The sequence below is a fragment of the Lolium perenne genome, chromosome 2 (assembly GCF_019359855.2).
Source record: "Lolium perenne isolate Kyuss_39 chromosome 2, Kyuss_2.0, whole genome shotgun sequence".
NCBI classification, from domain to species: Eukaryota; Viridiplantae; Streptophyta; class Magnoliopsida; order Poales; family Poaceae; genus Lolium; species Lolium perenne.
In genome coordinates, this window is record NC_067245.2 from 291,470,354 (window position 1) to 291,542,442 (window position 72,089).

The 72,089-nt window shown below is 46.5% G+C and overlaps 2 protein-coding genes and 1 long non-coding RNA gene across 4 annotated transcripts; all 3 read right to left on the reverse strand.

Moving 5' to 3' along the window:
• Positions 1 to 22,539: 22,539 nt before the first annotated feature.
• Positions 22,540 to 27,832, reverse strand: LOC127336268 (uncharacterized). Of its 2 annotated transcripts, none has more exons than XM_051363060.2 (8): positions 27,365 to 27,832; positions 25,490 to 26,840; positions 24,069 to 24,316; positions 23,800 to 24,003; positions 23,615 to 23,707; positions 23,442 to 23,549; positions 22,978 to 23,355; positions 22,540 to 22,891 (listed from the first exon to the last, which is right to left on the reverse strand). In XM_051363060.2, exons 1-8 carry the CDS (start codon positions 27,764 to 27,766, stop codon positions 22,838 to 22,840), a joined length of 2,838 nt encoding a protein of 945 aa, XP_051219020.1. In that variant the 5' UTR covers positions 27,767 to 27,832; the 3' UTR covers positions 22,540 to 22,837. The 2 variants fall into 2 exon arrangements, with proteins under 2 accessions (XP_051219020.1, XP_051219021.1); XM_051363061.2 differs by having other exon boundaries at positions 24,069 to 24,313; positions 27,365 to 27,831.
• Positions 27,833 to 29,834: 2,002 nt separating this feature from the next.
• LOC127336266 (uncharacterized) lies at positions 29,835 to 34,235 on the reverse strand. Its single transcript, XM_051363059.2, has 7 exons — positions 33,764 to 34,235; positions 32,313 to 33,236; positions 31,454 to 31,590; positions 31,185 to 31,374; positions 30,682 to 31,116; positions 30,499 to 30,609; positions 29,835 to 30,331 (listed from the first exon to the last, which is right to left on the reverse strand). Exons 1-7 carry the CDS (start codon positions 34,196 to 34,198, stop codon positions 29,996 to 29,998), a joined length of 2,568 nt encoding a protein of 855 aa, XP_051219019.1. The 5' UTR covers positions 34,199 to 34,235; the 3' UTR covers positions 29,835 to 29,995.
• A 957-nt stretch (positions 34,236 to 35,192) lies between these two features.
• Positions 35,193 to 39,101, reverse strand: LOC127336267 (uncharacterized). Its single transcript, XR_007873230.2, has 2 exons — positions 38,186 to 39,101; positions 35,193 to 37,917 (listed from the first exon to the last, which is right to left on the reverse strand). It is a non-coding gene; the product is annotated as an uncharacterized lncRNA (long non-coding RNA).
• Between the last annotated feature and the right edge of the window lie 32,988 nt (positions 39,102 to 72,089).

A 72,089-nucleotide genomic window follows, 5' to 3' on the forward strand; every position in this document is an offset into this window, starting at 1 on the left:
AACACAAGAAATTATCGATACGTCGGAGACGTATCAGCATCCCCAAGCTTAGTTTCTGCTCGTCCCGAGCAGGTAAACGATAAACAAAGATAATTTCTGGAGTGACATGCCATCATAACCTTGATCATACTATTGTAAACACATGTAATGAATGCAGCAATCCAAGACAATGGTAATGACATGAGTAAACAAGTGAATCATATAGCAAAGACTTTTCATGAATAGTACTTCAAGACAAGCATCAATAAGTCTTGCATAAGAGTTAACTCATAAAGCAATAATTCAAAGTAAAGACATTGAAGCAACACAATGGAAGATTAAGTTTCAGCGGTTGCTTCCAACTTATAACATGCATATCTCATGGATATTGTCAACATAGAGTAATATAATAAGTGCAATATGCAAGTATGTAGGAATCAATGCACAGTTCACACAAGTGTTTGCTTCTTGAGGTGGAGAGAAATAGGTGAACTGACTCAACATTGAAAGTAAAAGAATGGTCCTCCATAGAGGAAAAGCATCGATTGCTATATTTGTGCTAGAGCTTTGGTTTTGAAAACATGAAACAATTTTGTCAACGGTAGTAATAAAGCATATGTATCATGTAAATTATATCTTATAAGTTGCAAGCCTCATGCATAGTGTACTAATAGTGCCCGCACCTTGTCCTAATTAGCTTGGACTACCGGATCATCACAATGCACTGTTTTAACCAAGTGTCACAAAGGGGTACCTCTATGCCGCCTGTACAAAGGTCTAAGGAGAAAGCTCGCATTGGATTTCTCGCTATTGATTATTCTTCAACTTAGACATCCATACCGGGACAACATAGACAACAGATAATGGACTCCTCTTTTATGCATAAGCATGTAACAACAATTAATAATTTTCTCATTTGAGATTGAGGATATATGTCCAAAACTGAAACTTCCACCATGGATCATGGCTTTAGTTAGCGGCCCAATGTTCTTCTCTAACATATGCATGCTTAACCATAAGGTGGTAGATCTCTCTTACTTCAGACAAGACGGACATGCATAGCAACTCACATGAAATTCAACAATGAATAGTTGATGGCGTCCCCAGTGAACATGGTTATCGCACAACAAGCAACTTAATAAGAGATAAAGTGCATAATTACATATTCCATACCACAATAGTTTTTAAGCTATTTGTCCCATGAGCTATATATTGCAAAGGTGAATGATGGAATTTTAAAGGTAGCACTCAAGCAATATACTTTGGAATGGCGGAAAAATACCATGTAGTAGGTAGGTATGGTGGACACAAATGGCATAGTGGTTGGCTCAAGTATTTTGGATGCATGAGAAGTATTCCCTCTCGATACAAGGTTTAGGCTAGCAAGGTTATTTGAAACAAACACAAGGATGAACTGGTGCAGCAAAACTCACATAAAAGACATATTGTAAACATTATAAGACTCTACACCGTCTTCCTTGTTGTTCAAACTCAATACTAGAAATTATCTAGACCTTAGAGAAACCAATTATGCAAACCAAATTTTAGCAAGCTCTATGTATTTCTTCATTAATGGGTGCAAAGCATATGATGCAAGAGCTTAATCATGAGCACAACAATTGCCAAGTATCACATTACCCAAGACATTATAGCAATTACTACATGTATCATTTTCCAATTCCAACCATATAACAATTTAACGAAGAGGAAACTTCGCTATGAATATTATGAGCTAAGAACACATGTGTTCATACGAATCAGCGGAGCGTGTCTCTCTCCCACACAAGCATGATGTAATCCAATTTATTCAAACACAAACAAAAACAAAAGCACACAGACGCTCCAAGTAAAGTACATAAGATGTGACCGAATAAAAATATAGTTTCAGGGGAGGAACCTGATAATGTTGTCGATGAAGAAGGGGATGCCTTGGGCATCCCCAAGCTTAGATGCTTGAGTCTTCTTGAAATATGCAGGGATGAACCACTGGGGCATCCCCAAGCTTAGACTCTTCACTCTTCTTGATCATAGTATATCATCCTCCTCTCTTGACCCTTGAAAACTTCCTCCACGCCAAACTCGAAACAAACTCATTAGAGGGTTAGTGCATAATCAAAAACTCACATGTTCAGAGGTGACACAATCATTCTTAACACTTCTGGACATTGCTCAAAGCTACTGGAAGGTAATGGAACAAAGAAATCCACCCAACACAGCGAAAGAAGCAATGCGAAATAAAAGGCAGAATCTGTCAAAACAGAACAGTCCGTAAAGACGAATTTTAAAATGGCACCAGACTTGCTCAGATGAAAATGCCCAAATTGAATGAAAGTTGTGTACATATCTGAGGATCACTCACGTAAATTGGCATAATTTTCTGAGTTACCTACAGAGAATTTTGCCCAGATTCGTGACAGCAAAGAAAACAGTTTCTGCACAGTAATCCAAATCTAGTATTGACTTTACTATCAACGACTTTACTTGACACAACAAAACACTAAACTAAGATAAGGAGAGGTTGCTACAGTAGTAAACAACTTCCAAGACACAAATATAAAACAAAGTACTGTAGCAAAATAACATATGGGTTATCTCCCAAGAAGTTCTTTCTTTATAGCCATTAAGATGGGCTCAGCAGTTTTAATGATGCACTCGCAAGAAATAGTATTTGAAGCAAAAGAGAGCATCAAGAAGCAAATCCAAAACATATTTAATTCTAACATGCTTCCTAGGCATAAGAATCTTGTAAATAAACAAGTTCATGAAGAGCAAAGTAACAAGCATAGGAAGATAAAACAAGTGTAGCTTCAAAAATTTCAGCACATAGAGAGGTATTTTAGTAACATGAAAATTTCTACAACCATATTTTCCTCTCTCATAATAACTTTCAGTAGTATCATGAGCAAACTCAACAATATAACTATCACATAAAGCATTCTTATCATGAGTCTCATGCATAAAGTTATTACTCTCCACATAGGCATAATCAATTTTATTAGTTGTAGTGGGAGCAAATTCAACAAAGTAGCTATCATTATTATTCTCATCAAGTGTAGGAGGCATAGTATAATCACAACAAAATTTACTCTCCATAGTAGGTGGCACCAAAAGACCACTATCATTATAATCATCATAAATAGGAGGCAAAGTATCATCAAAGAAAATTTTCTCCTCAATTCTTGGGGGACTAAAAAGATCATGCTCATCAAAGCCAGCTTCCCCAAGCTTAGAATTTTCCATAGCATTAGCAACAATAGTGTTCAAAGCGTTCATACTAATATCATTGCTACTAGCATGCAAATAAGATTCCATAGGTTTTTTAATTTTCGCATTAAACCATTCATGTCTTGACTCAGGAAATAGAATAAAAAGCTCACAGATGTTTTCCATTATGCCTTACTAGTGTAAAACAAGAAACAAAAAGATGCAATTGCAGGATCTAAAGGAAATAGCTTCGAGCACAAACACAACGGCGCTAGAAAAGTACTTAACCTAGAACTGGAGTATGAGTGCCTTTCACCTTTCCTCCCCGGCAACGGCGCCAGAAAATATGCTTGATGTCTACGTTCCCCCTCCTTTCCTGTAGACAGTGTTGGGCCTCCAAGAGTAGAGGTTTGTAGAACAGCAGCAAGTTTTCCCTTAAGTGGATCACCCAAGGTTTATCGAACTCAGGGAGGAAGAGGTCAAAGATATCCCTCTCATGCAACCCTGCAACCACAAAGCAAGAAGTCTCTTGTGTCCCCAACACACCTAATAGGTGCACTAGTTCGGCGAAGAGATAGTGAAATACAGGTGGTATGAATATATATGAGCAGTAGCAACGGTGCCAGAAAATAGCTTGCTGGCGTGTAGTTGATGGTGGTAATATTGCAGCAGTAGTAACGCAGTAAAACAGTAAACAAGCAGCGATAGCAGTATTTAGGAACAAGGCCTAGGGATTACACTTTCACTAGTGGACACTCTCAACATTGATCACATAACAGAATAGATAAATGCATACTCTACACTTTTGTTGGATGATGAACACATTGCGTAGGATTACACGAACCCTCAATGCCGGAGTTAACAAGCTCCACAATAATGCTCATATTTTAGTAACCTTTAGTGTAAGATAGATCAAAAGACTAAACCAAGTACTAGCATAGCATGCACACTGTCACCTTCATGCATATGTAGGAGGAATAGATCACATCAATATTATCATAGCAATAGTTAACTTCGCAATCTACAAGAGATCATGATCATAGCATAAACCAAGTACTAACACGGTGCACACACTGTCACCTTTACACACGTGCAGGAGGAATATAACTACTTTAATAACATTGCTAGAGTAGCACATAGATGAATAGTGATACAAAACTCATATGAATCTCAATCATGTAAAGCAGCTCATGAGATTATTGTATTGAGGTACATGGGAGAGATGAACCACATAGCTACCGGTACAGCCCCGAGCCTCGATGGAGAACTACTCCCTCCTCATGGGAGCAGCAGCGGTGATGAAGATGGCGGTGGAGATGGCAGCGGTGTCGATGGAGAAGCCTTCCGGGGGCACTTCCCCGTTCCGGCAGCATGCCGGAACAGAGACTCCTATCCCCCAGATCTTGGCCTCGCGATGGCGGCGGCTCTGGAAGGTTTCTATGGGTTTCGTCGAACGCCTCAGGGTTTTCGCGACGGAGGCTTTAAATAGGCGAAGAGGCGGCGCAGGAGGGTCGAAGGGGTGGCCACACCATATGGCGGCGCGGCCAGGGCCTGGGCCGCGCCGGCCTATGGTCTGGGGGCCCAGTGCCCCCCCTCTGGTCCTTCTCGTGTGTTCTGGATGCTTCCGGTGAAAATAGGAACCTGGGCGTTGATTTCGTCCAATTCCGAGAATATTTCGTTACTAGGATTTCTGAAACCAAAAACAGCAGAAAACAGGAACTGGCACTTCGGCATCTTGTTAATAGGTTAGTTCCAGAAAATGCACGAATATGACATAAAGTGTGCATAAAACATGTAGATAACATCAATAATGTGGCATGGAACATAAGAAATTATAGATACGTCGGAGACGTATCAATGCTCTAGGACAAGGAGAAGGGTTGAGATGGTGGCTAGAGAGAGGGATGCCAAAGGTGGCCGGGTGTGCATGACATGGCATAGTTTAGGGTTCTTCTCCACTTTAAACGACCAGGCAAGTACATGGTGTGATGCAGGGAGGCTCAGAGAGCAACAATGATCAAGATTAGAAAGTGGTTTAGGCAAGAAACCACTGGACAAAGGGCTGTGTTGCAATTCAGAAACTATGCCTGCCAAGTGTTCGATCATATGGCCGCAAGAACCTTTTTGATGATTTTTGGAAATCTTTTTGGTACATCTCAAACATATTAATTATAGGTTAGTTTGGTGGTGGTGGGGTTCAATTTGGAAAAGAAATGCAGATTTTCAAATTTGGGGTCATCTTCATATGGATTCAAAGTCTCCTCTTGTCAATATTCTACTGGTCAACCTGGTCAACTTTAACCATGATGGTAAACATGAAAGTTGTAGACTTTGACATGGTCTTGGATGACATGGCTTTGGTTGACTAAGTTTGGTTTAGGAAAGAATTAAACCAGAGGGGTAAAGAGGGGATCATGTTAAAATTTACCCAAATGACCATCATCACATGTGAGATGGTTTTGAGTTAAATTTGGATTTGATTCTGGTTTCTTCGATGCATTTGGGTTTGTTTGAGTTATATAAGTATTTTAGAAACCAGAGATTGAGCTATGGTGAACTTTAGTGAAGATTTGCAATTTTTGGCCTAAGTGTATGTGAGTGAAATGGGGATTTTCTCCTTATTTGATTTCCCTCCAATTGATTTGACTTTTCTTGACTCTAATGTGATTCCTATTAGTTTAGAAACATTTTCAAACCATTGAAACCATTTCAAATGGTTTTGTTCAAAGATTTGCAAAAATGGCCATAACACATAAGAGATGATGTGTCAAATTTCATTAAACTTGTAAATTGTTGATCTTGCTTTACTTGGACATGGGTTAGGGTCAATTTAGTGTTATATTAGGTTGAGAGATGGTTTCACATCATTTGGTCAAGGTTTAGAGTCATAGGGCAAAATTTGGTGAAATGACTATGTGCCACATATGCCTCTATGCATATGTTGCATTTGAGTTTGAATTTGACTTGGCTTGACCCAAATGGTGTGGTTGAGTGTTAAAATGGTATATATGAGTGATCCCACCATTCACAACAAGTCTTAGGGTCAAGGATCTCAAATTCACAAATTTGCTATTTTACTCACATATGCCTCTATGGCATTTTTAGTTTCTTTTTATTTTCTTTGGAAACAACTTGAATTAGGTTTGATAAGTACTAGGTAAGGTGTGTGAAGGTTTTCCAAACCTCTAAACAAAGTGGAAAGTTCTAGGGTAAAGATTTATAATTAGAGCCATAGGCACATATGCCTTTTTCTTATTTAACTTCCTTTTATTTTATTTTAACTAGGATGATGAAAAGAGGGGTGGGGTTTAGGGTTTAAGATTATTTCAAATACTAATAACAAGCAATCATGGCAATAGCACAAGAATTAAGCAAGATCACTATGTATCAAACTTAATTTAATAAAAGTTTTTGTTGGTTCCAAAATTTGGAACTAGTGAAATTCATTTATTTTGTTTTGAATTTTTGGGATGTTACATTCTCCCTCTCAGCCTCAGGTATATTCTGCAGTCGAGATCTTGCTCTGTTTCGAGCTACTCTGTGATTATCTCCGGAAGTCCCTAATTGCTGGCTCAACTCCGCCCTTCGCCTGCTTGACGCGGAAGCCGCAGTTTGCCTCTTATCCAGCTCGATTTTCTGTTTTTCAAGCTCCCGCCTAGTACGAGCGAGTCTATATTGATATGCCTGTAACTCTTGAGCTGTCGCCGTTACAATCATTGGCTCTGTGCCATCAATGGCTCTTGCGACTCTGTCCCACACTGCTTGCGGGAATTGATAAGGTATTAACTTATCAATGCCTACAGGTTGTAGTCTAGGGTTTAGTTGGAAGTAGAGGGCAAGTAGATCTTGAAGGTTTCAGCCGGAAAAGTACTCGACTGCTATGAAAACTAGGGTTGCGTAAAACAATGAATCGATCCTCTCTTTGTTCCTCGACTCCCCCTTATATAGGAGGCGGAGCCGAGGATTTCGTGACGTACAAGTTACAGAGTCCGGGAGGGTTTCGTGAACCTTCCCGCGATATTTACAAGTTGATATTCCTAATACAACTCTATCTTTCCAAACTATACAAAACTTCGGGTCGTGGGCCTTCAGTAAACCCCGGGTACCTTCTTCGGCAGGCCCATTGGGGATGCCTATGTCAACGTGTCCTGCCTCGTCAACACTTGTTGACTGGTCTTTGCCTGCGTGGCAATTGACTCAGTCAAAGGTCCCACCAGTCAGTCTCCACGGGTAGATATGAATCGGTATCTTTAGTGTTTTGTGTTTATTTTAAAAACCAGTAAATATTTGAAACTTTGCAGAAATAAATAAAATTCATTTTAGATCAGAAAAATATAAGTAATATATCAAAATGCTCACAAAAATAAATCCTATTCAATAAAAATATAAAATAAAAATGTGTGTCAAAATAAAAATTCACTTATTTATTTTACCTTTATTAATTATGTCTTCTCATTTGTTTTAAATACAATTTGAATTCAATAATTATTTAAGTTTCAAAATTAAAAAATATCTATTTAGTAAGTAAATAAAATATTAAGATTAATTTTCTTAATCATCTTTTCATTAACTTAAATATTAGTGGTAATTCATAAACTCTAATTTGCAAATTACTATTTCCTATTTTCTTAAATAATGATAAAGTAAGAAAATTATAAAAACTAATATTACTTTGCAATGAAAAGTTATTTATTTACTTCAACCTTTTTATTTAACAATTTAATAATTTAAAAGTTAAATAACCAACATAAAACCCTGATTCTAGAAATTAAACCCTGACTAGTATTTGTCTTAATTCTTAAACCTTTTAAAATAAATACATGCTAAGGCTATTATTAATTTTGTTCAAAGTATTAAATCACATTAAATCTAGTAGTAACTATTATTTTAAGAATTGTATCATAATTAGAAACCCTAATTCTACTATAAGTAAGGACCCTAATCCCATTATTTTATGTGATCATTCCACATTAGAATCAACTCTAAAACCCTAGTGGTTTGGCACATGTGATCATGTGAATTTCACTTTACATGTAGAAACTTGATAAGTAACCAATGAATGCATGCTCACGATCCACTAAAAATTAAACCAATTCACATGAGATCATCATTTCATGTCTTTATTTTTGATTAAATACCCATGTGATCCACTAGTGCCCCATAAGTGCAAGCCCTAGCTTGTTACGCTCATATATCATCATTAACCATCATTCTAAGTATCACATCATTGAATCAATCTCAAGTATCATATCCTAGTAGAACCATAGTGATAAACCCTAATACCAATCTTGTGTAGTAATGCACATCACATGCTCCTATTCAACTAAACCCTACTTAAGAAGTAATAAGCCACCTAGCTTAGAGCCCACTATTGGTTATTTAGGGAAACAAATAGGAGGATATAATAAACCCTAATAGTTAATTTATGGAACCACCTTTATAATCATCCTTTGATATAATACCCTATAGTCAACCACAGTAGTAACCATGCATAATAATTTAAATTGTTGTCCATATTTTGTTAAAACATGCCAAGACTTGCTGCATATAGACCCATCCTACTTAAGAACCCAACTAGTCCCTAGTAGTAAACTAAATGACTCCAATAGTAAACCCTAGAAGCACATAGCTCCTATTTGTAGTAATTCTTGTTCTTTATTAAACATGTTCTTCAAAAGTTATTCTTTTGAAGTATAATATATGAAATCATCAACCATGCACCATAGAACTTAAAATTGACAATTGTTCTTTACATATTATTCCACTACAATTCCTTGTGTGTATGATTATTATGATGCATTCTATCACTTGTTTGCTATAATATCACCAACCCTAATAATAACCTTGTTTGAGAACCATTCTAAAAGTGCAACACACCCTAAAGAAATCTTTACAACTCATCAATCCTAAATCATCGGAGTTAGGTTACGCTCGGGACGGTTGCATCTCATACTATGCATTATAGCATCTTTGCCAGTTCTTTAAACATTGTCCTTACCGGACGATGATGGTATTTCAGAATTTGGAATTATCACGTATCGAAGCTTTTGCCTGCATAATCTTGCAGTCAAGAAAGGCAAGTTCATCGCTTGCTCATGTCATTTGATTATTTTTATTAAACTATATGCAGAATACTATACTTATCACTCTTGCATTGAAAAGCAAAATATTATTTTACAATTATGAATATATGACTATGTGGTGGGCAATGGAACCATGGTATGTGTTGATATGGTGGAGGTTCCATTGCAAGGGTTTTATTAACCTAGGACTAAGTACCAATGCCGTCCAGTGATTCTAGCGCCGTACATATCGCGTTGACCATAAGATCTATAATGGCTCTGGGAAGTCAGCTGTATCTTTTCCCTCCTGCACATCAACGGACTTGATAGAGCATGGCTGGGTGTTGGGATAACACTGCAGTAGGTTGGGAAATCCTTTAAAATCCCCATCCGTGTGGATGAGAGGCTCTACCGTCTATGAAGGATTGTCCGACGTACATCGGAAGTAAAGCCGTATGATCGGGAGATATCTAACGGGGATGTACGGGTGGACAAAAGGGTGGGTTTGCAGGGTCGCGGAGAAGGCAATGTTTGTCTTGGATCTTATTCCTGGCCTCACACCAAGGAAGTGTGAACGGGGATGAATTCTTCTGGTTGGCAAAAAGGATGAGGTCTCTTATGGGAAAAGTAACGTACCTCTGCAGAGTGTATTGAATTGTGGCTGTCACTCCCTGTTTCGGGAAGCGAACTACGAACGCGGTAGGAAAGGAACTCCATGAAGTTCTGGTCAACCTGTGAAGACTGACGGGCATAGTTTTCAGAATAAAATAAACCTTTTGAAGAAATGTTTACGAAAACTTGCATTCGCGTATGACTTTCTGGTCTATGGCTGTAGCTAGTGCATGATACACCTATTTCCTAATATGAACTTGCTGAGTACGCTCGTACTCATTCCCTCCCATTTGAACACCCTTCTTAGATCAAGGCACCGAAGGAGAAACTACCGTGGAACTCGAAGACAAAGGAGTCAACTGCAACAGGATGAAGAATCTAATCAAAGAAGTCAATGGAGTCAACTTCTGCATCAGCTAGAGTGGAAACTTAGACTAGTAATAGAAGGGAACATTTTCCTAATCCTAGCACCTAAGTAGCTAGAGTTCTATAGCAAGCCAAGTAGCTCTTAAGCTAGAGTTAGCAATAAGTTAGACTTCAAGTCATTCTTCTGGAGCTTTATTTGAAGTTTTACCTCACTGTAAAGTAGGAGGTTGTGTTGATCTTTTGTAAACAGTTCGTGTATCCTTCTATAGACATACCTTGGACTCGCATATATTTCTGTTGTACCACTCTGAGGGATGTAATATGAGTGGAACGGTGTTTCACTTGTGTTATGTCAACGACGTGCGTACTACACCATGCAGTGGTATGATGTGTCACCACAGGTAGGTCAACCATTCATATCAATACTTTGGAGCTATCTCTCCCCCAACATTATTGAAACACAAAATATTGAGGATCTCCCATTCCACCAAACCAAATACAAATCCCTTAGCTAGAAGGCAAGAGGAAGCCCCGATCTACAGTCTCACAAAGCCATATTTCACTCCCCTTGGGTTCATCGAGCTAGCTTGTTACGCATGGGCTTGTTGGAACCCATAGGTTGCTAGGGTTGACCAGAGGCTTTCCGCTTGTGATTTTCCTTGTGGAAAGTTTGTGAGGGTTTGGAGGTCACCTCAAGGCCTACCACTAGTGATTGGGATATCCTGGATCTAGGAGAAGAATCCAGTGCCCTAATCCTTTCAAACTTGGGTCCATAATAGTGTTATTGTACAACCTGGGAAGTGAAAGCACATTCTAAGTGGGTTGCATTCTTCTTGCTCAATGCATTTCAGGCAGGGGCACACCTGATGAACTCCTTGTATTCAGTGTGAAAAGTTCTCTTGTCTTCTGATGCTAGAGTAGAGTGAGGCAGCTCTGCGCGAGGTTTCCCAAAAGGTAGTTTTGTCGCCGGCCCATTGAAGTCCCCGAGAAAGGGTATAAATAGAGCTATAAATAGGTTGCTTGCTATTGCAATAAGGGCTGCTCACCTTTCCTTTTGACGGCTTCGATTTCTATCGCTTTTATGTAGTGGTGGGCCTTAGAAGGAGTCTTCCTAACATACCATCATGCAAGCCTATATTATAGTATGTTAAGCTTCACTAGAAGTAAGCAAGATGAGGAAACAAATATCAGGAGCAGATCTCGAGGTAAAGATATGCCCCTAACTCTTGAATATATAGCTCCCACTTGCCTTTGCCAATAGCTTCAACAACCGTCCGGACATGGTTACCAATGATTTAGTAGAGCCTTCGTGGCGTTGAAAATCCTTCGTGGAATCCCACACCTCTCCAATGTTGATGTAGCCCCCCAAGGGAGCCAAACCGGGTCTACATTTTTGTTTCGGGCGTGCTTCAGTTATTTCTATCTGAACTCTTTACTAGTGTTGTTTAGATTGTGATAGTCTTCATGCTTGAAGTACCTCTATGATCATATATGTTGCCTCACGCCCTCACCTAGTTTGCATTATGCCACTTTATTTTTCCACACAACCAAAAAATGCAAAAGAAGTTAAAGGAAATTTGTAGAACCTATTCACCCCCTTCCAGGTTATGATCTCCATCCTTTCACTCATGGAATCATTTTCTTGAATTTTGAACTTTCTGAAATCATTTAATTTTAAAAGCCTATTGATAGGGTTTTCCATGTGTGTACAAACCCACTTTTTGAATCTCAAATATGGTTTTCTACGTTCGACCAAAGTTCCATGCAAATTTAAAATTATAATAAGGTCACACTATGAACGCCGCATAAACAACAACTTGTAAAGATTTTCTCAAATTATAAGTTACCTTTTCGGGCCAACCGGGTTTAAAAGGAAATGTTGTAGGGAATTTAAATAATTATATTCTTGCATTTTTTGGTATTGTATATTTTGCGTGCCATTCCAAAGAAATGCTCACTTGTCCATTGTAATGTATGTATATCTTCCTTTGTTGAGAGGACTGCAATGACAAACGCCTAATCTTTCAGATAATCATCGTGTATTTTCTCCTGGCGCAGTCTGTCAACCTCTTTTACACATTCGTACGTTGACCATGGTTTTTCCTATTCCCCCGCTTCTAAGAGCAACTCTAAGAGAGCCCGTAAATCCCGCCGGAACTGAACTTTTTCGGCGGATTTACGGGTTCGGGCCGAAACTGGCGCAGATCAGCGCCCAAAAAAGTGGGCCGGCCCGAATTGGAAGTTCGGGGGCTCGAACAACTCCCCGCACGGCCCCTATTAAAAGGGATCGCGGAGGGGAGTTCGGTTCGCAAACCCTACTCCCCTCCACCGTCTCCTCTCCCTCCGCCGCCGCCAGACCCCCGCTCCGACGAGCAATCCATGCCGGAACAGCCACCAATCACCCACCCGCCGCCGCGCGATGGCCTCCCGTGGAGGTGCTGTCAGCCAAGCCGCGGGTTTGGGCGGCGGCAATTCGCCGCCGCGCAGCGAGGGCGCGCGCAAGCGTAGCGCTCGCCGGTGGACCAACTGGGGGCTCACGCCCCCAGGGAAGCTCGCCCGCTACGGCAACCAGGCGGAGAGCTCCTCTTCCGGGCAGTCCAGCCGCGCTCCGCGGCTGCCCGTGGCGCCGAGCGTCGAGGAGGACGAACTCGTCCCCGCGCGCTCTCCAACCTTCTCGGCCGGGGACTACGTCCACGGCAGCGACGAGGAGGAGGCGGTGATGGCGCAGACGTTCACCATCAGCGAGGCGGAGGCGAGGGCCCACTTCCGCCGTGAAGAAGCCGACGCAGTCCGCCAGGTATGGGAGTACGAGGCGGCCCGCCGGGAGGCCCGCGTCCGCAAGGTCAAGCTCAAAGTAGTCGAGCTTGACAAGAACGAGGCGTGAAGACTTCACGCCGCTGACGATCTCCGCCAGCACCGGCACCGCCGCGCACGCCATAGCTAGTAGGCCGCATTTTGCTCATTTTAGCTAGGTTAGGTTGCCGGTGTACTAGTATAATGTCAATTCCCCGCAGTATGTATGTATCGATGCGCAATTGACACATCTATTTCATGTATGAACTATGATCATCGCTTTAAACTTACCCGCGCCAATTCGAATTCCAGTTTTCAGTTTCGTTTTACGGGTTCTATTCTGCGGCACTACGAAATTCGACAGAACTTGCGTTTTCGGTAAACTGATCTCGCACTTTTCGGTTTGCGTTTTTTCGGGCTCTGCTAGAGATACTCTAAAATCATATAAGAACTGAAGTTCTCTTTTGATCTTGCGTGCATATGCTTTCCTTTATCAATAAAACAACTTCTAAAATGTCAAAAGTTGGATTTTTTTTACCTTTATATCTACATGTCCTATGTGTGCCCATAATTTTTGGCTGAAGACCGATATAATTTTTTCCATGTGCAAAAAGAGAAAAGAAAATTCGAGAAATGCTTTATTTGAGCATCAAATTTTGTCTTTCTTAAATAGGCTGCACAAAGGTATGTTTTTGTTGAAACAACTTTTTGAGCACACGTAGGATATGGAGATATACACACAACATTTTATTTTAGATATTTTTGATATTCTCAAATATATTTAAGATGCATTTTAAATAAACGGAGCATATGCACCCGGAGCCAAAACGCCGCGTCGACAAGAGTCCCTTCATAACTTACTTAGAGCATCTCCACTCGTGCCCCCGACGAGGCCCCCGAGCGACGTTTTTTCCATTCGGACGGCGAAATTCGGCCCAGTCGCGCCCCCGGTTCCTCGTTTTCGTCCGGATTTGGCCCTTCATCCATCCGGCGAGCCCACGCCATCCCCGGCCCCCCGGGGCGCGCTCGGGGACTCCGGACGAAAGATTTTGGCGCGAAACGTCGTGTGGACCCGCGTAGTCGGCGACTGGAAAACCAAATCCTGTCGATTTTCCCTCCAATTTGCTTGCATATCCCCATTCCCTCCAATTTGCTTGCATATCCCCATTCTCTCCCGCCGAAATTCCCCAATCTCCTCGTCTTCCAGCTCCAGTCCCCGGCGGCGTCTTCTCGTCCACCACCAATCTCCTCCTCGTCCTCTCGTCCACCAAAATGCCGCCGAAGGCGCCGGCGAGGAAGATGTGGGCGAAGAAGACGAAGCCGGCGAGGAAGATGCGGGTGTTATCACCAGAATTTGACCGAGTCAGAGGTGGGCCGCGATCAAGATGGACTTGAAGATTATATACGGAAGAAATACGTGAATCGGCCTGTTATGCAAAGTTTGGGCTTGTTTGCCCGTGTATCTGTAATATAGTAGATCACATCTTAGATTAAGAGATAGAGTTTTACCTGTGCACGGTTAGGTGCACGCCTAAATTAGAAAGTCCCCTGGACTATAAATATGTATCTAGGGTTTATGAAATAAACAACAACCAACGTTCAACCAACAAATCAATCTCGGCGCATCGCCAACTCCTTCGTCTCGAGGGTTTCTACCGGTAAGCAACATGCTGCCTAGATCGCATCTTGCGATCTAGGCAGCACAAGCTCCACGTTGTTCATGCGTTGCTCGTACTGAAGCCTTGTTGATGGCGAGCAGCGTAGTTATCATAGATGTGTTAGGGTTAGCATAGTTCTTCGCGTAACATGCTATCGTAGTGCAACCCTTGCATGTCTAGCCGCCCTCACACCTATCTTAGGTGTGGGGGCGGCACCCCGCTTGATCATTATTTAGTAGATCTGATCCGTTGCGATTGCTCCTTGTTCTACAAGGATTAGTTTAATATCTGCAATAGTTAGGCCTTACAAAGGGGTGGAGGATCCAGCGGCACGTAGGGTGTCGTTCGCTGGCCCTAAACAGGATGTTCCGGGGATCAACCTTGTGTTGGTTTTTAGGCCTTGTTTAGGATCGGCTTACGATCACCGTGCGTGGCCGCGAGGCCCAACCGTGAGTAGGATGATCCGATTATGCGGTGAAAACCCTAAATCGTCGTAGATCTCATTAGCTTTATCTTGATCAAGCAGGACCACCATATATTCGTGCACCTCGTACGAATCATGGGTGGATCGGCTCCCTGAGCCGATTCACAGATAACACGAGAGCCGATCGAGGCTCGTATTTAATGTTTACGTGTATGCCATGCAGGAAACTAAGCGAGGCATCTCCATCACCTTCCTGACCAGGTATAGGTCAGGTGGCATGCCCTTGCATCAGCATCGGACGTGTGACCAGAACGCTTTGCGGGCCGTCGCTCGGAGGGACCTCAGCCAGCCGCAGCTCTAGGTTGTTCCCGGCTCTACGGTGTTGCCCGTCGCTGCCCGCCGGTGGGTTTCTGACGACAACACATTCTGGCACGCCCGGTGGGACAACCTTGCGATCTAGGCAGCACAAGCTCCACGACTGCACCGATAGTTCTGTGGATAACTGCAGAGCCGATATCTGCAGTAACCTGACAGATTCGGCTCGGGGGGCACATAATCAGATAGACAGATGCTATGAACATATGCGATACATGTGCAGTGAAATATTAGGGGCCGATAGAAAAATCGGCCAGTAAAAAAAAAATTCTCATGGTATACAGTCGATGCACAGCCATCGACTCTAGTACAATTACACAAGATCTACCAGCTGCGTGTTCAATATACGGATCGGCTCCGGTGGATCTACCGTCGGCCTGGCTAAGTTGGCCACCTTCTCAGTTACGCTCGTAGGAATGGCTAGGACCTCTGCATGGTGGCTGTCTCAATTGCCTGAGTTCAAGGCCCTTGGACTGAACTGTGTGTCCTCGCCACTGTTCTCACCTTAACTGAGGCTCGGGGGGCAGCTGATTTGGTAGACACTCTGTTTTTGGAAGCCGATTGGAGTGTCATCGGCTGAACCTGCATCATAACCTTCTTCGAAAGCGGCGAGTTGTTACAGAAGAAGACTACTAGAGCTGCGGAAAGGAGCTTGAAAGGGAAGCCGTCGTCATCTATAGGGTCTGGACCGTCCTGTTGCTGCAAGAAGATGAAGGAGACTGGATTCTCAAAACAGCCGATGAACGGCCATCGGCTATAGGATTGCAAAGTATTATGGTCAGATGTCAACATGGCAGGGTCTGTTTACCGCCATGGCAAAGACAAAGAAGAGAGCAGTCACTCTGGTGGCAAGGACAAAGAGGAGGCCGGTTCAAGCGATCGGTTTCGATATAATGATAAAAGGTACAACAATGAAGATGGTATAGAGTCTTATAATGCTTTCAATATGTCTTTTATGTGAGTTTTGCTGTACCGGTTCATACTTGTGTTTGCTTTAAACAACCTTGCTAGCCTAAACCTTGTATCGAGAGGGAATACTTCTCATGCATCCAAAATCCTTGAGCCAAACACTATGCCACTTGTGTCCACCATACCTACCTACTACATAGTATTTCTCCGCTATTCCAAAGTAAATTGCTTGAGTGCTACCTTTGAAATTTCTATTCTTTATCTTTGCAATATATAGCTCATGGGACAAATAGCTTAAAACCTATTGTGGTATTGAATATGTACTTATGCATATTATTTCTTATTAAGTTGCTTGTTGGGCGATAACCATGTTCCTGGGGATGCCATCAACTATTTCTTTGTTGAATATCATGTGAGTTGCTATGCATGTTCGTCTTGTCTGAAGTAAGGGTGATTTATCATGATCAAATGGTTTGAGTATGCATATTGTTAGAGAAGAACATTGGGCCGCTAACTAAAGCCATGATCCATGGTGGAAGTTTCAGTTTGGACAACAAACCTCAATCTCTTATGAGAATTTTATCTGTTGTTGAATGCTTATGCATTAAAGAGGAGTCCACTATTTGTTGTCTATGTTGTCCCGGTATGGATGTCTAAGTTGAGAATAATCAAAAGCGAGAAATCTAATGCGAGCTTTCTCCTTAGACCTTTGTACAGGCGGCATAGAGGTACCCCTTTGTGACACTTGGTTAAAACGTATGCTATGCTATGATAATCCATGTAAATCCAAGCTAATTAGGACAAGGTGCGGGCACTATTGGTATACTATGCATGAGGCTTGCAACTTGTAGGATATAATTTACATAACTCATATGCTTTATTACTACCGTTGACAAAGTTGTTTCTTATTTTCAAAATAAAAGCTCTAGCACAAATATAGCAATCCATGCTTCCCTCTGCGAAGGGCCTTTCTTGTACTTTTATTGTTGAGTCAGTTTACCCATTTCCTTCTATCTAAAAAAGCAAACACTTGTGTTAACTGTGCATTGATTCCTACATACTTGCATATTGCACTTGTTATATTACTTTATATTGACAATATCCAGAATATATACACAAGACTGCATTCAGAGTACCAGGTTCAGTGGGCTTGTTTGAATATGTAGTCATGACATTTGGACTGAAGAACGCCGGTGCAACGTACCAAAGAGTCATGAACTACATATTTCATGATCTGATCGGCAAACTGGTTGAGATCTACATTGACGACGTGGTGGTCAAGTCTGTCTCCGTAGAGGGACACTTGGAGGATTTACGACGCAACCGGGACCGAACTAGGAAATTCGGACTAAGGATGAATCCAAAGAAGTGTGCATTTGGAGTGACGGCCGGTCAATTCTTGGGCTTCTTGGTTCATGAACGCGGAATTAAGATCGGCCTAAAAAAGTCAGGAGGCAGTGCGCACAATGAAGCCGCCTACCATGGAGAAGGAACTACAGTGTCAAATCGTGCAGAGAAGTTGAGAAGGCAAGGCATCATGATGAAGGATACTGCGATGGTTCTGCCACGACATGACCCGACGAAGAAAAAGCAGAGTGATTTTGGAATTATCAATTCCAAAACCAGGGGGGCATGTGTTATCACCAGAATTTGACCGAGTCAGAGGTGGGCCGCGATCAAGATGGATTTGAAGATTATATACGGAAGAAATACGTGAATCGGCCTGTTATGCAAAGTTTGGGCTTGTTTGCCCGTGTATCTGTAATATAGTAGATCACATCTTAGATTAAGAGATAGAGTTTTACCTGTGCACGGTTAGGTGCACGCCTAAATTAGAAAGTCCCCTGGACTATAAATATGTATCTAGGGTTTATGAAATAAACAACAACCAACGTTCAACCAACAAATCAATCTCGGCGCATCGCCAACTCCTTCGTCTCGAGGGTTTCTACCGGTAAGCAACATGCTGCCTAGATCGCATCTTGCGATCTAGGCAGCACAAGCTCCACGTTGTTCATGCGTTGCTCGTACTGAAGCCTTGTTGATGACGAGCAGCGTAGTTATCATAGATGTGTTAGGGTTAGCATAGTTCTTCGCGTAACATGCTATCGTAGTGCAACCCTTGCATGTCTAGCCGCCCTCACACCTATCTTAGGTGTGGGGGCGGCACCCCGCTTGATCATTATTTAGTAGATCTGATCCGTTGCGATTGCTCCTTGTTCTACAAGGATTAGTTTAATATCTGCAATAGTTAGGCCTTACAAAGGGGTGGAGGATCCAGCGGCACGTAGGGTGTCGTTCGCTGGCCCTAAACAGGATGTTCCGGGGATCAACCTTGTGTTGGTTTTTAGGCCTTGTTTAGGATCGGCTTACGATCACCGTGCGTGGCCGCGAGGCCCAACCGTGAGTAGGATGATCCGATTATGCGGTGAAAACCCTAAATCGTCGTAGATCTCATTAGCTTTATCTTGATCAAGCAGGACCACCATATATTCGTGCACCTCGTACGAATCATGGGTGGATCGGCTCCCTGAGCCGATTCACAGGATAACCTGAGAGCCGATCGAGGCTCGTATTTAATGTTTACGTGTATGCCATGCAGGAAACTAAGCGAGGCATCTCCATCACCTTCCTGACCAGGTATAGGTCAGGTGGCACGCCCTTGCATCAGCATCGGACGTGTGACCAGAACGCTTTGCGGGCCGTCGCTCGGAGGGACCTCAGCCAGCCGCAGCTCTAGGTTGTTCCCGGCTCTACGGTGTTGCCCGTCGCTGCCCGCCGGTGGGTTTCTGACGACAACAGCGGGCGAAGAAGACGAAGCCGCCGAGCATGTCGAACGCCGAGTGGGCGGCGGATGAGAAACGGCGCGAGGTGGAAACAAGCGGCAGGGCGGAGAGGGTGAAAAAAGCCGCCGCCAAGAGGGCGGCGGCGGCGGCCTAGGACGAACAAGCGAGGATGGTCAGCATGGCCATGGGCGGCGGCAGCATGTTCCCCGGCCAATGGTCGACGCAAGGTACAACCAGTTCCCCGTCGTCCTTCTCCCCTTCGCTGTACTCGCCGTCGCCGACTGCCGTGTTCCAAGAGGGCGCCTACGTCCAACCGTCCAGGCCCACGCCATCGCCGCCCGAGCTTGACGTCGGCGGCCAGTTCGAGGACACCTCGCCGGCCATGCGACGAGGGCCGCTCGCGTTCGGTGCGATGGCGGCGCCGAACGAAGAGGAGATCCACGAGATGATCACCTCCGGCTCCGCCGCCGCCGCTGCGAGCCCGGGGTTTTTCATGGCCGCCGCCGCTGCGTGCCCGGGGTTCTTCACGCAAGAGGAGCAGAGGGCGACGGCCGCTGTGGCGGCGCGCAATGAGCATCGGGAGGATGTTGCCGACGGAAGCCAGGCCGTCGAAGAAGAAGCCGAGGAAGAAGAAGAGCCAACACAAGCCGCCGCCAACCTGTCGAAGGGGTAGAAGAAGAGGAAGAAGGACTCGCCGCCTGCCGAACCGCGTATCAAATGGACGCCGAAGGAAGAGGAGTGCCTCGCCGAAGCTTGGAAGGCCGTGTCCATGAACGGCATAATCGGGGCCACTCAGTCGTTCGACACATATTGGCTTCGAGTGAAGCAGGCGTACGAGGAGCGCAAACTCGTCGATCCCTACTTCAACAAGACGAACATGAACGTGTTCCGGGGAGACAAGGCAATGGCCACCCATTGGTGGCCACCCATTGGTGGCCACCCATTGGTGGCCACCCATTGGGGGCTCATGCAGACGGCGTGCAGCAAATGGCACGGCATACAGGAGGAGTGCGACAAACGGCCGATCAGCGGCCACGACTTGGAGCAAAAGGTATACTCCGTCGACCCTGCATCACCGAGGTACATCGTCGTTAGCTGACCCGTATCGCCGTGCTCTTTTTTCCCCAACTGCGCCGAGCTTTGGACATGTACACGGACGACACCGGCCTGCAGTTCAAGTTCCTCAACGTCTACGCCCGCCTCGAGAAGTGCGAGAAGTGGAAGGAAGTCCGCACGACCCTCTCGAAGAGCAAGACCGATCAGTACAACCCCGACGCTCCGGCGGCAAGCGCAGCGGAAGGGCGCCCTGAACTCGGCCAGAAGAAGCTCAAAGAGCTCAAAAAGACGGGCAATCCCGCCGACAGGATGCAGGCGTCGATCGACAAGTGCTGGGCCGACTTGAGGACGCACGCCGACGGGAGGAACGACAAGTTCGACGGCAGGTGGCGGGAGATGCTCGCCAACCAAGGCGTCCGGATCGCCCTGCTGAAGACGACGGCGGCGGCGAAGAAGAGGAACACAGACTTGGCGTTCCTCATGGGCGGCGGCGACATGGAACTGATGGACGAGGAGACGAGGAATTGGTACCAGGGCCACCGCAGCGACATCCTCCGAGCCACTCCGGCCAGTCCTTCGTCGTCTCCGCCGGCTCCTACCTCGTCTGCCTCACCATCTACCTCGTCGACTGCGGCTGCTTCGACGTCCACTGCCGCTGCTTCATCGTCGGCCGCCGCAGCCGCTTCGGCCACGACGTGTGAGGAAACTGGTCCGTCGGACACCGCCGTGCCGGCCGGGACTGCCGACGAGCCTGTCTCCGTGTAATTTCCCTCCGATCGCCGATCTGTGGCTGATCCTTTTGCTCCTTTTGCCGATCAACTGGCCATACTTGTAGCGCGGGACGGCGGTTTGTTTGAATTTAAACTCTATCCGCCGAACTCCGGGTGGACGACTGGAAATACGGTACTCCCCACGACTTATTTTCGTCCAATCCGGCGGTTGTTTCGTCCGGATTTGGGCGTGGGGAGCGCCAACGAGTGGGGATGCTCTTACATCCGTGACTTCCATTTCACATTTTTTTGAGAATATCAAGATGCAAAACGACTGTCCAAACCAGGGCTCGGGTTCATATAGAAAAGTTTTGGGCTAGTTCAGGCCTACAGGGTTAGTACAATGTTTCTTTTTTTTGGCAGGTAATACTTGGTTTCATACGGTGTTTTGGCTCATAAATTGCATCATAGATACATTTTGAAATGTTAAAAAATTGAATCAAAAAATTCACATTACATCTTCACGTTCTACGCATCCATAAAGTTGTCTCATGAAAAATCGATTTGTCGTGGCACGTGTAAAAAGACAAAATCAAGGTCTAAAAATAAGTCTTTTCACAAGATAATTTTTTTCTCGTTTACATAGAACACAAAAAATATCGTTTTTTTCGCAAAACTTAACGAACACACATATATTATGAAGATGTATATAAAAAAATTTTGTCAAAAAAAATCGACATAACGAAATATGTTTTCTTGTTAGAGGGAGTATATGCATCTAGGAGCCGAATTGAATTTTCAGTTTCATAGTTATATAATCCTAGGGCAAGGTTTATAAGTGGCTTTTCGATTCCTTTCCAGCAAACCAAACAGAATAGATTCCGTGGTGCAGCTTAAGTAAATAAGACAGATCTAATCTGTTAGCACTTAGCACTGACTGATCGGCAGCCGCGTGGTAATACAGTCTATACGGAGCTATAGCAGACACGGAACAAAAAAACGTTCCAAGAACGGTTATCGTGAAAAAACGTTTCAACAAGAATGTTTATAGTGAAAGAACGTTCCAACAGTATCGCCGGTTCATGCAGCGTGTCTTACGCATCCAAAAAGCACCAACGTAACGCTGACGCCAGCCCATTGTCATCACTCAAGTTAACTAGGTGCTTAAAAACAACCGGTAAATGCAACTAACTTATAAGCTTGAAAAATACCAGTGCTGTCGAGGAGATAGGAATATAGGCACATATTGTATCAACACGATGATATTTTTGCTGCAGTTTTTCATTAGTTGAAACCGTTGTTTTACCGTGAGCACCACAAGGAACCCCAGAGGCCAGAACCAAGATTCACGTTAAAGAGACTGCAGATGCAGCGGAAAGTACTAAGAAAAGAGGTCTCTCTATGTCGCAGTTGATATCTCAAGTCTCAATCAATTCTATGAAGTAAAACTTGCAACATTTCATTCACTTGCACTTTTCTAAAAAGATGGAAATTGCACTTCTCAATAAACTAGGATCACACTTCTCAAAAATCATTGAGACATAAGAAAATATTGATCAACCAAGAATTAGCGAACCTGAAAAGTAAAAGAAAAATGCTAAGACGTAATCACGTTCAAACATAACAGGCATATCATGATCCAGAGTCTTCGGTTACAACAACCAATAAACATAATGCTGAAGTACATACGTTCAATTCTAGCTTTTGGGAGTCCACATGAACAAGCAGCTACCGCCCTAGTCCACTTTCTTCTTCATTTCATAGATCCATTGCCACCAGTTAAAAAAAAAAATCATTGCCATGATAAAGATGGCATTGCATCATTGCATGCTGAGTGCTGTTGATGAGGCGGTGTGAAATGATCATATGGTGTGCAGGAAAATCAAGATATGGATGCATACTTTCACATGTGCTTGGCGCGTTTTCGACCTGATCTTCGTACCGAAGGATCTGGATTCTGAATCAGAAATGGTGGCACAGGTTATCACAACGGATATGTTGTGCAATGTGTCAGTCAGTATTAAAGCTAGATAGGAGTATTACCTGTGCGAAACCTGGAGGAAACGATGGTCCACCTGTTAGTTTACCTTGAAAGTTGGTACCAGACGCTCTGTTGTGCATTTGTTGACCTGGTAAGTCACCAGTTGGCACTGTCTTGTCTATGGCACTAACTGTGCTCTTCAAATTTGCCAAATCCTCCTGCATTTTTCTCTGGCTTTCTTCCATTGCCATCATTTTTTCCTTCAACGCGGCTGCCTCGTCTTCAGCTTTCTGTTTAGCCTCCATAGCTTCCTTGAAGGATGCTTGCAGGGCTGTCTTCCCTCGTAGGCCCTTCGAGGAGAACTCCAGTACAGACTTGTGTGTGGTAGAATCACTTCCCGAGCCTTCTGCCCGCTTCTGGGAATCTTCATGCATTCGTGCCTGCATATATGCAATGAAAATTCAGTTCTGATGTGCATGACCCACGAAATAAATTCATGTAGCATGTTCAATTTCTTGTGCCTTACAATGATATCAGCTGTTGCCTTCTTTGTAGGTTTCCCATTCTTGTGTGTATGAGTCAATACGAACAAATCCGTAACAGTAGGCCCATCCTTGTTTGGTCGTTTTTTCTTCTGCACACACTAGCACAATCAATGCATCATTCATAGTGAAAGCAACAGAAGCAACTTCAAATTACCTCCTCTTCAATTATCCTTGCGAAGCTCTTTGTTCCTGCAGTATGATGAGCAACGACGTTTGCCTGGCAAGCTCTATTGCGAGCACTTGCAGCCTGACCAGAAAGAAATAAATGATGATTCAACAAGCCTCGCCAAATTGCAGATCAAAATCAGTCATGCACATAAAGACAATGGTCAGTCATACCGTCGCCTTTTCAGTACTCCAATATGAAACTAGGAATCGCCACTGTTCTTTGCTAACACGAGGATTTCGGTCAGCAAGGCGTTCCTCTTCTGTCTCATGAGTATCAAAATGGTGTACTTTTAAGTTACATTTCCAACTTCTCCACCTTTTTCCTAGAGACTTTATGATCCACAGCTCACCAATTGGGGCTATGTCAAATTTGAGCTACACAAATAAACAAAGGCTATAAAGAAGAACAAAGCCATAAAAGTAGCAATATTCATTTATACCTTGACAATACGCCACATTATATCCTTGTTTTTCTCTGGAACACACCTCCAATCCTGATATATCAGAGGTGCCAATATTCCATCTCGTGCTATTGCGCTCAAAAAATTACTCAAGGTGCCTGCCTCTTTTCCAACGGGTTCACCTGAAGTGTTCAGTGAAACTGGTATGAGCACACCCTTAGGTAGTGTCCACACATTAAGACTGAGTGTCAGACCACGTTGACGCCTCTGGTTTCTGTTCGTACCTGCTTGAAAAAGAAAATCAGACATGCGAAAAATCAAAATAACTGTCTCTGAATTCATGCATGATCTGATTCTATCTGGCCAAAACCTAGTAAAATTTGGCTATGCCAACCAATCCGAGTGAAGGAACCATCTAAAGGCATGACGTAAAAAAATCTCATTTTTTGAGATACGTGAAATTCTTGTGTTACCCCCCCCCCCCCCCCCGGGTCCCCAACAGCAGCACAACTGACTTGCCACAAAAAAATTCTAGGGACTGCTATTATTTAATATTCATGGTCAATGCCCTTATGCTAGAGTGGTCTGGTTTGGCTGCTTCAGCATGGTGGATCTTCAGGTGGTGGAGCCGTAGGTGGACAGTCCGCTTAGACCTTGGTGGACTTTGGCTAGGGAAAGGGTGCACTAGAAGGATAGGAGGAGATTTGATACTTTGGTTATCCTGCTAACGTGGATGTTGTGTAAGCAGAGGAATGCCAGGGCATTTGGGAACTTGCAAAAACAGCTCAACCCTGCGCAGACCATTGAGAGAATCACCGGAGAATTCAAGCTTTGGGAGTCAGCGAGAGACGGAGAGAGAACCATCATGCCGCGAGAGTAGGCTAGGTGTGCGTTGTGGAGTTCCACTGAGATAGCTGCTTGTAGCTTTTCTTGGTTCTTGTAATTTATGACTCCCCCCATCTATAAAGATAAGGTGCGCTTTTGGCGCACTCTCGAAAAAATATATTCATGGTCACAAAATTGGAGACTATATGAAAATAAATATCATTTGGAAATGAATCTGGGGCGCCTACAGAATTGTTTCAGAAAGAATTACATTCTTATTTTCTTTTCTCTTTACTCTACGATATTTGAAACACTAGTGTCCTGCCATGGAGAAAGAACAAGGTGTAAGTGCTAAGATCCAATAGCAAACCTATCAATGCTATATATCACTCAAACTTGGATAAAATCACCAATCTGACATGACTACAGCACGAAAAAAATTTAAGAAAAAAAAGCTAACATTGTGTAACCATGAGCTATATAAGGTAACTGATTTCAACTCCATTTATTGTTGCTGCAGTAATATTTCTTCTATTTATGTGCACTAAAAGGGATCTCCTCTCTGTAAGGAGACTAATTCTGCACGATGGCAACACACAATGACATGAGAAAAGGGCAACGGAGGCGTAAATTACCAACATTCTGTCGAGTCGAGAACGAAGGGTCATCCCCTTCTGAATCAGTTAAATCACGCAGGCATGCTTCATTAGAGCTTGCCTGGGACATTGTATGCTCAAAGAGTGAATTAGACCCCAGATCTGCAAGGGCCTTTCTAACCTCCGGGGGTATGTAATTACGCGCAAACTGCTCGGGATCGGACAAGTCAAGATGTGAAGGTGGTGGTGTAGATAAATGATGGCCGTCTAACTCGTTAGTGCTTGGTTCGGGCACCTCCTGCCGAGGGGATGGACTAGGACATATATCGTTGATGACTCTATCAATATCTGGAGAGTCAGATAAACTCTGATCCGGAAAACCAGCATGCTGCTCATCATGATCACTTTCTGGTGGTTCGCTATTTGTGATAGTGGCTTGTATGTGGCTAGTCGGAGTCCCTCCTTGACTCTCAACAGTCCCCCGGGGTATTGGTTCATTGTCTATAACTGTATCTGATGCTTGGCCACCTGGAGAAGCCGGCAGTTCAAGAAACTCATTTTGAACATGTTTTTGGTCTATGGAAGCAGGTGAATCTTTTGCCAAACGTTTGCTGCGCCTAAGTTGAAGACCTGAATTTGAAGCAGCTGCCAAACCCTTCTTTTTTCGCTTGAGGATTCTGCAACTGGAAGATTTTAACTCTTCCTTTTCTGCACAGGTCACTTGGTTTTCTGATTCCATATGATACTCTGAATCATATTGTTGTCGCTGCGCATGCTTTATAGCTTCATTTGCTTCATGCGCCTTCCTCTTCCGTGCACCTGTAGCATCGCAGCGAGCTGCGCACCTGACTCCCCTTCTGTTGCTGTCCCCTGCAATATTCTCATTGACCACTTGAGTGCATAACCCTTCTGTTTGGTTTGCCTGATTGACATGCTGCTGTTTCTTTTCATGGACATGAATCACCCCATCTCCATCCTCCGCGTGAGCACTTTCTGTACATATCGCACGACCAGAAGGCTGGTTGTGTGCCTGTTGGATGATCTGATTGGGAGTCAGCGGCTGCCTCTCCTCTATACGTGTTGTGGAACATTGAACTTTTGCCTGATGCTGGACATGATTTAGAGGCTCTCCGTCTCTCTTTTCTGCACTAACAGTTCCAGGGCCAACTCGGTGCATGTTTGTCTGCTTAGTATGCCTAGTAAAAATTCCATTCATATCATGTACCTCCTCTCTTTCGCTAGTATAATGAGGATTATCTTGATATGCCTGCTCTGGAATTAGCTGTTTTGGATGCTTTGCTTGTACCTGTTCCATACAATCTGGGCGATTATCAGGCTCTTTTTGCAGAAATCCTACACAAATTCCAAAATTAGGATGTTCTTGATGCACCTGCATTGCGGCAGAACCAACAAAAAAGTGCACTATTAGACATAAACGTGTAGAAATACATAAAATAACAATGATATTACTTAATGAGGATTGCCTCGCACTAAGAACATTTGGATCGAATCAAGCTAGTATTCATGAAAAATAATTTAGTTAGTTCAACCAACTCCAGTTCTCAATTCACATACAAGCTGGGTACTCAACAGTGCGGAAATCCCATGCTGTCAAGGAACATATGTTCCAGGACTTTATTGAACGAGCTATCTACACCCAGGCTGTAAACCTGTAACTCCTAAATCCACCAACGACAGCGAAGGAATACTCTTTACCCAAATCCAATACCCAATCGCATGTTTGAGATGTTCCAATTTGGTTAAGACATTTCAATAGTCACTCTCTCAATTTTGGTACCACCAATTTTTTAGGTAAATCTAACCCTAAATGAGGTTCCATATTTCTCAAGCAAGGCCAAAGTACACACTAGCAACTAAGCCCGAATCTGCATTAGCACCATGACAACAGCATACCTCCTGGGCTTGGAGGATCGGTGGCGCTGAGGAGTTGCCGACTGGCACCACGGGTACGGCGCCCTCCGCCGTAGCGGACGACAGGAGGTAATGCCGAAGCCGCGCGGTGTCGATGGCGAGCTCGGTGCCGCAGACTGGGCAGGCGCAGCGCGCCAGCCCGACCGGCACGCTCAGTAGCGCTCCACATGAGCCGCACGGAAGCCGCGCGCCCCGGACGTCGGCGGCGGCGCGGGGCAGGGGCAGCGCCTTCCGGCGTGGCGGCGGCGGCGGCATGAGCTCCGGTGGGAGCGACTGAGGCGTGGCGCAGTCCGGGCAGATGAACTCGGTCAGCCCCGGATCCACCTCCAGCGTCTCGCCGCACCCCGCGCACCGCACCTCCAGACCCTCCGGCGGCGGCGCCATGGCTCGTTTCGCTTATGTCGGCGCTTTGGGGAAACGTCGCCAGGGGATGCTTTCTCCAGCAACGCCCTAGGTTTAAGTTTTTAACCAAAATATACACTTTTCCTTTTCTTTCTCTACGGAGACATGGAAGGAAATCGAAAACAACAGTTAAAAATAATTCTGCGCCTACAGAGACAGAAGCGTAACGGAGGGCGATCGCACCGTTGGCCATAGGGCCCTCCTCCCTGCAACCGAGAGAGGTCTCGTTGCGGGAGGGGGGGCTAGCGTGTGCTCTGTGCCCTTTCGGCGGAGAGGAGTTGCAGGACCGTGGCATCGAGCATGACTCGGTGACAATGTAGGTGGTACGGTTTCCTCGTGAGGGAGGCATCCCTGTAGCTGCGGTCATGAGCCCATGGGCGGGCACAGGTTTTTGATAATGGGTATTCAATGTCAGGAAAAAAGTTCAATGCTAAAACGTGAAGGGAGTAAGTAAAACGAATTCGGGAGCCCCCGGCCCCTTGTCGCGCAGCCCTCTTGTATCCCCTGTCGATGGTGTCGCTGCTTCTGCGGGCTCAGGAACTGTATCAACGCTGCCTTAGCTAGAGTGAGAGGCCAGACTGGAGCCTCACGAGAATATTATGGAGGCTAATACAAGATGTAGCTAGATTTGCGAGGTTAAGTGGCTGAATACTACACGATTTTTCTAGCTGAAATTAATGGGTATTCAGCTGAATACCCATGAATAGTTTTGTGCCCGCCCATGCATGAGCCTCAGGCTTGTTCGCGGCTCATACGGGCCTAGGCGGGCATGCAGCTCTGGGCCCGTGGCATAGAAGTTCAGTGTATTGCCTCTTCGTTTGTCATAGGCTCATAGCAGGAGGCGGTGCAAGGCGTGTCATTATCGTTCGGTCGTTGTGTGCTGCGTTGTAAATCGTGTGGCATCGTGTTTGTATCGAGCCCCTCTTTTATCGTGTTATCATGTAGCCTTGCTTCGGCGTTGTACTAACCGTTTTGGCCTCTTCTCATATGAATATATGTGATGCATTTTCTAAGATGTATTAAGAAAAGACCTAACCATTAGATTTGCATTTTCGGCAAGGCACGGAGCAGCAATGGAGTAGCAAATGAAGACCTCGCAGAAGTGAATTATTGACGAAATCTACTTAGATCTTGCGAGAATGGCCATGGCCCATGGATGTGCTATGGAGCTGATGGATGGCGGTGCAAGAGCAGCGGCTACGACAACAGAAATCGATGTGTACAGCGTGCCTCCTAACTATATACTGTGAATGAATAGCATAATTGCTATGGGTGAGGCAAGTACACTTTTAAAAGGTAACGACTCCTTTTTGCACAGCAACGCTTGATTGCTTGATAGTAACGAGATGGGTCAATGTTGATCCCTAACAATTAAAGCGTTGCTAGTTGCATCCGGGAGTTGAAGCTCCTCTGAGTAAAGTCGAATATGAAGGAAACCTGCCTGCCTTACACATTTCAGTATTTTCTGTACAAAGGTCCGAAAGTTCAAAATCATCCGAGTAACAGTTGAATATATAATACTCCCTCCGTCCCAATAGTATCTGCCTTGCACTTGGGAAACCCTTCATTTCAACATTTCTCTACGGGACAAAGCACATCAAAACAGCATAACGCTACAGATTCTTCTACATGTGTGCAAGCGCAACGAATTTTGTACAATCAACGTTCCTCAAACGCTTGTGGACACCGCTTCCTCGTGTCTAACGTATCAACGCATTTCTTCTTCCTTGAGAATCTGACATGTCCTGCGATGTCACAGATAATAATATTTATTTATCACTTAATAGCTGCAACAATGAAGATGGAGAGGAAACCCAGTCAGTCTGACTAAACTGCATGTGCTGGAGCGTTGGTCAGCTAGTTGACTGGGTCGTTAAGTGTACTATGCTAGGGCATTCTCCATTACTTTGATTTCATGATCAGATTTCCAGGCTTGCAGCTATGAACATTCTGCAACAATTGCTTCGGTGCTCCATAAGTTCAAAGTGTGTGTAGTTGATATTATGTTCCAATTATGCAATTTAATTTAAAGATAATGACAACATAACGCTTAGTGCAACAAACATCGATTTCTGCATCTAATGTGACAAGACATGCTTCACAATGTACAAGTTTCATGAGCACCCCCTCCAGCCGCAGAAGACCCAGGCGAGTGCTGCAGGATACATCAGATTAATGTCTAAGCCCTGATTTGGACAAGAAACCTGACAATCAGTTTTCTTGTAACTCAGGATCAACACCCAACGATGGCCCGCCACAGAAAGTTTGCTCCAGGGACTTGAACTTATTCTCCCAAGTTTCATTTAACCCTTGCAGAGCCTGATCAATCATCTGCTGCACCTGGTCCTGCGAGAACGTCTGTCGCTGTCCCCGTTTACCGAGAGAACCAGGGATGGACTTTGATAATTCATCAATCTTGGCCTTGTCAACGATACCAGGGAGTCCATAGTACCTCCCACGATTCCGGCCCCCAACTTCTTGAGTCCATGCAAGATGCGGATCTATCTGCTTATCACCAGCCTCCTCCATACGCTTCTTAAAGCCCTCCTGAAAGATGGCAGTGTGCATAAATGTTATGCTGATAGAACCACTTTGCATGTTCTGCATTGCATTCAAAGAGGATTCAGCGGGCATTGGGTATACTAATAGCTTTCCACATCGCAATGAAAGTCTGTAACTACTATTTAAACGATGAATACAACTCGAGCACCTACCACAGTTTGCTTTGCTCTCTCGCTGACAAATTCCCCTGCACCACCTTTAAGCTTATGTGTCTTGTTGAACACCTCGAGTTCCGACACCTGCTCCCCGCCATTTTCCATGACCTGCTCAATTCAACCAGAATCAGGAAGCACCGTTGAAATGAGTTAATCCAGGGAATGGTCTTTATGTCTTACCATAAGCTGACGATGCATAGCAATGCTCCGTGATCCTGCTGTGTGATGAGCACGACCTGCAGTGAACCGGTTCTTCCTGTTCTGCAGAGACATCATTAAAACTTCCTCTTTAGCCCAGTGTTCGCACAACCTCTCCCACCACTTTGGATACATCCAAGTAGGCGGGAAAGGTTTCCACCGTAATGGGTTCTCGTCCTCAATTTTCTCTCTTGTCTGTTGATCCTTGGGCTCTTCTCTAGCATCTTCCTCGTCTAACCCCATGTGTCTATTGGACTTGTGTGCACCTACAGTTTCTTTGGCTTTCTGCACTGAAGCCAACTCTGCTCTAACCCTCCGCTTCTCTTCACATAGGAGGCCAGCAAACTGTCTGAGTGCTCTGCGCTCAAATAGCTTCAGGCACTCTGCTTCTTTACCCGGGGCCCACTTGTAGCGTTGCTACATCAATTGAAATATAAGATCACCAAGTTAAAGGATTATTTAAATACGTTTATTCAGGTACTTACAAGAAATTCATTCAAAATGGCAGCCCTTGTCTCTCGAGGATACTGGTGCCAGTGGTGAACCACTTCTCCATTGGGTGGAACATCACTGTGCTGACCAGCTGGCACGTAGGTTGACCCAGGGTACTTCTGCTTCATAAGAACAGTGATGGTAGATGCCACCTTAGGACAAGGTGGGCTGACTTCCCAGTTGCTGCCAGGGCGAGTTTACATGTCAAGCATATGAAGATAGGGTGTGTTCCGAAACAGCAAAGAGTTATTAACACACATACTCAATATTGTTTGGTATCAGAACAGGCCTGTCAACTTCCCTACGTGGTTCAATCAGTCTTGTAGAGCGGCGTCCATTGCGCTTACCTGATGATTTTCCATATGATCCTAACACAAGGTGACCACCATCTGCATTCTCCTGGATAAGTGAATACTTACACGTTAAAACAACTTGGATATATTCGACATGCAGAAATTCAAATCATGCTCTTAAATTAGTAATAGCAAGATCAAGAGGCATTTTTTGTCTTCCATAATAAACCCACATCACAGTATTAGCCTATTAGACTATATAAAGTTCTGAACCAAACAATGGACAGTGTGTCTATGCATACAATCACCATATCCAAGATTTTAACCAGTTATGAAATGTCCATAGATCACATCCAGCAAGTTCATCTAATTTCATATTCCACTCCATGGGGGTCAATAGGGCATAATCCAAGCATAGTGAAGTGCATAAAGGGGAATGTATGGAGGAATCTAGGGTGGCAGTGTGGTGGTCGAAGGTTACTATTGAGTTGCATGCACCAACCAGTTCACTGAAAATTAGGTTGGTGACCAAAGGTGGACAGTAAGTGTAGAACATACTACATGGAGTTGAGTGAGGTAGAGACCAGCTTGCTACATGTTGGGCACATGAATGGCAATTAGCTAGGGCGATGAGGTGGTAAAGCGATTGCAGACAATGATTGTCATTTTGTAGTGGACAGAACCAACTTTGACCCCCGCAAAAAAGAAAGGAGATAACCAATTCCGAGAGAAATTTTCTCTTTGTCATGGTCGTCAATAGTCCCATTATGAATATCAACTTGTCCCGCAATCCTTCTCTTAGTAAGAAGCGTTACCTGGAGGTCATACCTGTTGTGCATGCATAGGCTGATGTACGCCCTGTGGTGACTGTGGCTTCACCTGTTGACCACTTTTATTAAGCTGGTGTTTGCCCCTGACCTGTGGAGAGTACAACTGACTGTAGCAGTGTGGAAATTGTTCAGGTTGAGATACACCAGGATTTGAAAAGGCTGGTAAAGTGGCTGCATCAACATTGTCCGACTCACTTGAGCTTGCTTGTGGCATTTGGTGTGGTTGCGATGAGCTTGGACATATATTGGCAATGATGCAGTCAATATCTGGCAGATCAGAATTACATGCACTTGGAGAAGCGGTTGTTTTCTGGACAGGCTCATCCTCGATTGGATGCTCTGTCTGCTTTGTCAAGCGCTTCCTTTTCCTCTTCTGATACACACTGGTACTTTTGTTGCTCCTTTTGCTGTTTGGACTCCATCCAGATGTCTTGCACTGATCCTCACCTTGTGCTGGTTCTTCGTTCATTGCTTGATTCAGAAGATCTATTTTTCCTTGCTCCATGATACTAGAGACATCATTTGTCTGCTGCCCATGCCTAGCAATGCCAGGATGCTGCCCTTGTGTAAGATCTCCACGAACTGAATAACTGGGAGGCAGGGCATGTGTCTGTGGTCTCGAGCCAACCTGGGCGGAAGGCTCTGGTTGTATTTTTTGCAAACCTATAGATTCAGTACCAGATTGCAAACTAGAATTCCTCATACCAGAGCTCACTGTTGTCTCATTGCGTGGCTCAGTATGTGACTCTTCTCTCTCAGTTGGGTGTCTAAGGGGTGCTTTTTGCGCTAACATGCTGTGGATTGGCATCCAGGTATCAGGTCTGAATGAACTGGATGTCTCCTCTCTGTGAACGGATTGACTGGGGTATTGTGCTGGTGTCTGATTGGAGCCAATTGGATGATTATGTCTTTCTACATGCGCCTGCCCAACAAAACAAGACAATGAAAAAATAACATTAGAGAGATCATAATTTTACGAGACTGAAACTGAATTTGGCAAATCAAGACTTCTCATGTTTATTTTGCGAAAATTCTTCTTTCTTGGTGTTCTGCATTTCTTTCCTACCTGTCCCTCTTCAATGAATCTATATCGATGATGGTTGAAATGTATCTATTCAAATGATGACTATGGTTGATTTAGCTTGTTATTGACGGGGAACGGCTCACATTCCTAAATACCAGAAACTACTAATAACCAAATTGCAACGGATATGGCTAGCTAACAAGAGGCACTGCAATACCATGGGTAACTCAAGGAAAGATCTACAGCTTACAACACAATCAAGAGAAGGCTCAGGCAACTGAACTCTATTTTTACAGTTTATAAGTGAACAACATCTGGTCCGTGCCACTGCAACAGCGGCACATTGCTGAACTAATCCGACATTGCATTCTAGTATCCAGAAAGAAAGAACACCAACCCCAAAACTGTGTAGATAGACAACAGACCTCCGGCTGGCCAGAGTATGTCGATGTGAGCGTCACGGCGGTTGGAGGAAGCGCGACGACCGAGACTGTTGCAGAATCCGGGGATGCGTGGTAAGTCCGGAGGCGCCCGGCGTCAGCGACGAGCTCAACGCCGCACACAGGGCACGCGAAGCGCACGAGGCCAGCCGGCACGCTGAGCAGCGCGCTGCAGTCGGCGCACGGCATGCGCGAGGGCGGCGGTGCCGGCACGGGCACAGGCACAGCGGCGGCGGGCACGCGGCCGGGGATGGGCAGCGCCCGCCGCGGGCGCGGCGGCGGCATGAGCTCCGGCGGGAGCGCCTGCTGGGTCCCGCAGTCGGGGCAGGCGAACTCGGTGAGGCCCCGCTCCACCTCCAGCGTCTCGTTGCACCCCGCGCATCGCACCTCCACGAAGTCCGGCGGCGGCGCCGCCATCATGCCCGTCGGCGTGGGGGAACGGATTGTGCTTCAGTGACTTTGTCAGCCCACAAAGTCACTGACTTTGTGTCACTTACAAGTGGGGTGACACAAAGTCAGTGACTTTGTGGGCTGACAAAGTCACTGAAGCACAATCCGGGCAACGGCAGTGGCTAGGGTTTTCCTTTGGGGTCCGTAGGGAACGGGCATGGCAGTGAGATGTGAGTCAGGTTGGCGAGAGCCGACAAGTGAAGTCAGACACTTGTGGCTTAGCCCCAGCAGCGGATCCACGGCGCCCCTCGGGAAAAGAAAACCTTCGTCCCGTTTCTCAGAGGTGACTAGGCACTAATTGTTTTCCCGACGAAATATTTCAGCCCTTGTTAAGAACCTACTAGTAAGCCTTGGCGCGGCGGCACGCCGCGCCCGTGGCTGCTTTTTTGTAATTACTGTTGGCATATGTAGTGGTGCAAGCCAGTCAAGGCCAGCCAGTCAATAGCGTCGAGTCAATAGCGTCGCAGAAGATTGCGTGTATGATGGTTAAGGTGGAGGGCGATATCTAATAAGACTTGATCGATAGTCTATCAAGTCAGGTTTGGGTAGCTGCTGCCATGCGAGTTATAAGATACAGTAGAGTTAAGTTCATATTATTTGAGATCAGCATGAATATGGCAGGATTTATCTGAGCTTCATGGAGAAGAAAGATAAGCTAATGAAAAAGTAGAAATGCTTTACTTGGATACCATATATGGTCATTTGAACACAATACTATGTATTAAAGTTTATACTATGAACACAAACATGTGACCATTTATGCATAACATCGCTAGCACATGCATATGTTTAAGCCATCTTAAGGGGTAGATCCCAACCAATAGGTAACCCATAGTAGGACTGAAAATAGATGACAGGTAGATAACAGCTCCCATCCAATTGAAATTGCATATCAGAAAGGAAAATCAATGCAGTCGACCTGTTGGAAGCACCTAACCTGATGCACAGAAAACGGGAAGACAGATGTTAAGCGCATGGTACAGAGTATTCGTTTATCAGTAACCGTACATGCAAGTGTGGAAGTACACTACTACTACAGATCGTCAAGAACTTGTGGGTATATGATATTTCTAGTTTCAGTACTTGGTTTGCCGATTTAACATATTTCAACTATTTTTAATCCCTGCATCGTTGTCACTCTTGAAATAGAAATGTTCCATTGAAAAATATTGGCTTTGGCAACGACAGATCTACTCTTTCCAACGTCTGTCCCTGGACCTTGCCAACGGTCATCACATTGCAAAGGCAAATTGGGTATTGATGGCGTTGTAATGTAAAAATGGCCACCTCGATGACGAAGTATTCAGAAATATTCTTGGTACCCATATGTGACCTTTCTTGCTCCTTGTCATTAACTCTTCATCAAAAATCCATTCTCGGAGCCTCGTGCCATGATCCAGGTGCCATTGCATAAATCAATGGATTACTTAATATTTCTGAGTAATATTATAGGTCGCTGGAACATCGCTTTCCATAAGAAGACAATCTTCCTGAGAAGCAAACCAAGAACTCTGAGTGTAAGTATCAGCTGCAATATCTCCTTCCATAGAAATGAAGTCACCTTCAGAAGCAATTTCGTCCATGGCAGGTGAGAGGCACATATCTGGAAAATATCCACCGAGAGGAGGAGATGAAAGCAGAAGTAAATAAGAAATACTTTTCAGCGGAAGGATAATTATAACCGATTGCCTGCTACACGTTCGTAAATGGAGCGAACCATGTAATGAACTATTCAACTTGGATAACAAAAGCAATCTGTCTAGTTTTAGGATAACTTAACAGAAAACATAATTGGATGTTTATCTTTTCTAACAGGGACAGCAAGAACAATATGTCTAGTTATAGGATAAATTAAGCTAAAACATGATCTGATGTTTATATTCCAAATGGAAACATGCAAAGAATATAGCAAGGGTATAATCAAAGGTGCGCGGTTGGTTTCCCACATGAATACAGGCAATTTAAATTCACCAAAATCATGATTTGTGGTTTATCAAGAACAATATGTCTAGTTACAGGATAAATTAAGCTAAAACATGATCTGATGTTTATATTCCAATTTCCAAATGGAAACATGCAAACAATATATCAAGGGTACAATCAAAGGCGCGCGGTTGGTTTCCCACATGAATACAGGCAATTGAAATTCACCAAAATCATGATTTGAGGTTTATAAGTTAACCTAAAATATGATCTGATATTTATTTTGAAATGCTAAACTTGGATAGTAAAGCAATATGTCTAATTACAGAAAAACCTAGCCTAAAATACGATTTAGCTACATGATATGATTTTCATTTTCCTAACATAGACAGTAACAACATTACGTCTGATTAACCTTAAGCAGGGACTGATGTTCATTTTTACTAACTTGGACAACAAAACAAATATGCCTAATTATAACATAACTAAGCCTAAAAACATAACCCAATGTTTATCTCCCAGAAGGAAATATGCAAAGAATATTGCTAGAGTTCACTGAAAGATGACCTATTGATTTTTCACAATAAAAACATGAAATTGAAACTGACCAAAAAACATGATTGAATAATTGTAAGCAATGAACCGCTGTGCGTCGATGAGTGGAGTGCAACATGTAATGAACTGCTCAACTTGGACAGTAAAAACAATATGGCCAACTGTAGAACAATATGGGCAGTAAAACACAATATGAGCTAACTTGGACAGCGCGTACAAATATGTTTAGTTAGCTCCAACGTGGTCTAATGTTTCTTTTTCAAAAGGAAACACACAAAGATTATAGCAAGAGCTCAATCCATTATGCAGCGTTGCTTTTTTCATATGGAAACATGGAAACTGGTATTCACCAAAAGTCTGATTGATGCGTATATATATGGGCATCAGCTGAAACAGGCTGTGAGTAGCTGCCTTGCAGAAAAGGACCACGAACACAAAGATTATAGCAAGAGCTCAATCCATTATGCAGTGTTGCTTTTTTCATATGAAAACATGGAAACTGGTATTGACCAAAAGTCTGATTGATGCGTATATATATGGGCAGCAGCTGAAACAGGCTATTAGTAGCTGCCTTCCAGAAAAGGACCACGAATGAATTTGGCTGATCCAAACGGCAACATCATCAAAGAACCAAGCTTGGAGAGGGAGGACGTCACCCTTATATAACAGAACACAAAATTAATTAGATCTCAATAAAGAAGTGGTAATAGGAGAATCAGCTCTATATCTACACTACATACATACTTCCTACTTTTGTTGCTTCACAAAACCATAGAACGGCTAGTGGTGCTTCAAAAGTTTGTAAATCTGAATGACATGCAAATTAATTCACATCAACAGTGCCTCTAATTTTAGTTATTCTGCAGCTAATAATTTTGAAGATCCACATTGTAATTATGTTGCGTCCACCAGTAAAATAAAATATATAAGCGTCCATTAAAATTGGGATTGGATTTACCTTGTTATAGGAGGACACCACTTAGCAATAATAGATCATGATACAGTAGAAGAGGCCAAAACAAAGTAAGAAAAAACAATGCCCAAAGGAAATTCACCTGGTCAAATAAAACAGTAGTATTTAAAATACATAGGAAGATTGTTGAGCACCTCGGCCAACCAATCGCATCAAGAAACAGTGCGTGCCTACACCACCCATGGTTGCTCTGTTGCATTTTGATGGAGCTACAGATTCATCAATTAAATCACCATACCTGAAACAGCAGGAAATTTGGTAGTCATTCATCGCAATTTAGAAGAGAAAATCTATCTCCTGTCCAATATCAAATATGATGGCATATATTAGCGGAAAGCAGTAATCTGAGAGTACAAACTGTGCTAGAAGAGCAGAAGAGAAAAGAATAAATGTTCATGAGATGCAGTCCACCACACTAAAGCACCACCCAACATGCGTTTCCAGGGGTTCCTGCTGATGATTAGAAAAAAGAGGAAAAGGAGAACGAAGGGAAGACAATATCTGACCTCACCCAAATCACCCACCAGCAGCCTTACGTACAGGAAAGCAACGGCAACAGCCACAGATAGTCTAGAACATGTCAAGCGGTGCAGGAGACAGGTAAATGTTGGAGTGCATCAATAGGGGGCTAGGGTTTGGGATGCCTAACAGATGGAGCGGGGGAGAAGCTGTCCATTTGCCACCATCAAATACGGAGTATATTGCAAGGGCCAAGGAAAGCGGATCCAAAGAATAAGAAGAAAAAAAAAACTAAACCGCCTCCTCCCTGAATTGCTTGCCGGGCAACATGTACGGACGTTTTTTCCTGGCCACGGGCACATCGGCGTGGAGCACCCGCCACCAGGACCACCTCCGGGAGGATCCGGCAAGGCGCGCCACCAGGTCGTCCATGCCGCGGAAGCACGCGCCGAACGGTCATCAATAGGAACACTAACTCGTCGAGTGAGGCGAGCAGCAGCCCGTGAAGACCCTCGAGGAAAGGGGCCTAGACAGAAAAGAACTCACCGGGTAGGGAGAGAGAGGAGGGCGCCGGCCAGGGAGAGAGAGAGGAGGTCACTGATATTGGGAAAGGGGAGGAGCGCGAGAGGCGTCGGTTTGTTGCAGTAGATGGGTGGAGAAAGGAGAAGATTGACCGGGAGAGAGGAGGTTGCACTGGATTGTTCTAGATAAGCACCACTGTCACCGGAACGACGCCGCTTTAAACGTGTGGTACATATTTCTAGAGAAATCAGACACCGATTAACCGGGACTCCCGAATGAAAGTGCACGAAATAGGAAGAGAGACGGCTCACAAACCGGTAATCCGGTAACCCTCCAGCCCAAAAAAAAAAAAAGAAATTGAAAATAACCGATGGAGTGAAAAACTGGAGGCAAAGACGTGTTGAACAACCATTGGAAGAATCAAAGGATAATTATGCCATCTACAGTAGCCCAATCAATTAGAGAGTGCTAAAATGTTTAGCAATTATATAGTGTATAATTATTTGCAACCAATAAAAAATACACCATGCACTCTCCACATGATATCAAAATGACTACACTAATCTCATTGTCTAACCCGTATTTTAATATTTTACATGTGACTAACCAACCATATTTTATTTTACACTTACTAGCAAAAATGCCCGTGCGTTGCACCAGGAGAGAAAAAAATCCACAAATATAATAAAGCCTTAAATCATACTTTAGGTAGCTTCTCTTTGTCTCCCTAGTAGCCGTCTCTGTCTTTGGCTGAGTGGATGTAACTCTGTCTATGTTTGTGCTCTAATGTCTGCTTCGACCGTAAGGGCATCTCCAGTGGCCCGACGTAAATGTATCAAAAGTAATTGTTTGTGTTTGGGTGGTAAACAAATGTGTTGGCCCGAGGCTAGCGGCCCGATGTTAACTTATCGTCATGTTTGTGACCGCTTGCTTTCGTTCAAGCCCTGCCTGGTAGAGGGTGCATTATTTCGGCCTCAGCACTTCCCGCTTTCAGCGCCACCATTAATGGCACACGTCTACGACAACATAACTCTGGTCTGACGCTCAGCGGCTAGACTTCTGCGCTGCCATAAATGGCATGCGGTTGGAGTCCTGTGCCTTATTGAAGGCCTCCATTTCTGTCGTCCTTCAAAAGGACACCAGAGAGACACTGTCATCACCCACATCTCCCTCGGCGGATGCCTTCTTCTGGCCACATCTTGCTCCTAGCGCGTCAAAAGCCACCACCCTCATCGCCAAGGCCATGGAGAAGAAGGGCCTCCCATGGAAGCACCCGAAGAAGGGCGACACCGAGTCTGGGTCCTCAGCGGCGAAAAAGAAGGAGGCGAACCTGCGCTGGGTGCATGTCCGCATCGACTTCGCCTAGGCCCTGTGCAACATCATGACGCTGTGGGAGGGCTGGGACGACATGCACCTGCTCAACGGGAGGTTCCTCAGCATGGCCAAGCACGGCGTGATGAGATCGTTCGTAGGCGATCCCTCCTACCACCGGACCTCCGCGCCGATCCCATGTATGTCGTGAACTCCCCAATGTGGGACACGTTCTCATCGCTCGAGTACAACCCAATGCACACCAAGTAGGTTCTTGTTTACACATATGCGCATCTCATCCACCAGAACTAAGAAATGATACATGCGGGAGCGACGTTTTGGCTCTTACGTGCATATGCTCCCTTTATTTTCCCTTTATTTAAAAAAACATCTTTGATACATTTTGAAACATCAAAATAATTCAAATGAAATATTGATGTGTACATCTTCACATTCTACATGCGCACAAAAAATTTCCATGAAAAATCAACTTATCATTGAGGTTGTATATAAAAGAATAAAAGCTTAAAATACGGCTTTTTGTGAGACTTTTGTGAGATATATTTTATCTTTTTACATCGACCATCAAATGTTATTTTGCCATGAAACTATAGAAAAAATGCCACAATTAGACCTCCTTAGTAGAGAAGGGTAGGAGCTGGTGTGAAATATTAGAAAGTTGTAGAAGTAAGATGAGAAACTGTCGAATGGATGAGATTCCCCAATCCTTCTATCGTGCACTTCAGAATTTCAGGTCATGGCTTCCTAAGAAAAATTCAGATAGTGATTTGTCAATCAGCCGAGCTGGCGCTTGCTCGCGGGATTGCAGGCGCGGAGGATGTTCATGCTCTCCGTGGGGGATCGGGCCCCTCTATCCCTGGATATGTACTGCGTCGCGCCGCGGTGCTCTCTTGCCGGGCGGGAAGAAGGTGACCGCGCCTCTAGCCATGGCCTCCCCGAGCTCCGCCTCGCCGACGTGCCGGTTACGTCGAGCAGGAGCACTGGGGCGGCAAGAGCACGACGAAAGGAGGCCGAGCGTCGCCCGACGGCGAGCAAGAGCACCGGGGCTTGGGCCCCAGGCAAGTTGTCGCCTGCAAGGACCGTGGTGGTCCGCGTGAGGTTGGGGATTCGGCTAATGGGCTTGGGAGATGGCGTAGCTCACGGTTGGACGGTGGAGGCGAGCGCGATACTGGCGGATTGGGCGCAGCCGCAGGGGATTGATCAGCTGGCCGCGCTTGAGGCTTGGGTAGGGGAAGAAAAATAAATGAACCGGTAATGGCAGGTGCAATATTATGTGATTTGGTGGGAGGGCAAAACAGTCCAATAAAAAGTTGACGAAAATTTTGGCAGAAACCTTAGCTCCTTTATTATTAGGTATAGACTAGCAGAAATGCCCGTGCGTTGCACCGGGATAAATAAAAACTTGAACACTCCGTTAAATCATCCGTGATAACACTCCTCAATGATATCATCAACGAAGGTGGTAAGCTTTTCTCTTATTTACGATGAACAGGATGAATCCTAAGAAGATAATCTTGGGAGGCTCTCGCTGGACCGACTTTTAATGATCGTTGTCAGCACACTCCTATGCAATTTAAACTTATTGCTTGATCCATTTCCACATTATAATTTGGTGGACTCGGAAATTTGTTCGGTTACTTGGCTCTTTGTCAATAATCTTGTACTTTGTGAGCGGATGGAACAGCCGAACAGCGTCCTGACCGGATGGAGCGGAAGGAGTAAGATAGAACCCAAAGGCCGCCTGCAGGGCCGCTGGCACAGTACCATGCAATTTTTTGTTCAGAAACACGGGAGACCAAAGTTGGTGTATATAATGTTCAGGCTGTATAGAGGAGGGATCACGAGGACATCTACATCCTCTCAACCTTGGCCTCCTTTTGGGTGCTCAAGTCGCATAAGCCCTCGTGATCCGTACGTGTATCTATCATCCGCGTGACAGCACCAGCGAGCCGGGAGACAACAGAGATCGGATCGAGATGGGTTGTACTTGCCGCACCTGATGGCATTCAGGGCGACCCCAAGCACCGGCCGCGGTTTCGATGTCACGGTCACGGCCGGCGAGCGCGGCCGCAATACATGTGCAGGCGACCTATTCCAGCATCGACCTACGCATCGTCGATGCGACACCTCGCGCTGCGTCTTGTGCTCACCGTGTAGGATTTGCTGGCCATCAGCACGGCCGGCGCTTGGTGCTCGGATGCTCATCCGGAGCAGCATGCCCATGGCCGCCCATGCCGGATGTCGAAAAGATTGGGCATATTTTGTGAACATCTTTCGATCAGCCATCTCCCAGCATCTTCGAAGCAAGCGGTAACCCTCAGGTCGTATGCAAGACCATTGACGGGAAGGAGCGATGAGCTAGAGTCGACCGATGATGGAGGAAGCGGTTTTATCTTTCGGATCGTGACGGATGGAGCTCGGGCTCCGGCGTCACGATAGCGTAGCTCTGCAGTCTACACCACAAACTCCAGCAGGCTGTCCCGCTGGTGATCCACACGCTACTCCTGCGGCCGCGCGTCCAATACTTCCTCGTCTGGTGCAGACCGGCGAAGAGATCTTTCGTGTGGATGGGATTTGCTTTTCAGCAAACACATATTGCTTCGGTGGGCATAAGTTGCCTGTATATTTTATACCTGATGATGCCGACTGGTTCGTGTCCTGGTACTATACTATGTAGTTCGTGTAGGAGTAGGACACAACCGGATTTTTTCATCGATAGATAATTAGAAGCACCAGCCCAATGATCTCTGCATGGATTGCATTGGAAAATAATACAAACATATTTATTTGTTCTCCAATTTATCTGAATCAGTTTCTATATCCATCGATCGCTGACGAGAATGTATGGAAATTTCGGTGTTCTAGTTTGAAAAATCAAATCCCAACTAATAAAAATTAGGAAAAAATAAAGTTACAGGATCTTAAAAAAGGGCCGTGCTGAGCTAGCTCCTCACAATTGAATATTCACGAAGCTTAAAAACACATAAGGCTCTTGTATATTCGCTAAAAGAATACATGCACGAAGCTTAGCTAGCAGCATTTGACCTGATCGATCGATAAACTGAGAATTGTCAAATCTCTGAGTAAAATCTCGGCTGGGAGATTGGCAAGTCGCGTTGACTGCAGACTGGCTGCTCTGCACATTGTGCCGCTAATAACTTAGCAATTGAGGAAAAACTCGTGAAGCGATCGAACCCCGCGTTCAGATATAACTCGTGGAGCGATCGAATTAAACGGAAAGCAATATATTTGACTACCACGAGCCACTCCTTGTCCAAGTAGTAGCTAGGTGCTGCTGCTCCCTGCTCCCTGTATACCACCAGATGTCAGACTTGCGACTCGTGGCGGCCGCTGATTATGTTGTGGAGACGGATCACTCGTCCTACGACTTAGGGTCGTGTGACCTGTCACCGGAGCGACGGCCAGGGCCGACGGCCGCGTCTCCCGACAACTTCACGACGTCGCCGATGGAGAGCGCGTATAAATCATCCATGCTCTGCATGATGCCGCTCATGCGGTCCTTTGTGCTGGGCTGCATCCTGTATTGTTGTTGGATTCCACGGCACCGTCGCTCGTGCCGTTGCTGCCGCTGAGCAGCAAGAAGTCAAGTACTCGGTGAGTTGGTTCTCTGAACACCATGGCTATTCATCGGCGTTAGCATCGATTCCGGGGACATGAGAGAGATCATTGTGAGGATCTTGACAAATATCTACATCTTGGCTGATTGAGAAACCGCTCCCTTGCTTGTTGGATCGGTGGGCGTAGCTTAGGGTATTGGGTAGATTTCGATCAAAGCGGATGGTTCCTCCCGGCACCGTGAGCTGCAGCACCACCTGGAATCAGATTGAATCGTCCTGACGTAGAGCCTTGTCGTCTTGGCCTTCGTATATATATGTGGAGTAGACGTGAATCGTATGTAAAACCGAATCTGGCGCGGCAAGGAATCGAAATTAGCAATCGTATTTGGGGCGGACTCTAAGGCGATGGAAAACAAAATTAGCGACGGACGACACATAGACGTCGGACGAAGGAAATACCTGAGAGAGGAACGGACCAAACCACGGAAACACTTCTCCCTTTATTATTACTAGCAAAAGTGCCCGTGCGTTGCACCGGGAGAAAGAAATATGTATGAAGGTTGTGTGGAACTAAAAGCATGTGTGAGGGCCGCCACCATGACAACAAGCTCATACTCAGCGTAGAAGCTCTTCGCGCCGCCAATAACCGCCTCCCCGATTGACCTCTCTTGCCTCCTTCATCTACCTCCCTTTATCCCACTTCCTCCGCTAGGTCACGAGCTCGCCTTCGAGCTTGATGCCAAGGCAGTCGGCTTCCATCCGAGCACATGCGACACATCTAAGGTGAGTTTGTGGCCATTTTCTATTTTTTTCTTCCAAGTGTCCAATTGCGTCCAGTTTAGGGTGGCGTTTAATTAGGAGAGTCCAGCAGTCATGGTAGGCCCCAACTTTTCTCAGCGGTAGAAATTTCGCATTCAAACGCATCAAAAGGAGCTGCTCAATAACCACGCGCTTAATCTGGATGCATTGGCCGGCCTACCATTAATTCTCAATCACACCACATGCAAAGAGAACGAGGGGTTACTTTCTAATTAATAGCGAGTGTTGTTAATGCAAACGCGCCTACAACAGCGTGAGTTTAGAAACCACATATTTTGCTACCCGAGGAAGTATGTAGATTCACTCCTTTTATCATGTATCTAGTCTACTTTAAAATAATTTAAAACATCTTACATTTTTTTTTTTTGCATTCACTCTTGGAATCGATGGAATCCACCGAGACCGGCTTTTTCAAAAGTGGGTTTGTGATTGCAAAGATTTTTCAAAAATCGATACACAAAATGATTGCAAAGATGATCTCAAACATGTGCCCTGGACATGAGTTTCGTTCTGAAAAACATTTTATTTTGCCTCGGCAAAAAAGTGAAATTTTACGGGGCTATATAGCAGTATATATATGACGTATTTTGTCTTTTTTAGATTCTGAAATAAAAAAGTGGTTTCTCTGCGAAAACTTTCTACGCACACATAAAACATGCATACGTACCCCGATATTTTTATTTCAGAATTTTTTCACATTTCGAAAATGCATTTCCAACCTGGGTTCACGTGCACCCAGGTTCAACTGGGGCTTTTCCGAATCCACCTAGCTAGACCAGAGCAGTAGTGTAGTACCACATCTCAATATATCCACATGTGGAACAACATCGCTCGCGCTAGGGATCCCTGTAGTTCTGGCAATATCGCAATAGCAATTAGATGCAATTCAGTACATGTTGTCTTTCTCTTTAGCAGCCCCCATCCCTTGTGCTCCATTAGCCGGAACCTATCATCAGTTGGGATTGACAATAGAAAAGGTTGGTACCGATATCTGAAGTGGATGATTAGATGAACAAGTGATGGTGATCAAATGGTTCACATCGAGGAACAGAACATGGAACACTCCCCTCCAGACCTCGATGGGCATATGATGTGAGATACGGATGGCATCCGTGAAGCGCCTCGCCCTCCCCGCTGTCCTCGTGCTCCTCCATCTTCCCTTCCTCCTCAGGCCCTTCTACACGGGCGGAGTTCCAGACCACCTGCCGCCGCGTGCCCACCCGCCCAACCCCGCCAACCTCCTCGTCAGGCAGTACAACGCCAAGTGCCGTCGCCTCCCTCCTCTGCCCCGCGCTAGCGCAGCGCACGGCAGGAGCCGTTCATACATGGGATCTCCGGGATTTTGGCTGGAGGAGGACCAGGCCGTGGAGGACTCTGTATTTGGGGAAGAATCGCGAGCGCCGAGTAGTTGAATTTGGGGGAGATCGAGCAGTGGGGTAGGTGAATTCGCCAATGAATTTGGGGGAGATCGAGCAGCGGGGTATGTGGATTCGACGGCGGCGGGCGTCCTCGCCATGGAGGTCTGAGCCGCACCGGGAGACCGAGCTTGAATCAGGCGACGGGCATATTCGATGTGGAGCCAGGGGAAGGGCCGTGGATCAAGGGGCCGGCGGAGTCGTATTTGTTGAATGGGCCCGGGGAGGCGCAGTTGGGGAAGGAGTCCGGGGCAGCGAGGTGTGGAGGTGCAGCCTAGGTGACGCGGAGGAAGGAAAGAGACCCGGCGGGCGAAACAGACCGGACCAAAACGTTATTTAACTCAGCGGTGGCAATCTTTGTAATTTCGACTGAAAGGCAGGGGCAACAAAAAAACGGACGACGGAAACGCTTTTTGCTTTATTATTAGGTACTAGGACAAATACCCGTGCGTTGCACTGGGAGGAGAAAAACAAATGCAGCACAAAAAATATTTTTATTAAATATTTTTAGACCCTTCAAAATAATAAATATTTACTATTGGGACCAATCAAATTTCTCATCTAAAATCACCTAGAATTTCTTGAAAAAAAAATTACTTTGGTGGGAAATTTGTCAAGCACCTAAATAAAAAAAACAAAGTTAACATGGTATTGGACTTCTGCTGGTGCTTGTCAGGTTTGGGGTTGCACCAATTCGCTATCGTCCTCTGTCTGCTTGAAGTGTACCAAACTTTTGCCAACAGCGGCTTTCGAAGGTGCACAACCAGTACGTTATGAATAAAAGCCAGATGCTGAAGGGACATTTTCTGACCTATCTTATGTTCATTCAATCAAAATACTGGAGGCGGTAAATGAATCAATCGGATTCACGTCACGAGATGGAACGATATCCATGTTATGTTGGCCTCACTCAGCTTGACACTTTCGCTAAGACATCACATCGATCGAGACCAATCAAATGCCAGGCTTGGCGGCCGAGCTGAAACACATGTACTCAAACTTGGTCATCTGTTTCCTACTTGTCATGAAGACATTTTCTGGCACGTTGTGTACTTTTAGCTGTTCAACCATAGCACTGATAGTCAACGACTCCATGGTTCTCTTCATGGAGGCCACCACCGCGACGGACCTTGCCGAAGCGTTACCGCGCCTATCAGCGAGCTATACCACGCGGAAAAAGCTAGGCACGGAAGTAGTTTTATGCATGCACCGTTTTGGCACGTATTCATAGGTTTTTCAGACGCTTGGATTCTTACACGGACGAGCCCACAAGTCGCTCGTTGTCGACGCGTGGGACTGCCTCGCGGATGGCGCCGACCACCAAGAGTTAGCTGGAAGACAGGAGCTACCGGACGTAAACCATAGAACGCCCCGAACGCCATGATTCCAACGAAATCCATGGACACGGGAGTTTCTTTGCGTGGCCACGACAGTTGAGTAGTTGAGAGCAGCCCTGCAGCCCCTGCTTGTCCGGTTTTGATTCAGCCTAGCCTCCTTGTCTGCCTTGCCGGCACCGTGGACGCCGCCAAGGTTTTATGAGAAATTGATGACTTGCCGAGTTGCCGGCGCCGCGGAGGTTGCCAGCACCTGGCGATGAACAGGTTCCAGTTCACGTCGGCGCTCAGGCGCCATGTCAGAAACTCTGAATCTACCTAGAAGAAGAAGTCCAGGCCATAACACACGTACGTAGATGTAATGCCCGTGGGACCAGCCGGCCTCAGCGTACGCCTAATCGAGTAGGAGACGACGAAATCCACCAAGTTGCAGGTCGACTTAAGGTCATGGCCTTCTTCTGAAGCGCTGAGATCAGACATGACACCCTGTCACCCTCCATAGTTGTGGCCCTCAACTTCTCGCGCGTATCCTCGCCAGCAGATCTGATTGCATGGTCGAGTGTTGTCTCCGGCCATCAGAAACCTCCATCGTCTATGTTGACTCCTGCGCCGCCGTCCCGTCCAAGCCGGCGCATAAGAGTAGGGGGAACGGATGCGCCGGGTAGCGAGGAGACCAGACGGCGCCTCAAACTTTCTCTCGCTAGGATCCTTGATCGACGAAGAACCATCACAAAAGTCGATCGATTCTTTGCCTCAATTGATTGATCGGTGTATACGTTTATATGGGCGTCAACATAGGGTGCAATCGACATGGACTCTTACTCCCATTGAGGCTGGAGACTGCACCTGATATGTACGCTCGTATATATAGTAGGTTATACGTACGGGACAAAAACAACAGACGAACCAAACCAACGAGGCGGACGGACGAAAGACGAAGGAACCCAACCAGACGGACGGACGAAACCACGGAAACGTTTCTCCCTTTATTACTAGGTATAGATAGATAGGAGTATAGATATAGATATAGATTTTCTCCTCTAAATTTATGAAATTAATTCAAGGGGTGCAATCCAGCTTTCGTAGGCTAACAAGGCTAACATAGTAACATGTAATTGTTTTATCTCATATTGAGCTACTTGAGATGATAAGAAGGTAAGGTTAATGAGTGTGTTTTAACATTGCTCCCTTGTCACTAAGAGTATGACACGATCCATCGGCGAACATTGTGAAAGTATTAACAATTAATATATGGAAAACTTGAATATCTTCCATGCATCCAATTGTTTTGTTCTTATGGAATCACTTCTAGACAACTGCCCTCCTCATGATACATAGAACATGTGTTGATGTGTTAATACAAAGATTTTGACCATTCACCTATCGGCACTCACATTAAATATATCGGCCAATCGAGCGGTTAATCGATGGATTAATCGTTACTCGATGGGTGGATACTAAGACCACCTCAAATCAGTTGTGTATAATCAGTGAGGTTGATTCACCCATCTTAATAGGGAATCTCTCAATTAAACGGTCAGGCCCCTTACGCCAAAACACAAAATTGGCTCTCGCACTCTCTAACCGCCTCCAGCATTCTCGCCCCCGCCTCGCTTTATTAGGTTTGGGGCTACCCCGTATGCCACCGTCACCACCATGATCGTCCTCTTCCCCCTCTCCCATCAACAGGTTTAGCCAGAGCATTTATAACACGACTCAAGTAAGCCTTGCTCACGAGTATCTGAGCCCCGAGTAGTTGAAGCCTCAATGGCCTTAGCTTCCATGCCACTCCGAGCTTGTCTAGTAGCACGACAGACAACACCTAAAGCACCTCCAGCCTCCCCACGCTAGTGCTTTCTTAAAACATCACGAGTCCAAATCATGGGTCTTCTCTCACCGCTTGGCTTCTTTCTTAAACATCACGAGTCCAAATCATGGGTCTTCTCTCACCGCTTGGCTAGGAGCAGTAGTGCTAGACCTACGGTGTTGTGGGTATACTTCATAGGTGTACCATCGACATTACCTAGATCCGTCAAGTCCGGGTGGCCCATAGATGGTGATGGTGGCATGTGGCCCATTGGGCGGCCCAGTTGTTGTAGATCAAGAAGGATGAAGTCCAGCCCAAGAACAAGGAGCCAGATCCTCCAACCGACACTCAAAGCGCCCAGATAATTCTAGACAAGCAGAAGTAGGCCTTGTCATCGTGCAGGTGTTCCGAAGCTGGGTAAATCGCGTACCACCGTCCCGTGGACTCTGCGCCCGATGGCCCCTACTTCTTCTCCCCCTCGTGAGGATCCCTCCTCTGAGGTACCGTCGAATAGGCAACGACAGTTGGCGCCCACCGTGGGGCCAGCGGCATCTGGAGGCCGGAACTGGGAGGGTTCCGCCATGGGAAGCTACGACGACTCCATCGCTGTGGGGCGTGTCCTTTACGCCGGGAACTTTCTGATCGTCCCTCAGGACGAGTGCTGGATTCCGGCTAAGACCGACCCCATCAAGCTCTCCATCGTCCCAATCGGCGGCATTCACATCTTCATCGGCGAAACCGTCGATTCTGACGGAAACGCCCTGGTAAGTAACGCTGACGCGACCGCCGCTGAGCAGGACACAGTCGCGAAGATCCGATCTGAGTCGCAGGAACTTCCTCAGGAGGATTCCGCCTTAGATCTGGAAATTTCAAAACCCACCCAATTCGCCCCTGAGCAGGAAATTACGGTGGAAGACCAATGCAGATTCGCCTAGGTCTCCCAGGTGTTAGAGAAGCAAAGGTGCCACTTCGTGCACTTCCTCGCACATACCGCGGGAACCGTCCCTCCCCAGGAGGGAGCCGAACCCATGCAGGTTGAGGCTACCGGAGACAGCGACGCTCTGGATCAGTAAGAGGTTGCCCAAGACAACAATGCCCCAGATCAGCAAGAGGATGCCGGAGACAAAGAAGAATCAATCCTTGGCAACCTAAGCCCAACCTCAGATGATGCTTCCTCCATGGACACAGATGAGTCCAAACGTGCTATGAAGGAGTTGGAGGATGAGGAGAAAGTTGAGACAGAATCCGCCCCGCCAAAGGAGGTCCTCGTGACCTTAACTGGGCTGGAGCAAGGAGGTGACGCAGAAGCGACTCCGACCGACCCCCGAACTTCCAGGCCCGTCCAATCCGGAGACTCCGCAACGGGTGCGCTACCGCGTCGTGCCGGATCCTAGAGAAGGGTGTGTCCTCGAACACGGAGAAGATCTGTCCATAGAAGAACTCGCCAGGCAGGAAGGCCGGGGTGCCATTGAAAACTCAGAATTCCTGACCAAGCCAATAACTCCAGAGGATGCCGCAGACCCGGAAGCCAAAAGGAAGGAACTGTTGGCTACTGCTGAGAGGTTTGCCAACACCGCAGTAGTAATGCTAGAGGAGAGGCAAGAGCAGAGGAGGTCATGGAGAAATTCCTAGAAAGAGAGCGCGAAGCTGTTGATTACTTGGAGAAGGCCAAAGCACTACGAGCACGGTGGGAAACCATCATACATGATGCTAGCAAGGAAGCAGATAGGATCCATCGGGAAGCCATTGGCCCCCGCAAGATCAACTTTGCGACACCCACCGATCATCAGCCGCTCACAACTCCAAAGGACAATATGAAAAAGGATGCGGAGATCCTGGCCAAAAAACAATGAGGAAATCGACATCGCCCACCTCCGCACACTCGTAGCTTCAGCAATAAAGCAACAGTGTAAGGCAGACACTTCGCGCAGGTTGGAATCCAACCCAGAAATATGTGTATCCACCGCGCAGAAGGACGCCTCCGGAAGGGAATGCCGTGACGAAGAATCGCGCACTGGATCCACAGAGCGCAGAAGAAGAATCAGAGAACAACCCAATCCGATCCCCGTACCCTCGAAAACACCTCCGATGGACCCAAACAAGGAGAAAGGTCCGATGTACAGTGGCAGGGACAAGTACCGAAAACCGTCACCTCCGCCCCGGACCCCGCATCCTCCTCCGCCACCTCACCGACGTAGTCCAGCCGGAAACACCAAACCCCATGGGCCTGGTGGAATCAACATCCGCGACAACGCGCCCCCTCAGAGGAATCGGAACACGGAGCGCACGCCGGAGCCGCGTCGGAGCCGGAACGAAGAACGCGAGCCTAAGCCACGCAGAAGCCGGAATGAGGGAGGTGACCGCCACCACGAAGAAGGTAGCCACTGAAGCCGGAGTCAGCAGCCAGATGGGCGTAGAGAATTTGAAGGCGGAAGCAAACGGTCCCATCGGCCCCCTCGTGGGTCTCCCTCCCCACCACCTAGTGGAGGAGGTGGAGGCGGAGGCGGAGGCCGGAGATCGCGCTCACTCTCGAAGTCCCCCGCCCGCAACGGTCCGCACGACACACGGGAACGTCTCAACAAATACAGATCTGAATACATTGGCCCAAAGTGCTTCGGTAGGATGATCCGAGAGGAACCGAAGCCAAAAGGCTTCAGTCTCAAGTTACCCGGAAATCTGAAGCATTATGATGGTAGCGAAAGGCCCGATACCTGGATCGGGGACTTCTTTAACGCGGTCAGCTTTGTCGGAGGGACCCCCAATGTAGCCTGCCACATGCTTCAATTGTACCTTGTTGGCACAGCCCGTACCTGGCTCAGTGACCTTCCTTAAAACACCATGTTTTGTTGGTTTGACCTGAAGATTGCTTTCGAGAAACACTTCAGGGGCACCTACAAGAGAGCTGCCACAACAAGCGACCTGCAGGCATGTATCCAGAAGAATAATAAAACCTCTCGAGCTTTTCTTACTCGGTGGTTAGCAACAAGAAACGAGTGCGAGAACATAGATGACCGCACAGCTATGCACGCCTTCATAGGTGGTTTGCAGCGAGGAGGGCTGCTCCGGCACAAGCTAACTTGCCTGATCAATGAGAATAATCTGACCTTAGATGACATGATCGGCATCACCGGCACTCACACCACCGCTGATGACGATGCAGGTGGAGAACTCGCAGCCACAGCCGTACCTCCGCATCAGCAAAATAAGAACCGTGATAACGGCGGCAGCGGCAACAATAAACGGAAGAACCCCTCTGATGACCAGAAGAGCGGCGGATCCGACATGGTTGCCATGACGTTCCAACGCGGAGGTCAAGGACGCGGAAGAGGCTGCAGCCATGGAGGCGGAGCCGGCAGGGGCTAGCAGCGCGCTGACGAGGTCACCGTCACTGGATTCCGCGCTCCCCAAACTTACGAAGAGTACATGAACATGACATGTTTAGCCCATGTTGATCCGGCTACTGGCAAGTCCTCACACACTAATCGCAACTGCAAGTGGGTCAATGATCTAAAGACTGATCCGGAAGCAGGATACAAGCGCGCTCGGAAGCACCGCCCACGTGGCAAAGGAGGCAAAGGCAAGAACAAGGAAAATGATGAAGACAGTTTCGAGGCAATGGATGAGGATGACGCTTCGCCGGATCCCAAAGAGGGTTCCGTAGCTAACAAGTCCAACCCCTTCGTCAAAAAGAGTGTTGGGGCATATCACACCTTCCTCGGAACCCCGACGGTTAGGGCCAAGAAATCGGCCCTCCGGATCCTGAACACCACGCTTCCGCCTGTGCCACAGTACGTTAAGTGGTCGGAAAGCCCGTGCACCTTTGATAGGATGGATCATCCTACTGTCATCCCTAAAGAGTGCTATGCTTTGGTTGTGAGTCCCCGCATCGATGGGTATGACTTCTCCAAGTGACTCATGGACGACGGAGCCAGCCTGAACAGCATGTACCTGGAGACTCTGGAGAAGATGAACCTTACCAAGGAGCAGCTCAAGTTGTTGCGGTCAGAAACCCAACGGCGAGCAGCGACGGGCAACACAGGAGAGCCGGGAGCAACTTAGGGCTGCGGCTGGCCCTGGTCCCTCCGAGCGACGGCCCGCAAAGACTCCGGCACGCACGTCCAATGCTGGTGCAAGGGCGTGCCACCTGACCTATACCTGGTCAGGAAGGTGATGGAGATGCCTCGCTTAGTTTCCTGCATGGCATACACGTAAACATTAAATACGAGCCTCGATCGGCTCTCAGGTTGTCCTGTGAATCGGCTCAAGGAGCCGATCCACCCATGATTCATACGAGGTGTACGAATATATGGTGGTCCTGCTTGATCAAGATAAAGCTAAAACGATCTACGACGATTTAGGGTTTTCACCGCATAATCGGAACGTCCTACTCGTGATTGGGCCTCGCGGCCGCGCACGGTGATCGTAAGCCGATCCTAGACAGGGCCTAAAAACCAACACGAGGTTGATCCCTGGAACGTCCTGTCTAGGGCTAGCAAACTACACCCTACGCGCCGCTGGATCCTCCAACCCTTTGTAAGGCCTAACTATGCAGATATTAAACTAATCCTTGAAGAACAAGGAGCAACCATAACGGGTCGGATCTACTAAATAAAGATCAAGCGGGGTGCCGCCCCTACGCCTAAGATAGGCGTAAGGGCGGCTAGATGTCTAAGGGTTGCACTACGACAGCATATGATATGAAGAACAATGCTAACCCTAACACATCTAAGATAACTACGTTGCTCGCCATCAAAAAGGCTTCAGTACGAGCAACGCATGAACAGCGAATAAACTTGTACTGCCTAGATCGCAAGATGCGATCTAGGCAGCATGATGCTTACCCGGAAGAAACCCTCAAGACAAGGGAGTTGGCGATGCGCCTAGATTGATTTGTGATGAACGTGATTGTTGTTTATTTCATAAACCCTAGATACATATTTATAGTCCGTAGACTTTCTAACGTGGGAATAATCCCAACCGTGCACAAGCCAAACTCTAACTAACCGACACGTAATCTACTATATTACAGATACACGGGCAAACTAGCCCAAACTTTGCGTATAAGGCCGATTCACGTATGTTCTTCCATGTATATTCTTTAAGCCCATCTTGATCGCGGCCCACCTATGACTCGGTCAAATTCTGGTGATAACACATGCCCCCCTGGTTTTGGAATTGATAATTCCAAAATCACTCTGTTCTTTCTTCGCCGGGTCATGTCGTGGCAGAGCAGAACCGCCGCAGTATTCTTCATCATTATGACTTGCCTTCTCCACTTCTCGCGTGATCTGGCAAATTTATCCCTGTTGGGCACCATCTCCTCGGAAACTGCTGTGGCATTGAATCTCCACTAGGCTCCTCCTTATTTAACTGTGCCGATTGATTAGCCCTCTTCATCCCCTTCCTCTGTTCTAGCTATCGGCACCGAAAAACCCTCTTTCCCTGTAGCAATGTCTTCCTCTTCCTCCGTCTCCTCCGGCCTCTCCCTCCAGTCTTCCTCCTCGAGCGAGCCGGAGTGGAACTTTGATCATGTGCCAGACGGCCCACCCGAAGCACTCGTCGGGTCAGATGGTGACCTTCCTCTGACCGACGGGGAGGACAACCTCGGGTTCCTCCTCGAAGGGGAACTGAAGAGCGACAGCGAAGACGACCTCCAACCCTGGGCGAAACCCACCTCCTCCAACGAGGAGGAGGAAGAAGAAGAAGTAGAGGAAAAGGAGGAAGATAATTCCTCTTCCTCCGCAGGGTACCCACCGGCAAAGCGATTCCGTGCATGGGCGGACATCGAGGACGATGATGATGACGAGGAGGAAGAGGCTCCGGCCGAGGGCTGGGGTAGCAGCGATGAGGAGCTCTCCGGAAGCAGCGCCGATGGCAGCGATGCCGACGACGAGGCCAGCGAGGACTAGTAAAGTAGGACTAGTAACCCCTGAGCAATCGGCTCTTCCTTTGTTTTCCTTTTCTTGAGCAATCGGCTCTTCTTTTGTAAAAAACTCCTCTTATTATGAAGAAGAACTTCTCAGCTGATTCTGCCCTTTCACCGAATTTACCGATTGCTAAAATAAATCAACAAATTGCGAGCCGATGACAGCGCACCGGTCCTTGCCATGAAAACGCGAGTAGAGCCAATTCTATTGTTCACCCAAATGGTAATCTGTGGCATGTCTGCAAGGGTAAAAAACCCAATTCCCCCAAAGCGCCACTTGAACAGATCCAACCCACGGCCATACGAACCTCAGATGTCAATCATGTGGGTTTGCAACCGCAATGAACCCATGGGCAGCACCATCCAATGCCCACGCTATAGTTTCCAGCCTGAAGGTGATCTTTAACTGCCCCTTACTATCTGAACCTAGCGCCTTGCTCTATTGTTTCGCAACAACAGAAACGGTTCTGACCCTGTAGATGATGACGGCTTCCCTTTCAGCAGCTCTAGCAGTCTTCTACTGCGACAACTCAACGCCTTCGAAGAAGGTCACGGTGCAGGGTCAGCCGATGACACTCCAATCGGCTTCTAAAAACAGAGCATCTACCAGGCCAGCTGCCCCCCGAGCCTCAGTCAAGGCGAGAACAACGGTGAGGACGCACAGATCAAGCAAAGGGCCTTGAACTCAGGTAATCTGAGATAGCCACCATGCAGAGTTAGCCAAACTTGCCCCCATTGACCACCTTTCTTCCGCTGAAAGCCGATGTCGCAGACGAAACACCAACAGCTTAATGAGAAAGAGGCTGCCTTGCATGCCAAAACTGATGCTTCCGACAGTACCGCTGAATTGGTGCAAAATCGGCTCCTTGCAACCCAGGCAGCTCTCATTGTTCACCTCCTCACGGAAGCAGAAGGCCTTGAAGCTGAACTGAAGACCGTCTTGGCGAACATCCGCGCTTTGAACATGCAGCTTGGTAGATCTTGGGTAACTGTACTAGAGTCGATGGCTGTACATCGGCTTTGTTTCACGAAATTTTTTTTTCTCTCTGGCCGATTTTCTATCGGCCCCCAATATTTTACCGCGCATATGTTCATCTGGTTAGGTGCCCCCCCGAGCCGAATCTGTCAGGTGACTGCAGATATCGGCTCTGTAGTACGCCAAGGCACTGTATTTGCACGTCGGCTCCGTTAGGATTCGTGTTGACTCTCATCAGCCGACGTGACCGCTGCTCATTAGATCATCGTTGAACACAAGCAGACCGTGTGGTGAGGATAATTTTGGCCGATTGCTGGAATCGGCTTCCATGTTGATCGAAGCGCACAATGAAGGTTTTGCAACGTCCCTTCATAGATATTTGGGGCCGATCCCAAGGATCAGCCTCGCCGCGTTTGTCCATAGGCTCGTTCTTGCTATACGGTCAGGCCGGTGGATAAGACCAGCCTAACCCCGTCCTTTGTCACGTCGATGCGCTCGCAGTCGCCCAGATTGGGTGCCTCGTCTATCCCTGGAGCACTAAACTCCGTCGGAAGGATGAGCACCATGTTTGTGCCAGCCGATGTTTCATCATCGGCTTTCCTTTGCTTGGGGCGCCACTCCATTTTTTGTGGTCGACCCTCTTCATCCAGGGTTCGTTGAATTTTCGCGGCCAGATCAGGCCGCGCCTTCCTTAGCGTGTGCAGGTATAACCTTTCGGCTTCCTCCAAGCCACGCAGTCGCTGATCCCTACGTTTTTGGGAACGGCTGAGTCCATCAGGGCACCACCTTGGTCGGTGGTACTTGTCTTCTTCTTCTTCTTCATCATCGCCTTCCAAATCCTCGAGATCTTCCACCCGAGGGGACTCAGCGTGCTTGTTCCGAGGCGGGAGAGGCCCTAAGCGTTGGAACACGGACACGTTAGCTGCCTCCTTCTTCTTCTAGTTACATTCTGGGCAATTGCCGATTGTAGGCAATCGGCTCATTCCTGAATCCCAGCAGTGTCTGAAGAAGGGACAGTCCCAGTGCCTATCTTCGTCGTCTTGCTCCCTTGATTTTTCCGTGGCACGGCGCTCGTACTCCTCATCGCGATCATGCCGACGATGTCTCCTGGCGTCCCTAGCCAGACGGTCTCTATCATCATCGTCGCTGGATCGTCGGCGTTGGCTGTATTGACTCACATACTTATTGAGGAGGTGATCAGAGAGAGGTCGCTGATATCTCACATTCCTTACTTCTCCCTCTGTGATGTAGCGCTTGCCATCGTGACGGAGCCGATCGCGTGGAGCGGCCTCCTCTGTGTCCTTGCTACGAGAGCAGCTGCCCTCGTCTCCATCCTTGCCAGAGTGGTGTCCAGGTCCTACCATGTTGATGTTGAACGAGAATCCTGGCTGGCAACCTTCAGGGTAAGTGCACTCCACCATGTTAACGGCGGGGAAGGGGTGGGTGTCGACCTTCATGGCGTACTGGTTAAAAATCAGACATCCTTGTTCTATCGCCATTTGGATCTGCTGACGCCACACCCTGCAGTCGTTGGTGGCATGGGAGAACGAATTATGCCATTTGCAGTATGGCTTTCCGTTCAGCTCCTGTACCGTGGGGATTTTGAGGCCTTCGGGTAACTTCAACTGCTTCTCCTTGAGTAAGAGGTCGAAGATTTGCTCAGTTTTAGTCACGTCAAAATCAAACCCTCTGGGCGGACCTGGTGGCTTAACCCATTTGCAGGACACGGGGGTTGCCCCCCGAGTCCATTCAGCCACTGCTACTTCTTGATCTCCCGCAGAGCCTTCGTCTTCATCTGCCTCAACCAGGACTACCGCACGCTTGAATTTGTCCTGGTACAAGTCCGGGTGGCGCTGTTCATATGCCGACAGTTTCTGAACCATGTGCGCCAGTGAAGGGTAGTCTGCTTGGGAGGCCATATCCTTGATTGGTGATGCGAGGCCCACCACTACCAACTCGACTGCTTCCTTTTCAGTCACACGAGCCGAATAACATCGGTTCCTAAGATTTCTGAAGCGCTGGATGTATTCTGCCACAGTTTCTCCACGCTTCTGCCGTATTTGTGCTAGATCGGCAAGGCCAGACTCGGAAGCCTCTGAGTGATACTGCATGTGGAACTGTTCTTCCAACTGCTTCCAAGTCCGGATCGAGTCTGGCGGCAACGAAGTGTACCACCCGAAAGCCGATCCTGTGAGGGACTGTGCGAAGAACCTCACACGTAGCTCATCTGCTGCTGAGATCGTGCCCAGCTGTGCCAAGTATCGGCTCACATGCTCGATGGAGCTGGAACCATCTGATCCATTGAACTTGGAGAAATCAGGGAGCTGATATTTGGGTGGTAGCGGGATCAACTCGTACTCGTTGGGGTACGGCTTGGAATAGCCGATTGTCCTCCTTTTCGGCACCATGCCGAACTGGTCTCTCAGTATGGTACTGATTTGATCCGCGGTGCTGGCTGCAGGAGTCGAACTCTGAAGATTCGCCGGGGTGGCGTACTTAGCCAGCCATGCTTGCTTTTCCAGCTCTGAGCCAACTGCAGGAGCTGAGCTCTGGAGGTTTGTTGGAGTGGCGTACTTAGCTAGCCACGTCTGCTTCTCAAGATCTGTCGCTGAAGTTCCTCCCCTTTTCCGAAGTCCCTGCTGTTGCGGCCTGGTTTGTGAGCGCCCAGCCATCAGCCTGGGCACGTATGTGCACGTGTATCCGTGAGGGATCTTCTTAGGCGCCTCGTGCAAGAACTGGTAGTCACTAGGGTCACCACCGATCTTGTAGACGACGAATGCCGGTGAATTTGGCACTTCTGGTGCTGCCAATGCGAATGGCAGCGGTGGACGGGACTGGAGTGGCATCTCTCCTTGGTATGTCCCGAGAGCTGGTCCTGACGGAGAGTACTGGTGCCTCATGATCTCCTGGATCACCCGAAGAGCGACACGCTCCAAAGTGTTCACCAGGTTCTCAGAGTGGCGGTGCAACGAGTGAGCCACCATGTAGTTGATCTCCTGACGCAGGGACCTGGTGCATTCTTCTGACGGGGCGGACAGGTCTATTCCATCGAGCGCACCTTCAGGCGAGAACCCTTTCCACCTGATGCCATGTGAACGGGTTCTGTGAAAAGAGCCGATGAGGTCGGCTTCGAGGATCGTTTTGACCTCGTCATACTTCTTCTTGAGCTCCTCGGTCAGATCCTCGTACGTGACTGGGGTGCCGTCCGCCATCTCAGATGTAGATGGCGATGTGGTTGATGTCGAAGATTGTCCCACTGGGCGTGCCAGAATGTGTTGCGGTCAGAAACCCACCGGCGAGCAGCGACGGGCAACACAGGAGAGCCGGGAGCAACTTAGGGCTGCGGCTGGCCCTGGTCCCTCCGAGCGACGGCCCGCAAAGACTCCGGCACGCACGTCCAATGCTGGTGCAAGGGCGTGCCACCTGACCTATACCTGGTCAGGAAGGTGATGGAGATGCCTCGCTTAGTTTCCTGCATGGCATACACGTAAACATTAAATACGAGCCTCGATCGGCTCTCAGGTTGTCCTGTGAATCGGCTCAAGGAGCCGATCCACCCATGATTCGTACGAGGTGTACGAATATATGGTGGTCCTGCTTGATCAAGATAAAGCTAAAACGATCTACGACGATTTAGGGTTTTCACCGCATAATCGGAACGTCCTACTCGTGATTGGGCCTCGCGGCCGCGCACGGTGATCGTAAGCCGATCCTAGACAGGGCCTAAAAACCAACACGAGGTTGATCCCCGGAACGTCCTGTCTAGGGCTAGCAAACTACACCCTACGCGCCGCTGGATCCTCCAACCCTTTGTAAGGCCTAACTATGCAGATATTAAACTAATCCTTGAAGAACAAGGAGCAACCATAACGGATCGGATCTACTAAATAAAGATCAAGCGGGGTGCCGCCCCTACGCCTAAGATAGGCGTAAGGGTGGCTAGATGTCTAAGGGTTGCACTACGACAGCATATGATACAAAGAACAATGCTAACCCTAACACATCTAAGATAACTACGTTGCTCGCCATCAAAAAGGCTTCAGTACGAGCAACACATGAACAGTGAATAAACTTGTACTGCCTAGATCACAAGATGCGATCTAGGCAGCATGATGCTTACCCGGAAGAAACCCTCAAGACAAGGGAGTTGGCGATGCGCCTAGATTGATTTGTGATGAACGTGATTGTTGTTTATTTCATAAACCCTAGATACATATTTATAGTCCGTAGACTTTCTAACGTGGGAATAATCCCAACCGTGCACAAGCCAAACTCTAACTAACCGACACGTAATCTACTATATTACAGATACACGGGCAAACTAGCCCAAACTTTGCGTATAAGGCCGATTCACGTATGTTCTTCCATGTATATTCTTCAAGCCCATCTTGATCGCGGCCCACCTCTGACTCGGTCAAATCCTGGTGATAACACATGCCCCCCTGGTTTTGGAATTGATAATTCCAAAATCACTCTGTTCTTTCTTCGCCGGGTCATGTCGTGGTAGAGCAGAACCGCCGCAGTATGCTTCGTCATTATGACTTGCCTTCTCCACTTCTCGCGTGATCTGGCAAATTTATCCCTGTTGGGCACCATCTCCTCGGAAACTGCTGTGGCATTGAATCTCCACTAGGCTCCTCCTTATTTAACTGTGCCGATTGATTAGCCCTCTTCATCCCCTTCCTCTGTTCTAGCTATCGGCACCGAAAAACCCTCTTTCCCTGTAGCAATGTCTTCCTCTTCCTCCGTCTCCTCCGGCCTCTCCCTCCAGTCTTCCTCCTCGAGCGAGCCGGAGTGGAACTTTGATCATGTGCCAGACGGCCCACCCGAAGCACTCATCGGGTCAGATGGCGACCTGCCTCTGACCGATGGGGAAGACGACCTGAAGTTCCTCATCGAAGGGGAGCTGATAAGCGAAAGCGAAGACGACCTCCATCCCTGGGTGAAACCCACCTCCTCCGACGGGAAGGAGGAAGAAGAAGAAGTAGAGGAAGAAGAGGAAAAGGAGGAAGATGATTCCTCCTCCTCCGCTAAGCATCCGCCGGCAAAGCGATTCCGCGCTTGGGCGAACAGCGAGGACGATGATGATGACGAGGAGGAAGAGGAAAAGGAGGAGGATGAATCCTCCTCCTCCGCCGGATATCCGCCGGCAAAGCGCTTCCGCTCTTGGGCGGACAGCGAGGATGATGATGATGACGAGGAAGAAGAAGCTCCGGCCGAGGGCTGGGGTAGCAGTGACGAGGAACTCCCTGGAAGCAGCGCCGACGGCAGCTACAACGGCGACGATGAGGACAGCGACGACCCCTAGAACAGGGGCAAATTAGTGTAGGACTAGTAGTAGCAGTGCACTAGGCATCAGATCCCCCTTTTGAGAGCCATCGGCTCTTTCCTGTAAAGCCACTCCTTTGAATTAATAAGAATTGTTCTTCCAATTCAACTTTCAATTAATCCAATTTCAAGCCTTCTGCTCGCCACACCAAGACTGATAGCAACGTATCGGATTTTTTTTAGACGCCCATGAAGCCGGACTCAGATACCGATTAGACCGTCAGTCAAGCACTTCTCAAATTCAGACTGTGATTTGATATCTGACCATAATATTCCGCAATCCTACAGCCGATGGCTATTCATCGGCTGTTTTGAGAATCCAGTCTCCTTCATTTTCTTGCAGTAACAGGACGGTCCAAACCCTGTAGATGACGACGGCTTCCCTTTCAGGCTCCTCTCCGTAGCTCTAGCAGTCTGCTTCTGCAACGACTCACCGCTTTCGGAGAAGGTAATAGTGCAGGGTCAGCCGATGCAACTCCAATCGGCTCCAAAAACAGAGTGTCTATCAAATCAGCTGCCCCCCGAGCCTCAGTCAAAGTGAGAACGGTGGCGAGGATACACAGTTCAGTCCAAGGGCCCTGAACTCAGGCAAATTGAGACAGCCACCATGCAGAGGTCCAAAACTGACGTTTCTGCCAGTACTGCTGAACTGTCGCAAAGGGTTGGAAGTCCTCGAAGAGAAGGTTCAGGTACCCAAAATCGGCTCATTGTTTACTCCCTCGAGGAAGCAGAAGGTATCACAACTGGACTGAAAACCGACCTGGTCGAAATCCGTGTCTTGAACACGCAGCCGGTAGATCTTGTGTAAATGTACTAGAGTCGATGGCTGTGCATCGGCTATATATCATAAATTTTTTTTTACTGGCCGATTTTTCCTATCGGCCCCCAATATTTCACTGCACACATGTTCATCTGCACATGTTCATCTGATTAGGTGCCCCCCGAGCCGAATCTGTCAGGGAACTGCAGATATCGGCTCTGTAGTTAACCAAGGCACATGTATTTGCACGTCGGCTCCGGTAGGACCAATGTTGATTTTTCCTAACTCATCAGTCGACGTAAAACCGCTGCCCAGTAGATCGATGTTGAACCCAAGCAGAACATGTGGTGAGGATAATTTTGGCCGATTGCTGGAATCGGCCTCCATATTGATCGAAGCGCTCAATGAAGGTTTTGTAATGTTCCTTCATAGATCTTTGGGGCCGATTCCCAGGATCGGCCTCGCCACGTTTGCTCATCGGTTTGTTCTTGCTACACGGTCAGGCCGGTGGATAAGACCAGCCTAACCCTGCCCTTCGTCACGTCGATGCGCTCGCAGTCGTCCAAATTGATACCTGAGAGTGGCTCTTGGCCTGCTGTTTCCCAAGCGTTCATGCCAGCCGTTGAAATCTCGGCTGAGTCATCGGCCTGGACGACCTCTACCTCATCTACATCCCAATGTATTACGCATTGGTGCATCGTGGAGGGAATGCAACAGTTGGCATGGATCCAATCTCTTCCTAGCAGAACAGCATAGGTGCTCTTGCTATCGACGATGAAGAACGTCGTAGGGATAGTTTTCCTTCCTACGGTCAGATCCACATTCAGAACACCTTGTGCGTCAGACGCTTGTTGGGGGAATAACCCCCGGTATGCCAAAGGCATGCCAAACCGGATGGTTTGGGCCATCAAGATACCGGTTTAATATTCTTACCGGAACACAAAGGTAGGAGTTTGGGCTAAGTGAAGCTAAGCCGGTATCCCCAAGGGGTTTGCCGAAACCCGGTAAACAAGATACCGGAGAGAAGGGCCTGTCGGCAGGACTGGTCAAAGATTCCCTTCAGAGCAAGAAGACAAGGATGAGCTAAGCAAAGCGGCTTTAATCGGAGCCCTGGCGCCAAAGAGAGGGATGACGCTGAAAGAAGCCGGAGGACGTCAGCATCCCTGATTAAAGAAGACTCCGGCGTCATCTATGATTAAAGTAGCTTTGTAAAGTAGTTTGTCCAGTCAAAGATGCCATTAGGGTTTCTTGTTCTGTAAGCCACCCTCTCCCCTATATAAGGAGAGGGGGTACTGCCTCTTACAGGCGCGTGTCCACAGAGGAGATTAGACGATAGGACTTGAACCCAAGAACCTGTAATTGTGTTGAGATCAATGAAGCAAGCGATCTAGTAAAGAGTTCTTCCTCTTGTCTCTCTTCTTGTATACCGGCCTTTGGTTGTGTTCTTGAGGAAGGCATCCGGAAGTTCATCCCATCTAATCGCAAACCCTCACCCGAATCCTCTAGCGTCCATTCGGCCCCAATCTAAGCCATCCTATGGCATCTGCTCGTTCGCCACGACGACAGTTGGCGCCCACCGTGGGGCCTGAAGTGGCGCTTGCAGGAGTTCACATTCGGGCGGGCATCCTCGAGGTCACCGGCGAGCGTACGGTGTCCGCGCTCGTGCAGCGCATCTACGCCATGGATTTCATCAACGACAACGCGGGCTGCTTCGCCAACGGCGGCATCTTCCCCAAGAACGGCCGCATCATCGAGTTTGGCAGCCACCGCGTCTACTTCGGCACCGTCCCTGTGCGCCAGCGCCTCTCGCCGGTGCTGGTGGCACCGGACCCGCCAAGATGGCTCTGTGCTGGCCGCGCCGCCGGCAGCGTCGAGGTAATGATGACCGGCGTGGTTGGTGCAGGAAAAGAAGCTGTGGGTGAAGGTGCTGGTCATGCGGTTTCGACCCGTGCGGCCAAGCCACCGCTGGAGCGAGACACAGGCGCAGCGGGAGCATCATCCGCGCCACCGGCAACACCGCTCCAAGCGGCGATGAACGTCCTCGCCACCCCCCTCGCGCAGAACATCGACCCGGCAGCGGCTCAGGTGGAGTTGGAGGCGCAGCGCCAGAAGGTGCTCGAGAGCGGCAAGGACATCGTCCGGGCGCAGCGCGAGCTGAACCTAACCCTACGTGAGTATAACGCTGCCCATGGCTTTGCTTCTGTTAGCGCGCATGCTGCTAGGATGCCGGAAAACCGGCTAAAAGCTCGCAACCTAGATCAGGATTTGCGCAAAGAAATTCTTGCCGGCAAAAACACCTCTGCATCTGTTAGCATCGTGGAAAAACCTAAATACAGTGGCCCGGATAAAACTATAAAAGCTGCTAAAGCTGCAGTAGAGCTATGCGAGTCGCTTTCCGGAGATGCTTTGGCAAAACAGCAAGAGCGTGTTAGAGAGCTGCTGGAAACTATTGAGCAGCAGAATGCTGAGCAGCTGGCTAAGCTGAACAAGGCCGCGGCCTCAAAATCCGCGCGTTCAACAAAGAATGCTGGAAGCAAGTCCCATGGGCAGGCATCGTCCCCCCATCCGGACAGGAGAAGAGAAAAAGAGATGAATGCACAGCAGATGACTGTGTACGATCCGGTTCTTGCCGGAAAACAACAAGCCGGGCAACGTGATGCCGGTAGAAAAAGCCAAGGGGCAGAACGAGGCTACGCCAGAGGAGGCTATGCCGGAAACAATCATGCCGGTAGACATGAGACCGGGCAAAATTATCGAGCTGCAAGGGCAGCGTATGAGGAGATGCCACCACCAAGGTACCGGCAGGCAAGAGCCGCGGAACCGGAAAGATACGGAGAGGGAGATTCCGAAGTAGAGCGAACAAGAGTTTACCGGAACCCCTGGGAGATCGCCTGGGGGAAAGATGTTTGCCAGACCAGGATGCGAGGCACAGGCTGGACAGAGTACATCTTTCCGAAATGATCGAATCTGAGGGTCCTCCCGGCCCAAAATGTTTTGGCCCACGGATCATGGGAGAGGAGTGATGACCCACAAGTATAGGGGATCGCAACAGTCTTCGAGGGAAGTAAAACCCAATTTATTGATTCGACACAAGGGGAGACAAAGAACACTTGGAAGCCTTAATAGCGGAGTTGTCAATTCAGCTGCACCTGGAAACAGACTTGCTCGCAAGGGTTTATCAGTGGTAACAGTTTTATAGCAGTAGCAGTAGTGAAATAACAGCAGCAGAGTAACAAAGACAGCAGTAGTGATTTTAGTAAACAGCAGGATTAAAATACTGTAGGCACGGGGACGGATGACGGGCGTTGCATGGATGAGAGAAACTCATGTAACAATCATAGCAGGGCATTTGCAGATAATAATAAAACGGTGTCCAAGTACAAAGCAATCAATAGGCATGTGTTCCATATATAGTCGTGCGTGCTCGCAATGAGAAACTTGCACAACATCTTTTGTCCTACCAGCCGGTGGCAGCCGGGCCTCAAGGGAAACTACTGGATATTAAGGTACTCCTTTTAATAGAGTACCGGAGCAAAGCATTAACACTCCGTGAACACATGTGATCCTCACATCACTACCATTCCCTCCGGTTGTCCCGATTTCTGTCACTTCGGGGCCATTGGTTCCGGACAGCGACATGTGTATACAACTTATAGGTAAGACCATAAACAATGAATATCATGATGAAACAATAACATGTTCAGATCTGAGATCATGGCACTCGGGCCCTAGTGACAAGCATTAAGCATAACAAGTTGCAACAATATCATCAAAGTACCAATTACGGACACTAGGCACTATGCCCTAACAATCTTATGCTATTACATGACCAATCTCATCCAATCCCTACCATCCCCTTCGGCCTACAGCGGGGGAATTACTCACACATGGATGGGGGAAACATGGCTGGTTGATGTAGAGGCGTTGGCGGTGATGGCGGTGATGATCTCCTCCAATTCCCCGTCCCGGTGGAGTGCCAGAACGGAGACTTCTGGCTCCCGCGACGGAGTTTCGCGATGTGGCGGCGTTCTGGAGGGTTTCTGGCAACTTCGACTTCTCCCCGTGCGTTTTTAGGTCGAGGCCGATAAATAGTCCGAAGGAGGGCGTCGGAGGCCGGCCGAGGGGGCCACACCACAGGGCCGCGCGGGCCCCCCCCTGGGCCGCGCCGCCCTATGGTGTGGGGCCCTCGGGCCTCCACCTGGTTTGTCCTTCTGGCTCCGTCAGTTCTCTAGGAAAATAGGGCCTTCTGCATAAATTCCGAGGATTTTCCCGAAAGTTGGATTTCTGCACAAAAACGAGACACCAGAACAGTTCTGCTGAAAACAGCGTTAGTCCGTGTTAGTTGCATCCAAAATACACAAATTAGAGGCAAAACAATAGCAAAAGTGTTCGGGAAAGTAGATACGTTTTGGACGTATCAACTCCCCCCAAGCTTAGCTTATTGCTTGTCCTCAAGCAATTCAGTTAACAACTGAGCGATAAAAGAACTTTCACGAACACATTTGCTCATATGATGTATATATTCTCATGCTATGGCTAATACTTAAGTAGTTCATAATGAGATACATGCAAATAAGATCATCTAACAGCTATGTCAATCATGGAGAGGTACCAACAATTAATAATAAGCATCATGAATCATGTATATAAGCAGGATTGCAATGTTCATAAGAGAGTATGATAAAGTGGTATCTCGCTTGCCTGTATTTGATTGGCAAAACATAAATGCCCGGGCACCTTTGGAGTTCATAGAAAGACTAGAAGTAGTGAGTGTCAAAAGATAAATGCATCAAAGTTATACCACAATCAATCATATTTTGAGACAAGCATATTATACTAAGAATGACAGTTGTGCTCTCAAGATAGTGCTCAAAGAAATAATGGAGACACAACATAAAAGTAAAAGATTGACCCTTCGCAGAGGGAAGCAGGGATTAACATGCGCTAGAGCTTTTCATTTTTATAAATCAGGAGTAAAATTATTTTGAGAGGTGTTTGTTGTTGTCAACGAATGGTAATGGGTTCACCAACTACCTCGCCAACCGGACTTTCAAGAGCGGCTCCCATGAATTATTGCATATTTATGTGGCACTCCTTCCAACCTTTCTTACACAAACCATGGCTAACCGAATCCTCGGGTGCCTGCCAACAATCTCATACCATGAAGGAGTGCCCTTTTTATTTTATTTTTATTATAATGATGACACTCCCCCCAACCTTTGCTTACACAAGCCATGGCTAACCGAATCCTTCGGGTGCCGTCCAACAATCACAAACCATGGAGGAGTGTCTATTTAAGTTAATTAATTTGGGACTGGGAATCCCATTGCCAGCTCTTTTTGCAAAGTTATTGGATAAGCGGATGTGCCACTAGTCCATATGAGAGTCCGTCAAAAGTAAATGACAAGGTTGAAAGCTAAACACCACATACTTCCTCATGAGCTATGAAACATAAACACAAATTGAGAAGCATTTTGAAGGTTTTAAAGGTAGCGCATGAGAATTTACTTGGAATGGTTTGAAATGCCATGCATAGGTATTTATGGTGGACACGCTGGAATAACTTGGTTTTCATGTGGTTGGAAGCACGAGCAGCATTCCTGCTCAGTACAAGTGAAGGCTAGCAAAAGACTAGGGAGCGACAAATCAAGAGAGCAGTAACTGTCATAATCATGCTTGCGGCAAAATAAATTAACGGAGGCATAAAAGTGATACAAGAACTCTGAAGCAATATAGATCATCGAGGCTTAATTGACTTTTTGTTCAGTCATCTGCATGCGTGAGCATGTGCCAAGTCGATATAAATGAATTATTCAGAGGAGGATACCACAATGCCATACTTACTTATGAATAAAATAATGCAAGCAAACATCCATGACATGCTACTCATATTAATAGATTGGAGCTAAACATGAGAGATCATGAACTACTAGACTTTCTCAAATAACATATACCTCACATGAACCAACTAAGCATGCTCACATGGATGAGTATATGTACAAAAATGAAAACAAATAGAGTTCATACCAGCCTCTCACCACAATCAGATTGTCGTAGATCGTCATTATTGCCTTTCACTTGTGTAGCTTGGATAATATGAAATGAAAACCACGCTCCAGCCACCGAAGACCGTTAAACTCAAGATGAACTTTACAAACCAAAGAAGAACAGCAAATATTTTTGGTGTTTTCGAATTTGAGAACAAGAACAAAAGGAAACAAGCGAACAAAGCAAAATCTTTTTGGGTTTTCTTACAGCGAACTAGCAACAGCAAATGAAGCGAAACAAATGCAAGAAACCAAAGCAAACAAATGGTGAAGAGAAACAACAGAAATATTTTTGGTCTTTTTGTGTTTTGGAAAGGAAACAAAGCAAAAACAAGCAATAGCAAACTAAAAGAAACACAGAAAAGCGAGATGACAGAAATCTGCCAAAACCTGACAGCAGTACAGAAATCGATTTTTACAAAAATCTTACATTGCTCAGCTCGAAAAGTGTTCAACTAATGAAAGTTAGATAACAACCTGGGGAACCTGCACAAAAATTGGCAGCTCAAAATAACGCTCTGGCCGTGCGCACGAATTTTTCTAGTAACAGTCCAGAATCTGTTTTCAGGCAGCACTTCCCCAAATATCATCTTCCTCTCATTAGAAAACCACTCAAACGAACAAAACAAGTATGTACAAGTATCCAGCAATCATAATATGCAAAGAATGAGTGATGCCGATATACCTCCCCCCAAGCTTAGGCTTTTGGCCTAAGTGGAGTTCAACCCCAACGAGGGTCACTGTTCCTCACAGGTGGATACTCCATGGTGTAGTCATAGTAAAGTTCCTGTGCAGAAGAAAAGCGTGGAGGCTCCATATGTCCACCATGTTGATGCGAGGAACTTGCTGCATCGGATGATGAGTCGAGGTGCTCCTCGACCTCCGTGTCGTCTCTTGCATGTTGGCCTCCTCTCTCTATGTGTGCATCCAATGCACCTTCTGTGACCGACCAATCTCCCCTGGAATCAAGGTTAGACAGAACAGGCGCAGGCAATCTTACTAGTTTCTCAGTTTTCTTAGTTATTCTCCAAACTTTCTTATAAAATATCATCTTGTAATACAGGTTACCCAAGTTGGAGGAATCAGAAACAAATTCATGTTTAATCATAGAGGCTATGTCAAGTTTTTCTATGGGGAATGGAATATCAAAATGATGAGGTTCTACATTATGAAAAGCTAGTAAATGAGAGGCGATGAGACCTCCACAAATTCCACCTTTCTCACGGTTAGTAGCAAGTCTATAAGCTATCAATGCCCCCAAATTATAAGTCTTACTACCTTGAAGTGCCGCAGCTAGAAAAGCTAAATACGGGATAGAAAGTTTACCACCAATCTTTTTAGCAAGAACGCACTTAGTAATAAAATAGGCAAAGTAGCGGATAGCTGGGAGCTGAATGCTAGTGATTTTACCACTATCCTCTGAGAAACTCCTTCCATAGCAAATCATCTTGAAGAGGTCCAGGAGTTCTCACGGCGATTCCCTTATCTTCTCGCATGACCCCCATTGCGGTACTCTAATTGCTGCACAAAAAACACTAAATGGCAAGTTGACAGCTTTATTGTAAATTTTATACTGGACCGTGGGGTTAGATCGCGACCAATTGAACTTGAAGTCCTGCACAAAAGACATAGTTAATTTTGCATATTGTCTTGGCTCTCCTTCAACAAAGCCACTCAGCCCTGCACGAGAGATTAGAGTTTGAACATCTTGTAAAATCCCCGCACTTCTCATAAAGTCCACGCATGGGTAGTAAGAGGGGTATACTCCCTCTTCACGATTGACTCTCATAACTTGCTGGACTTCCAATTCTTGCTGGTTCAAGTGATATCTATTCCACTCCATTTTCTGAAATTTCAACAAACAATATAAAAATTTGATTTGGTGACATATAATTGAGGGAAACTACCATAGGAACTTGCTAGAGTACTAATCATGCATCAAAACAAGTTTATATAACTTAGAACAAGCATGCAAGCTCACTAAACATGTTACCTACAGCAGCAAAATATTCAAGATATACTCAACCAAACAAAATTCTACTTGGATGGGTGGAGGAGTCACATACCGAAGAGCAAATGTGCCAAATTTCAGACAGAAATCTGGGCTGAGCAAAGAGATCGAAAAATCTGGAGCTCTTGAGCAAAAACGCGAGTGAGAGGAACTTGGTACGAGTTTTTTCGGGAGAGAGAAGAGTCTGGGAGGAAGAGATGGCAAAGTGGGGCAAGGAGGGGCCCACACCACATGGTGGCACGGCCACCTCCTTGGCCGCGCCGGCCTATGGTGTGGCACCCTCTGGTGCCCCACAGGTCATCCTCTGGTGCTCCCAGGTGCCTCGTCGAAAAATAGGACCAACGGTATAATTTTTGTAAATTTTTGAAAACTTTGAAAAATACACATTTCTGGGTATTTAGTTTATTATTACTGGCCAGGAAATTTTTTTGAAATCTCCAAATGACTAAGGAACTTTGCAAATTAAAAGTGCTACAGCAACTAGAGCAAGTGGAGGAAGAAAGAGATGTTGTTTACCTCTCCTATGCATATAAAAAGTATTTGTTAACAAGGTTGATCAAGTCTTGCCACCAAATGAATTTTACATAGCATAAGAAGAAATAAACCTCAAATCAATCATGTTACCTTGAATTGTATTGATATGGATCCAATCACGAGAGTTTGATATTCTTCTTTAGGCTCATATATAGGACAATCAATAGTTCCCACTTTAATAGTTCTCACATTAGTAATAGTATTGACTCCACATACTTTATCAATCTTCTTGGGGAAATAGACGGTATGCTCCTTATCATCAACATTAAAAGTAACCTTTCCTTTATTGCAATCAATAACAGCCCCTGCGGTGTTAAGAAAAGGTCTCCCAAGAATAATAGACATATTATCATCTTCAGGCATTTCCAACACAACAAAATCAGTTAATATCAAGCAGTTAGTAGTAACTTGAACAGGAACATTCTCACATATACCAACAGGAATAGCAGTAGATTTATCAGCCATTTGCAAAGATATATCAGTAGGTATCAACTTATCTAGATAGAGCCTCTTATAAAGAGAAAAAGGCATAACACTAACACCGGCTCCCAAATCACATAGAGCTGTTTTAACATAATTATTCTTGATAGAACAAGGAATAGTAGGTATACCTGGGTCGCCCAACTTCTTTGGTACTTTGCCATTGAAAGAGTAATTAGCAAGCATAGTGGAAATTTCCTCATTGGGGATTTTCCTTTTGTTAGTAACAATATCTTTCATATACTTTGAATAAGGAGGCAATTTAATAGCATCAGTCAAAGGGATTTGCAAGAATAAAGGTTTCATCCAATCACAAAATTTATTATAGTGTTCTTCTTCCTTTGATTTTAGTTTCTTAGCAGGAAAAGGCATTTGCTTTTGAACCCAAGGTTCTCTTTCATTACCATGTTTCTCAGCAATAAAATCTTCTTTAGTATACTTTTTATTTTTAGCATGCTTTTCAGGTTCTTCTTCTACCTCTTCTTTATCAGGAGTATCATCCTTATCATTATCTTTATCATATTCATTACCACTTTCAGTTTCAGCATCAGAAATAGAAATACTATTAGGATCATTAACAGGTTCAGAGGATTCTACAACATTTTTATGTTTCTTCTTCTTTTTCTTCTTAGAATGAGCACTAGGTTCAATGCGTTGAGAATCTTGTTCAATTCTTTTGGGATGCCCTTCAGGATATAGAGGTCCTGGGTAGAGACACCACCTCTAGTTGTTACTTTAAGCATGTTTCTCTTTAGAATTATTCCCTAACAAGTCATTTTGCACTTTAGTGAGTTGATCAATTTGAGTTTGAATCATATGAAAATGTTTAACAAGCATCTTAACATCATTGGAGGTTCTCTCCACAATACCATGCAGTTCACTAATAGCTCGAGAATTTTCCATTAAATGATTCTCTACTCTCATATTAAAATTTTCTTGTTTAACAATATAATTATCAAACTCATCTAAGCATTGTGCAGGAGGTTTCGAATACGGAATATCTTCCCTAGTAAAGCGCTGAAGGGAATTTACCTCAATCATGGATGAAGGGGGAATTATCTCACATATATCTTCTATGGGAG

Excerpts from the sequence above, each read along its gene's own strand:
- LOC127336268 (XM_051363060.2), bottom strand. The coding sequence starts at position 27,766 with ATGGCGCCGCCGCCGGAGGGTCTGGAGGTGCGGTGCGCGGGGTGCGGC. Across the intron at positions 23,550-23,614 it reads CAAGGATAATTGAAGAGGAG|AAGAAAAAACGACCAAACAA; the intron begins GTAATTTGAAGT and ends TAGTGTGTGCAG. Across the intron at positions 23,356-23,441 it reads AGGCAACAGCTGATATCATT|GCACGAATGCATGAAGATTC; the intron begins GTAAGGCACAAG and ends GCATATATGCAG.
- LOC127336266 (XM_051363059.2), bottom strand. The coding sequence starts at position 34,198 with ATGATGGCGGCGCCGCCGCCGGACTTCGTGGAGGTGCGATGCGCGGGG. Across the intron at positions 31,591-32,312 it reads AGCCTATGCATGCACAACAG|GAGAATGCAGATGGTGGTCA; the intron begins GTATGACCTCCA and ends TCACTTATCCAG. Across the intron at positions 30,610-30,681 it reads CTATGCATCGTCAGCTTATG|GTCATGGAAAATGGCGGGGA; the intron begins GTAAGACATAAA and ends TGAATTGAGCAG.